Consider the following 60,948-nt stretch of genomic DNA (forward strand, 5'->3'; position numbering starts at 1 on the left):
GAATTATGACATTCATTAATGGAATCAAAAAAGATATTAGCTTATTACAGGTATATTATTCCTGTATCGAAACACTAAGGTCATATTGTTGATTCGGATTATATCTCTTTCAAATATTCCTAAGGAACACGCCGCCTTGCTAAAAAAATGTTTTACTCCACTCGGAATTTTCACAGCTATTATGCATTTCTGTCCGATGTAAAAATTCTTATCCATGAAATGCCATTTCAAGTACACGTATATACAAGAGAAATGTGCGTGTTATGCCTCAAACAGCTGATTTCGCCATCGCACTGATTGGTTATAGGATGTATCAAGAAGGCCAAAAATAGTTTATTATTTGAAATGTTCCTCTCTTGCAATTAAATTTTTAATATGATTGAGGCAATGTGGCGTTAATCGTCAGCGGCACGCCCACCTAATCCTCGGCTTCATCCCACTTCTTGCTTTTCACCAGGGATATCGCTCTACCCCGACCCCTGCCGTCATGTACTAGCGGACATACCGAGGCGTGCTGTAATATTCACGCATTTCTAGCCCGGATTCTTTTCTTCGTCTTCAATTATTTTCAGTCTATCTTTTAAAGTTCTCACTTGTATCTTCGGAATGGCCATGGTCCGAAGACGAATAAGAATAAAACTAATAAAAATGAAACCGGACTCTATTGAACCCACACGGAAAACACTCGCCGGCTTTAAGTCAACCCATCCTGGAAAGTACGGAACCACTCGTACGAGGTGAAGTTCGGCACTAATGCTATCGTGTACGGCGTAAGCAGAGCTTACTGCAGAGGGTGAAGCATGACCATAAGACTGCGCACATTTTTTTATTCTATGGAGAAGGCAGCTTACCCACTCATTTGTAACAATAAGTAGCGTAGCTCTAGATGAGCAGATGAATTCAGATTGCTAGTAGGGAAAAACAAAATATCCTGAGAAGACATCGCTTCGTTAGCACCTCAGACAGGTGAGACTTGTAGCATAACTCGTAAATTGTAACCAGACACCCTGTTTTCGAAAAAAACCCGCATCAACTGCCGTGAAGCTCACTATCAGCTGCGAGGATATCGATATTCGCCAGAAATCACCATCGTATTATTCCAACTATTTCCTTGCTTAAAATGGTTAAATAACGTTAGAAATACGTCGTGTTTGGTATCATCTTTTTTGAATTACGTGCACATCACTAATATCTCAATCGAATAAAAGTATTATACCAATTGCCGAAATTCATTTTTACATACCTTTTGGGCTAATCGGTGATTCATGTAGCAGTTGACCTCCAGAGGTCTTTGGAGCGAGTCAGCCAAAAAAAAAAGTCAGCGGTCGAGAAAGGGGGAAGCGTGAAAAAGGTTTCTTTTGTTCTCGAGTAACTAGATATTTTCTTTCGAAGCTAAGGTCTTCGTAATATGATCCCTGCTCGAGCTGGAACCTTTTTTTTATTTCGGAGAAGAGGAACGCTTCAGACGGGGAGAAGCGAGTGCTGAATGGAGGGGGATACCGGATCTTGGGAAATGCGATAATGTGACTATCCCACGGCACTCAGCTTCTCCCTATCGTATTTCAATCTCCTGGGGAAGATTCAAACTTTGTGTCTCTCGTTATTAGCCATAAACAACACGTTGTAAACACTTCGTCTTATTTTTGTCAAACGATGAATGCGGGATAATTATACGACGGGACCGCGATCTTCAAACGATCAATGTGGGAAAACGATACTTCGGGGAACGATAGATGCGGGAAAAAATTACATTGTCTTTATGGAACTTAATTTGGGACCAGGAGCGGCGAACGATGAATGCGGGAAAACGATGAATGCGGGAACGATAAATTGGGGTTCCACTGTATATAACTAAGAGCTACGAGGGTGTATTGAAAAGTTAGGTCTCCAACAACACCATTTCCAAATCCCCAAGTCGCCCTGTGGAATATGACAACAGCACTGCATTTGAAATCAATCGGTTCAGCTTTGACTTTGCGAAAATCCATGTAGAAATGAAAAATAAAAAACCCTGGTAACTTGAAAATGATGCCTCAGCATCGAAACGCGTCGTAACAATAAAAACTGGGGACGAAGGATAAGTGATCCTGGGGCAGGCTAGCGGGCCTTTGGACTTGCTGCCTGCCAAGACCGTCATGCGTAGTGTAGAGCCACATCCTCCACGAGGTGCCCCTGGTTTTCGCAGAACATGATGGATCTAGACCTGGCTGGTCGATAAACTGCTCCCTTCACTACGGTGGGCCCCTGCGCCAAGGTGACCACGTGAGGTGGGGCGGAGGGTGAGAAGTCTCTGGCAGGGGCGACTCCGGAAACCAGGCGACCTCCGGTTTTATTTAGCCTTACTCATACAAGCGGGGCTCTGTATGGGCAGGACCTTTAATTCCCTAGCTACTCGTGGGATCTATATGGATACATCAAAACCTAAAACTTCATCGGAGGCTCAAAATTAGGGGGGGGGGACTATATTCAGAGGGGGACTTTATTTGGAGAAATATGGTATTGGTATGTTAATCACTCTTCTACAGTAAAAACAGAGGAGAATGACCTTCAGTTGTGAAAGTGTAAATATGTATTCCTATGGGTAGTCACTCTACAAATATTGTATGACCCTCAGTTGGGCAGCTAAACTAGAGCCTAGACATGCTTATCTATTTTCATGTTAGTAACTCTAAGCTTTACGAAACCACTTACCTTCTAGTAGAGAAATCACACACCAAATGGATTAAGCCTATAGTGATCAGTGTCTATTCTATTAAAAAGCTGAAAGTCTTCATAATGGACTCCATATTAACTTCCATATTTCATTTGTGATATAGGAAGTCGTTGTGAACAAAATTAACTCATTCCACATAATTTTCTAAAATACCCCTGCGAAAATATTTTTTACTGATGTTGCCTTTATAAATGTAGGCACTCTGCATTATATTATTGCCGAAGCAAATCCAGTGAAAGATTTAGAAATTTAGTTTTTCTGTTCATTTACAGTGACAATAGTTATCCTCTATCTCTTTTTTAAGTGTAAGCTGGTAATTTGAAAAGAAGGGAATTAAGATACTTAGCATGACTTCCATGTTCTCAAAGGGCATCATGAATTTTCCATGAACGGGCCAATTTCAAGGTCTTCTTATGGCCCTAAAGATGTTGTAATAAAGCCATAATATGGACTCAGCCTACCAAGAATGGTCTTGCCCAGTTTTGTTTTATGGCTTTGTAGTTTGGCATGATCGACTAACAGACATATGGATACCTTTCAATTTTTACGTAATGGCGTGGGAAAGATTTAAAAAATCCCGTTTCATCAGGGTTAACAACATCCCTAATTTGTTGATTTTAAAGGAGGTTTCAAGTTTAAGAGACAGCACTGAGTAAATTTATTATTTAGTGATTATGTCCTTTTAAACGCAACTTCTCTGAAAATTATTATTGCAGAAGCAAATTCAGCAAAACAATAAACATTTTTTTGTTCATTTAGCAGTGAAGATTATTACTCTCAATCTCTATTTTAAGCACAAGCTTGCAACTAGAAAATAGGGGAATTAAGATACTTTGCATGACCTTGATATTCCAGGAGTAACGTGAATTTGCTGTGAATGGGACGATTTGAAGGCCTTCTCATGGCCCCAAGGATGTTGTAATAGATCCATAATATGAAATGAGTCTACCAAGAATCTTCTTGCCCAATTTTGTTGCTTACGACCATGTAGTTTATGAGTAGAGATGCGTGAAAATAGCGAATGTGATATAAATGCGATGACTGGACGTCTGTGATATTTTTACGCAAATTTGCCTTTTTGATGGCAGAATTCGTACAGTTTGTGCCGAGTGCAGTTTAAATGCCCCGCCGATACTCACCACTTAAAGCATGTGAGCGACTGGCCAGCTACTAATAGGGTGGTTTCCTATTATTTTTTTATTTTCTAAATCGAAAGATTATTACTCCTGGAGTACGTATTTCACGCTTTTAGATTTTTAAATGAAGATATCTATTTTTCGCGATCAAATGAAAAGTGAAAAATTTCAAGCGTGCGAAAACACGACGCGTAAGTAGGAATGAAGGGAAAAAGTCCGTGCGACGCATTTCTGGTTCCCCCTCCCGCCTGGTAGGTGACCTTGATCGAGGCTCTGAGCGCTGATAGGACGCAGGATGCTAACGGGTAGCTGAGTACCTTCCTGGCTGGTAGCGCATGGCTTAAAAAAGGTTTATTAATACCTTATCAAGCGAAGAAAACTTTCCGACCTTAGCCAGTTTTAATAGGTGATTATTAAGACATGTTTCCCTGAGCTCTGTGCCTCATGCATGCATTGGTAACCTCAGACGATGTAAAACTCCTATCCTCTCGTGTAGAAACTAGGTCCCTGTGACGTCACGTGGAGTGGAATCGCATGGGCGCCAATCTGGCCTTTTTCAAATGAGGATAAAATTTGACCCTTGCCATTCGTCTAAACCGGTATTTCAAAAACCAAATAATTTGTGTATTATGAATACACTAATAGTGGGTAACGAATCGCCATCAATGCCTTTTGTTTTCTTTGATGAAGGAAACTACCCTATTGGCTGGAACTCAACGTGGCAGCAAACTACAAGTGGGTGTGGGCAAGCTACACCTCGGCCACTATGTGTCTTATTCCTTAATTTATTATTCTTCTACAACATAATTATTAAAAATATTCTATATTTTGTCATATTAATGTGTTTCCCTACACTTTATTGTCATCTACCTCATTAGGAAAATAAAAAAATAGACGCTACAAAATGCGATAAACTGTTATTGAAAGTGCGATGAAATAAAAGTGAAAGTGGGATTTTCACGTATCTCTATTTATGAGTGATTTTTTCACAGGCACCTTTCAATTTTTATGTAATGGCATTGATGAGATTTCAAAAATCCTGTTTCATCGAGATAAAAAGCATTTCTGATTTGTTGATTTTGAAGGAGGTGGGTTGTTTATAAGTGTAATTCTCTCAGCAGAGTATTGAACAAGTGAAGGAAGCTGATAAAAATTTGGGGTCTTCTGCTGAAGCGAAGGAATGCATTCGAGATGCGATTGCAGGCTCTTCACAGATGGCATGCTCAGTCCAACCAACTGAAATATTCATTCCGGTGCCAGACTTCCATCTTCCCACTGCCAATATGTCGGTAAGTTTTATCATCATCCAGGGCTGTGGCAGATCCAGGATAGCGTCAAGGTGGAGGCTAAGTGGGGTTAAAATACCAACAGTAGTGGGGGTTGGAAAAAATTACCATTCTATCTAGTGTAAAATGGGTACCCAAGGATAGCCCAACCCCCTACCCCCCTCCCCCCATAGATCTGCCACTGATCCAGGGTAAAACCTGTGTTGAAAGATTCATTCTATAATTTTTGTTGTAGTAATAATTACTTTGTATGATGAAAATGGGTTTGACTGGCGTAAGTATTGGCATTTCTTTGTGGAGACTTCTTTAGTATTTTGACCTTCACTTGTATGACAGAAGGCAAAAAGTCTAATCACGCTTATCCATTTACTCATAAGGCAATCTTTGCTGTACAACACTGCTAATGTTATGAATGAAATGCTGCTTATCCTATGTAATAGGCCTATGGTGAACTCTCTCAATTCTGATTACAAGCCAGTAGTCTTTGCTGTAACACGGTTTGGTATCAAGATTGTTCTCTATTTGTTTAACCCTCTTAGTACGGCGCGCCGATATATTGGCTTTTACCACTCGGCTGAAAAGTGCGGCACGCTGAAATATCGGCTTTTACGTTATTGTTGTTAAATTTGAGGACATTGAAGTAAAGAAACATATATCAGCAAACATATAAGAATCTGGTTAAGGAATCCATCGAGATCCGGCTGGCAACTAACACCCTCAATCGTGACACAGGGTATTCACTGAGTAATGCATGGAAACCGGCACTTAAGAAAATAAGATTGGCTGCCTCCCAGCCAATCACGTTAGACCTCACAACCAACTGAAGAGTAAACAATCTGGCAAACTTCATCCACTCACCATTAGCCCTGAGGATGGAACCCGACTCGTGTTCCGAAACGTCGGCAGAATGGAGGGAGACCACCCGGCTGGAAGCCCGAATAGCCTTTTTTGAACATATTCACCGGGAAAGCATCAGATTTTACTTAACATATAAAAATGTTATGATTATTGTCCAATTTAATCTCATTAAATTAAAAAAGAACCGCTTAAAGATATCTAAAAAATTAACTATATAATGTTTATTTTTCCTAGTTGCTACATTTAATTAAAATCATCATCATCATTAGTGATTACTGTCCTTAGACAGGTTTCCACTGGACTTCTCTCCATCTTTCTCTATCCTGAGCATCCTCCTTTAGGTCTTTGTATTTTCTTCCTCTTCTTATATCATCCAACATTCCCATCCTCCTTCTTCCTCTTCCTCTCTTTCCTTCTATCTTCCCTTCTATTATTCTCCGTTCCAAACAATTCCTTCTTAATATATGCCCTAACCAACTTGCCTTCCTCTTATGAATCATATTTATTAATTTTCATTCCTCGCCTATTCTTCTTAGAACTTCCTCATTCTTCACTCTGTCAGTCCACTTCACTTTCAACATTCGTCTCCATACCCACATTTCAAAACTTTCTAAATATCTTTCCTCCTTCTTTTTAACAGTCCATGATTCACATCCGTACAACACTACACTCCACACAAAACATTTCATAAACCTCTTCCTCATCTCTATTGGAATTCTTTTTGCTGTTAACAATGCTTTTACCTTTCCATACGCTCCTTTACCTATTGATATCCTTCTTCTTATTTCCTCAGTACAACTTCCATTCCATCTTACCAGACTTCCCAAATATTGGAAAGTCTGTACTTGCTGTATGATATTTCCTTCTAAGGATATACAAACACAACCTTCTTTTCTGCTGATTCTCATCACCTTGGTTTTATTTATGTTTAAGTTCATTCCAAATTCCCTCCCCACATCCATTATATCATCCATCACTTGTTTTAAATCTTCTTCACTTTCTGCCAGCACTGCCTGATCATCTGCATATTTAATTGTTTTTATTCTTTCTCCTCCTATTACAACTCCTCTAGCTTTTTCTAAAGCTTTCTCCATCATTTTTTCTGCATAAACATTGAAGAGCTCTGGAGAAAGGCAGCACCCTTGCCTCACTCCTCTTCCTATGCCAATTTCTTCTGTTTCATCATCTCCAATTTTTATAACTACTACCTGCCTACAATACATCTCCTTTATTAATCTCCTATCTTTCCAATCAATGCCAATGTCTTTCAAAATTTTCAATAACACATTCCAATTAACCTTATCAAATGCCTTTTCCCAATCAATAAAGCAAATGTACAAATCTCTATTCACTTCCATCATTCTTTCTCCTATCATCCTCAAGCATCCTATTGCATCACGAGTCCCTTTACCCTTTCTAAATCCAAATTGATCTTCTCCCATACTTTCTTTAATTCTTCCTTCGATTCTTTTTAATATAATCCTTGTAATTACTTTGGTAACATGGCATATAAGACTAATTGTCCTATAGTCTTTACATTCTTTGGCATTACATTTCTTTGGTATTGGTATTAGAATAGTTTTAAGTAGATCATCAGGCCAGCTCCCGGTATCATATATCCTATTGATTAAATTTGTTAGTCGACTCATTGCACTGTTACCTAGGTTCTTTAATGCTTCTGATGGTATTCTATCGCATCCCATTGCTTTCCTTTCCTTGAGATCCTTGATTGCCTTTTCCACTTCTCTTCTCAGTATGTTTGGTCCTCTATTCACCTCTTCACATTCCCATTCCTCTTCCAGCTCCATCTCAGAATGATCATCTTTACAATCATATAGTTCTTTCACATATTCTTTCCATATGTTTTTGTTTTCCTCAACACCTGTTGTTATCTTTCCGTATTTATTTAACATTCCTTGTTTACTTATTTTCTTTGGCTCTCTTTTTGTGAACTTTTTAGCTGTTTTATACATTTCTTCCAATCTCCCTTGTTCTTCTAGGACTTCCATCTTTTCGCATTCTCTCTCCATCCACTCCTCTCTTGCCTTATCAGTTAATCTTCGTAGTTCATTGTTAAGTTTCCTATATTGCCCTTTTCCTTCTTCAGTGTGAACATTTTTCCACTTTCTCCTTTCCTCCATTTTATCTATCATGCTCTGAGTGATCCATTCCTTCCTATTTCTTTCCTTTTGTACAACACCAACTTCCTCTTCTAAGACTTCCCATATTACATCCTTAATGTTATTCCATTCCTCTGATACCTCATTACTTTGTCTTACATCTTCCAATTTTTTCTCAACATTTTTATTATATGCTTCATTCTTCTCATTTTTCAGCTTTTTTACATCCCATTTCCTTATCAACCTCCCTTTCTTAACAAGCTTCAATCGTGTTCTTATATCAGTAACTAGAAGATTGTGGTCAGAGTCAGCATCTGCTCCTGGGTAGGTTTTTGCCATTTTAACACTATTCTTAAACCTTTGATTGACAATAATAAAATCTATCTGATATCTTGAAATATCTCCAGGTGCTTTCCACGTGTACAACCTTCTTTTATGATTTTTAAACCAAGTATTTGCAATCCATAACTCCAAGCGCTCACAAAAATTTATCAATTTTTCTCCTCTTTCATTTCTACTTCCAAGTCCATAATCTCCAACTACATTCGTCCTTCTTCCATTCCCCACTACACTGTTCCAATCTCCCATCATTATAGTTCTTTACTATACTATAGTACTATAGTACTTTACTATAGTACTTTGCCTTTTCCATTTTCTTCATATACTTCCTCTATTTGCTCATATATCCGTTCAATCTCTTCTTCTTCTGCATCTGATGTTGGCAAGTACACTTGGATAATTAATGTATCTACTGGCTTACTCAGTATCTTGATAGCCACTACTCTATCGCTTACTGGCATAACTTTAGTTATATTTCTCTCCAAATTCTTTCTGTATATCAACCCGACTCCATTTTCCTTAGATTCCCCTCCCTTATAAATAATCTTATAATCTCCTGAATCAAATTCTCCTTCTCCTTCCCATCTTACTTCACTTAATCCTAGAATACTGATGTTGTGTCTCACCATTTCTTTCTTCACATTTTCCAACTTCCCTTTCCTATTCATTGTTCTGACATTCCATGTTCCTATTCTCAATGCTGATGTTACCTTTCCCTTCTTCTTTCTCTTCTCTTTCAAACCACACAGTTCTCCAGTTTACCCTCCACATTTTTTGACTGTACCCCGGGAAGAAGGATAGCTTTGAAAGGGTTAAGCAACCTTCTCTCATGACTTCAGTTTAGTAACTTGCCTTATTACATGAATTGGAAAATCAAAGAAGAACACAGTTACCTATATAAACTTGAGGTAGTTAGCTCTACACTAATTATAACTTGGATTCTCTTCCACTGTGCAATGTCAACTCAACTGATGTGCATGACTTTGAAATAGTCTGGGAAAAGTCATCATATGGTGCATTAGGGTGGTCTTCATTGTTCGAATTTCTTTCGGGACACCCCCTCATTTTATGCCAAATGGTGTAAAAACATACCCTGTGAAATGTTATTGCGATTGAATAATGGGAAAGGTTAGATTGACGAATATTAAAGTTTATCTAAAGAATTTTATGGTTTTACGATGAGTGAGAATGATCAACAGATGTTGAGTGTATGCTACCCTCGTGCCACCAAAAATGTCTGCCTAGGATGGGACGCGCTTACTTTTGGGGACGTATCTCAGGAACCACTGGTCACATTTGGAAAATATTTTAGGAGAATCATGCCAAATGTCCACTGTGTCGTAAGTTACCATAGACAATCAGTTGAAAAATACCTGCGCCTTCTTAATACCATTCATATCCGAAAAACAGCCGAAAATACCAAAATATCTCAACTTTGAGTGTGATGCGGCATGTTTTCCCATTATCCAATTGCAACAACATTTTACAGGGTATGTTTTTACACCATTTGGCATAAAATGAGGGGGTGTTTAGAGAGAAATTCGAAAAATAATGGCGCATATATTTTATTATTATTATTATTATTTGGCTTTTATCGAGTGACTCCCAGCATTTTCTTCTAGTTTCAGGTAAAAGAGGAGAACAAAGACCCCCTCAGAGAAGAAGATAATGAAGTGATGCATGGGTCATTCCATGTGAATTCAACACACCACTCAACCCGACCATGTCAGATTTCTTTCAAATTTGGTGTATTCAATGGTACTGGTGAGTGATGGAAAAATACCAATTTGTAGAGGTATATGATGATTTTGACAAAAGTTACAGGTCCGCAAATGTTGTGAATTTGTCGAAATTTCAGCGTGTCTCTCTAAAGATAAATGACTATAATTCCGGTTCTATTCAAGGTAGAAAAATGAAACTTATGGTTTTGGAAAGGTAATATATAGCGCTTTACAATGATATACAACACGGCCTATTTATAATAATTTTAATACTCGAGGTCATTGACCTTGACATTTGACCTTGAATATCTCAAAACACCCCCCCTTCAATTTTTTTTATAAAAATATATGTTAATGCTCATACATTTTTCTACATGCATGCAAAATATCAAGATGGCACACTTAGGGCGTCATGCCCAAAAAAATATTTGTCTACAGAACTACACAAGCAAAATGCAAGAAGTACCACTTGCATATGAAATGCCCATTGTTGAACGGTGAAGGTCATGGCTATATCATTACAGTGTTACAGAAAACAATGTGATGGGTAGCTTCAATGAAAATACAGTTAAAATTGGTAAAATCCAGGGGTGGTTCCAAAGAGGAGCTAGGGGGGCTAATCCCCCTTCGGTATCCAATTTACACTAGATAAAATGGTAATTTTTTCGGCCCCCCTCCACTGCTGCAAGATTCAGGTCAATGCCTTCACTATTATTGCCACGATGAAAGAGAAAGAAAAGCAGATGATAATGAACCACAGAGGAAAGCAATCAGCGCCCCAATGCCGAACACACAATCGCTAAGAAAACACATAAATCGGAGCGTGAGTGGAAGAATATCTTCTGTGAGGGTCCACCAGACGCTGCTCCTAAAGGAAGCATCCTAGCATCAGCTGGAAAAAATATCATTAAAAAATACGAGCACGCAAACGAAGGCAATGAAGAGGCACAGAATGAAAGCAGGCAGATATATCTCATACACACTTACTAAAAGTACACAAATGGAAGTGTAAGAGATAGGAATTCTTAATGAAAGACTCGGACGCCTTTGGTCTATCGCCCACGCTTTATGCATGGCATTTAGAAGACGCATACAGTGCGTTGCGTACGCTTAGAGAGGAACTACGGGCATTTATAGTCACGCTTGAGTGGTTAATATAATTAAGACTAATTTGCAGTTAACCTAATTACATATTTTCATTATTGAATCAAACTGTGAGAGACTAATCTGATTAGATTCAGAGGGTTTAATTGAGAGTGAGAATCATACAGTCATTTAAGCTACTTATCTGTTGCTTGTCCCAGGATGTGACTTCAGTCGGAACTACAGTGAAGTGCATAAGTGATTTTTAGCACTATTTCTTTTATGTGAAACATTAGTTTGTGAAAACTTTTTTGCTTTCAAGTCAAAAATGTACTGTTGCAATCCATTTAAAGAAGAAGGCCATGCAAGAGTAAAGAAAAATTTGAGAGACGTTCAGGATTGGATGGCAAATGAATCACCTAATGTATTGATAGGTGGGAAAATTTGCAGTAAATGCCGAAAAAAATTATCACAGAAGTTATCAGAACATGCTGAAGTAGCCTCTGCGCTGCCAGGGACTTCCAAAGAAGATGTAAGTGAAGATGAAATAGCACCTGCTATTGCCCTGGATTATTTAAATAGTAGCCTTCAGTGTTTAGGTGCATCTCCTGTGAAGAAAAAGAGACTTCAAAATGAGAAACATTACCCAAAAGAAAAATTGAAAAAGGTAGCCTCAGTTTTGGAGCATACTTATTTGGAGCAACCTGAAAAAGAAGAGAGTGTAGAACATGCAGAAAGTGAAATCATAGCCCAGCTCAAAGATAAGTTTCATAGTTCAGGCAGTGTATGTGACAAGGTACAGATTCTGACTGTGCTTCCGAAGAGCTGGAGTGTTAGGAAAACCATGAAAGAATTTTCTGCCTCAGATTACATTGTACGGAGAGCCAAACAATTAGTGGTAGAATATGGTATTTTAGTAACACCAAATCCAAAGCCAGGTAAGACATTATGTGAGAAAACAGTTCGATGTGTACGTGACTTTTACTGTGACTATAACATGAGCCGTATGATGCCAGGAAAAAAGGACTATGCGTCGGTGAAAGAAAATGGGGTTAGACTGCATAAGCAGAAGCAGCTAGTGTTGCACAATCTCAAGGAAATGTACAGATATTTCAAGGAAACATATCCAGATTTAAAAATTGGAATCTCCAAATTTTGTGAATTGCGGCCGAAGCACTGTGTTCTTGCGGGTGCTAGTGGAACCCATTCTGTTTGTGTTTGCGTCTCCCACCAAAATTTTAAGTTGATGTTTGAAGGATGTAAACTAAAGGAGCTAACCAAGGACGAAGAACATACGTTACCATCATACAAGCATTGTTTAGCATTTGTTACATGCAATCCCGCTCTTCCAGCATGCTTCTTAGGTGCTTGTCCCTATTGTCCATTTGTAGAAAAACTAAATGATTATCTCTTTGAACTCTTCCGTAGAAATGGCATTGATGAAGTTTCATACAAGTGTTGGTTAACCACTGGCAGGGCAGTTTTAGAGATTTTAACAAAATCAATGGATGATTTCCTAGAGGCATTTTCATCCAGTTTAAAGCAGCTAATACCACACTCATTCATAACACAACAGCAGTCACAATTCTTTAAAACTACAAAAGAAGAACTCAAAGTGAATGAATATCTTGTGGTTTGTGATTTTGCAGAGAATTACTCCATCATTCAAGATGAAGTTCAAGGATTTCACTGGAATAACTCACAGGCCACAATTCATCCATTCGTGGCTTACTATCGAGACGTTACATCTAATAAAATACAACATGTGTCATATGTAGAAATATCTGACTGCCTTCACCATGATACCGTATGTGTGTATTGTTTCCAGCGCAATTTCATCAATTTCCTGAAATGCCACTTTTCAACTCCAAAGCACATTTATTATTTTTCCGATGGATGTGCTGCCCAATATAAAAATAGAAAGAATTTCATTAATCTGAGATACCATCAGGAAGACTTTGATGTCACTGCAGAATGGCATTTTTTTACTACAGCTCATGGCAAAGGACCTTGTGATGGGGTTGCAGGGACCGTAAAAAGACTAGCCACACTTGCAAGCCTCAAGAGACCTTTCGATAACCACATATTGACAGCACGAGAGTTGTTTCAGTGGAGCAAATTAAATATCCCTTCATGCACCTTCAATTATACACCGACTATCCATCACGATGAAGACATGGCGAAGCTAAAGCATCGTTTCGAAAACACTAGGACGATTCCTGGTACCCATAAACTTCATTGTGTCATACCTATTAAAAAAGGTATAGTGAAGACAGAGGCATATTCCATCTCATCAGAGTGTAGAGAAGAGTCAGTGACAGCTGTGGTGAGAGAAATGCTGTTTACAGTCATACATGGATTCGTTGCTTGTTTATACAATAATCACTGGTGGGTTGCATATGTCGAACACACTTACCAAGACCCAGATGAAGTACAAACCCGATTCTTGCACCCACATGGACCATCTCCATCGTTTGTGTTCCCTACCAAACCAGACAGTCATATCATCAAAAGATATGACATTCTCACAAGGCTCGATCCTTTGAAACAAACTGGAAGGACATACAGTCTCCCTGGATCAGACCTGGCGAACATCAACAATTTAATTGGAAACTTATGAGGTGAGGTGAAACCAAGTTTTATTATATTTTCATTAAAGCTACCCATCACATTGTTTTCTGTAACACTGTAATGATATAGCCATGACCTTCACCGTTCAACAATGGGCATTTCATATGTAAGTGGTACTTCTTGCATTTTGCTTGTGTAGTTCTGTAGACAAATATTTTTTTGGGCATGACGCCCTAAGTGTGCCATCTTGATATTTTGCATGCATGTAGAAAAATGTATGAGCATTAACATATATTTTTATAAAACAATTTGAAGGGGGGTGTTTTGAGATATTCAAGGTCAAAGGTCAAGGTCAATGACCTCGAGTATTAAAATTATTATAAATAGGCCGTGTTGTATATCATTGTAAAGCGCTATATATTACCTTTCCAAAACCATAAGTTTCATTTTTCTACCTTGAATAGAACCGGAATTATAGTCATTTATCTTTAGAGAGACACGCTGAAATTTCGACAAATTCACAACATTTGCGGACCTGTGACTTTTGTCAAAATCATCATATACCTCTACAAATTGGTATTTTTCCATCACTCACCAGTACCATTGAATATACCAAATTTGAAAGAAATCTAACATGGTCGGGTTGAAAATGTCACTTTTCTGTGTTGAATTGACGTGGATTTACCCGCATGGAACACTTTCAGATGGAATTGCATGTCATACCATAGACCCCTTGGGAACCAACGACTTAGTGAGTGAACACTCTTTCCTTGTTTACCTCACTTTTGTTGTGATGCAAATCCATTCCTCTGTGGAACGTCCCCAGTCTCACTTCTTAGAAACAAGCCACCTTTTACCTGACTTGATAAAAATTTAGTCCATTTCATCTAAGTTAGTCGCAAAAATCTCATGCATTGAGGCATTTGGCTGGTATTAGCAGACTCAGGTAAAAGAGAATAGGTACAGTAGATTCCGGTTAATTGGGACGTATCGAGAGTTGTGCACTTTGCCCCAATTAAGCGGCTGCCCCAACGAGGCAAACTCTCTTATGTATGGGCATAAAAACTTTTAAATTGTAGAAAAAAGACTAAAGAATATTAATAATGCAATCTAAGTTTATTAAGTTATTAATTTGATTAATAAACCAAGGAGTTTTGTTAATTTATTATCATTTTTAAGAATTATAACATTTTTGTTAAAAATATTTTTCACAGCCTCGGGCGACGCTGAATGAATGTCTTTTACTAACAAGGGGAGACCACGAAACTTGCTCCGCCTTTTTTACTGCTGTATTTTTTATGGCGTTCGGAATGGTGAACACGTCCCTGAACTAGTAGTGGTTCCGTTGAATGGGCCTTAGTTTGGCTGTAATTAATTAATTTTCATGCGGCACTTTTCACAATCCACATATAGTTCCATAATGTCACCCCATGAAGCAGGCGGGTCAGGTGGGGTAGTGGTTAGCGTAAACAGCTACCACCCAGGGGTCCATGGTTCGGGGCTCCATGATGGCTGTTTATTTTGTTGTCTTCATTATGATCATATGGCGTCAACTTTTTCATTAATTTTAATTGCGACAAGCATAGACATGAGATTATTTTTTTATCATCATAATGGCGTTTAGGCATTTAAGCAGTGTCATTTCCAACGCGGAGATACAACGACTACACTAGCAAGGGTTGGTGTGCGCCAAAATGTTAATTTTTTCATTGCTTATACTGATCAACTTCTACATTAAAAATGAAAACCACTATTGCAAGAGCACATACCATTAAAGGCTGGCGGCTATCAACAACAAACGTACAGACATAATTAATAAGAACACGATTATAAAATGCTATATTTCTCGAACACATGTAATTCACTTTACTCCAAAGGGAGTTTACTTACACAGTACCTTAGTGCCCAAAGTAACGGGTGGATCCATTTAACGGAATATAATGTATTATTTTCATCATTGTTCTTGGATTTAATCGAGTAATACCCAGCATTCTCTTCTAGTTTCATGTAAAAGAGGAGAACATGGACCCCCTAAGAGAAGAAAATAATGAAGTGCTGCATGGAACAGCTCCAGATGGAATTGCAAGTGTTGCCGTAGACCCATTGGCAAATGATGATTTGGTGAGTGAAAGCTCTTTCCTTATTTTGCTCAGTTTTTTGTGACCTAAATTCATTCCTCTGTTGAACATTGCCAGAACCACTCAATAGAAACAAACAACCCTTTCCCTCACTTGACAAAAAGTGAAAAAATACAGAGGAGCTGTGTTGAGAATGAACGAATCATTCAAAATGAACCACTTATTGTAATTAGCAAAATGGGTGCATTCTACCTCACTAGGTGCTCACATTTGCTCTCTGAGTGAGTGAGTGGTCTGACTTCATGGTACAGTTGGCCTTTTATTGAGAGTTGAGTCACCCTGCTCACTTTGGATCAGCACGGAGCAGAAGGGAGGGAAACAAGTGAGAGTCATGATGCCCACACTTGCATCCGGTACGCTCTCACTGAGTGGTCATGAGTTCATGATAAATGAGCAAGGTGCAGCTGAATACACCTGATGATTTGAATCATGATCCCCTCATTTAATAGGCAATATGAACAATCATTCATCATGAGTGATTTATCCCAATCATGTGCAGTTTGTTGTATTTGGTTGCATTGCCAGAGAATTGGATTTTTTGGACCCTGGCTGAGTTTACCAAAAATAACTTCTTCTTATTGAGGGATTTAACTTCAACAAAGTCAAACTGTAGCTGATATGGATTTTGTGATAACTGTGAACAGAAAATTATTAGGAAGACTTGGGGTTTTTCTTCAACCATCTTTATATGGGGTGTTGGAATGTTGACTACAGACATCCCCCGAGTTACGTATGCCTCGACTTATGTAAATCCGTACTTACGTAAGTGATAACCGTATTTCAAGTGACTACGTTACTTTTCGAATGCGTGCACGTTAAAGTAGATATTCGCTCGTTTACCCAATGGCAGAAAAAATATAAAATTTATTCCAGTTTTTTAGCGCTAAACAAAACAAATTCGCTCATTTTTATCATTCCTCGAATGAATTTTCATTAATTTCCATAGAAAAATCGCTTGTAAATCCCAAGTCACCAATCAACGTGAAAATTTGCAGTTCTAGCGATGGAAGTGGTTGCACTCACTCCAGTACGATACAGCTTGTTACACAGATACACACCCGAACTCCGACTTTAACTATTTAAAAATTGTATCATTAAGTTTGGACGTTTCCATCTGAGGAGTTAAAAGAAAATGGAGTACGAGCAGAAATCTATACTGTGGAAAAGAATTGGTTAGTACCCACGTAAAGGCATTGAAATTTCGAGTGTTGGCAATGAACGCTGCGAAAAAGTGCAGAAAAAGTTGACACACGATATTAATTGCGTACTTGGTTAATTGTCTCTGGTGACTGGCTTACCGTGTTTTTTATTTTGCGAAGATTTTATTAAGCTGCATTTTCTCGTTCTATTATATTGTGTGCCAATGTAAATGAATACTGCGTTATTGAAAGCTTTTATGCACTATTTCATTGCAAGTTAATGACGGGAGTTGGCTGAATAAAAGCTCAATTTTAATTAGCTTCGTGCATTGGAAATACTCTCCGAGGTTTCCTGCAAAGTAAATATTCAAATGATGATATTTTGACATCATTTTATTGAGATATGAGAGAAAGAAAGTATGTTTGCGTGCGTGAAAATTTGAGTGCACGTGCATGTGAATGTATCTAAGAATGTAGTGATTTACTGGTATTTTTGTGTGTTATTAGCTCGTAATCCTTGACACCCCTCCTACGTGTATTAACTGTGACAGTGAAATGACCAGATTCATCAATAAACGTAATATATAAAAGGCAGAAGGTATAATGATTAAAGGTAAGTAGACAATGCAGACTATAGGTCCTTAGATTGCAGTATAACATAATGAATCAATTTAAGTACAGTAGACTCTCGTTAATACGAACAACGTTATTACGAAGTTCTCGTTTTTACGAAGCAAATCGTTGGTCCCGAGCAAAAGGCCTATCCAAGCTATCGGAAAAGAAACATTATTACGAAATTTTCGTATTTACGAAATTACGAACCAAAGTCCCGGTCATGGCGGTTACAAAATGAACTTTATTACGAAGATCCACGCATAAGCTATGGCATTCAGATGGATATTCACTACGCTAAGTTTTAATAATCACGCCACGTTTAAGTTGCCCGCGTGTACTGTGACCAAGAGCGTCATTTATGGTCACTTCTTCGCCATTCACGCAACGTCATATAACAAGCTTCATTCCTGAGGAATCATGGTGACAGACTGCAGCTGCAGATTACAGCTGGTTAATTTGATGTACAGTTAGTTCTCTTCCTACGCACATTCGATTTACGAACTTTCAGCATTCAAAAATTTCAATTTCCCAATTTGGCGTCTTTTGATTTAGCCGTTGCTATGCCGTGCGGTGTAGAGGAAATCGTACTCTGGGCATATTCTGAACAACATATCATTCATTCCGGTGTGAAGTTAGGAACTGTTCAGCGTTTCGCCCGTTCTTTGCCGCGGAGAGCGATTTTTTTCGGCTCTGGCTGCGTTGCACGGCTATCTAGATCAATTCGTCACATTCGTGAATTAGCGCAAGATTGTTGTGAAGTGTTGCATTCTGCAGGATAACCGTAATCCTCGATGCCTTGCATATAGCACGACCGGTCCCATGACGGCACAATAGGAGGTGCGGATAACCCTTCGCCAGCGCGGTTTGCAGCCAATTGCTGCCCCACAAGCGCACCTCACACCATCGCCTAGTCATACAACGTTGTCAGATGCATACAGAGCTGCGAAATAAGCCTGATCCACAAAAACATGCCCTTTCTTCGAAACCCCAAAACAAGTGATTCTTCCACTGGTTCCTTCACGCTCGTCGTCCTTTCCGTCTCCTCTCTTCACGAAGGCCTTCATTGGCGTTTCACTTTCTCACCTGGCAACGCTGCCCCGACCTAGACTATTCTCCCTGTCATCGGACAGCTCTCGGCGGCCGGACCGTAGGTTTATCAACTGAGGAACAAGGTATTGGAACGCATCTAGTTCGTAAATCGGACTTACTCTACTCGGGAGGATATCAGCCCTCGATTACGTCATGCCGAAACTGGAACGAATTTTCCTGATTATGTATATATTTCGGCGTAATTTAATCGCATATATCACATACGGTTTTTTTCGACGATTCCTAAAAGAAACGTTCATACGAACTTCGTTATTACGAACCTCTGAATTTTCGGTCCCGTGGAATTCGTAATAACGAGGGTCTACTATATTCAGTTTAGTAATGTAGCGTTGAGATACCGTTGAATACACGCGATCGGTCTATTCGGGGAATAATGTTACGCATTTTGATTGGCAATGCTCGAGATGCAGCTCTCAGACTATATTAATGTTTATTGATTTTGTATCTAATAACTTAAGAATACGTGGAAGAGTTCATGAATATGGCAGTGAATTGAATGAAACTTCACCGAGAATTTACCACGCATTTCTCCGCTTAGAATTCCCACCCGATCCCCTCCCCACCGATTGAAATCTCTGAAGCACTAATGCAGAATGTTCAACTTACGTAAATTTCGACTTATGCAGAGTCTACCAGAACGCATCTCTTACGTATCTCGGGGGATGCCTGTGTACAGGTTGATTGCCGAAAGGAATCAATTAATATTTCTGTGGAAGTATTTTAACTTAGTTGGGCGAACATTTGACATCGATTTAAATAGAACGCACCGGTTTACTTGAATGGATGAACCCAACATTTTGTGCTCTGCACGAGCATGTTCACAATAATTCTTGTTCTTTAACTATCCTCATCGTCTGTCCAATATATCAAAGAATATGGCTTATTTCACTACTTTCCCGCTTGGCATATTTGATTAGGAAAAAACACTTTTATCAGCCCACCCTACTGTCCATTGCCCTTCTCCCTGTCCTTCTGTGCTGGAAATATTTTTTTATTAGGCCTAAGCATCTCGTGATGTGGCCAATTTAGTTGTCTTCCTTTTAGAGGTTTTAGAAGGGCTGTTTATTCTTCCACTCTCCTTTTCAATTTCTCATTACTTTCTCAGTCCATGTGATTTATCACCATCATAATTGTGAACTTGTTAGAGATTAGCATAGCTTTGTTTTGTAAAATTATTATATTTTTGCTATTGAGTATATTAGAGAGTATATTCCCTAGCAAGGAATGTCATCAAAAATTTTTGGGAGGATATGCCTTCAGTAACATTTACAATATTTTTTGGATCAAATAACATTTTAGTTAATGTAGTAATTGCTATTTTGTATCTGCGTGGAAAATACACAAAAACAACCTTCTACATCAAGTTCTTTAGAAATTACTAAGTATATCCATGTTACAAAGATATGAATTAACACAGAAATGGCTTGCATTTTCATGGGCTCGTAAGTTTGAGTGGAAGAGGAACATTCATGGATATAATTAACTGTATGAAATAATAAATAATGGGAAGGATTTTTAAATACTATGGGAGGTGAACTTCAGGCAAGGTGAGACGAAAAGCTTATGAGTACATTCTTTTGTCCATCTTCAGTGGTCTCATGTAAAAGAAGAGGGTTTATCATTATTTTTAAAGAGGTTATTGTTATTATTTTTCCTTTACTGACAAGGATAGACCATTAACCATGCTCTGCCTTTTTCAATGCTGTATTTTTTATTGCCTTAAGAATGGTGAACATATATCTGAACTAGTAGTGGTTCCCTTGAATGGGCCTTAGTTTGGTTGTGATTAAATTTATTAGTTTGCATTCAGTACTTTTAACAAGCCTTATACAATTCCAAGACATCGCTTCAATTGCAGGTAGGCTTGTTGGTATACTGGATACCGTCGTCGACTCCCACGTTGAGGGACAGGGTTCGAGGCTTCACCACAGCAGTACATTTTGTAATCTTCATCTTGATCATGAGGCAGCTAATATTTCATGAATTGAAATTGCAGCAAGCATAGGCAAAAGAAATTTTTTTATCCATTATAGCATTTAGGTATTTAAGCGGTGTCATTTCAAACGTGGAAATATGACGACTATAGTAACAAGGGTTAGTGTGTGCTAGAAAGTTTTTTGTACTGCTTATACCGGTCAACTTCCAAATTAAAAATGACAACAACTTCTTGCAAGAGCACATGCCATTAAAGCTCACCACAGGCAGCAATAGGCAAGCAGATGTAATTAATAATAACATGAAACGAATATAAATTGCCATATCTCCCGAATAATTGTAATTCACATTACTCTACTGGGGGTTTACCCTACAAAGTACCTATATACTAAAAAAACCATTCGAAAATATCATTTCAATTAACAAATAGAATGAAATAAAAGTTGATTATTTAATATAAACAAATATGCTTGTGCTCCCTGCTTCCCAATATCTTGTGTACTCCAACCCGCATAATATCAAGAACCACCTGCAAATGTCATTTCTTGAGAAAAAAGCTACTGCTATTACTCCCCACTACTCTTTTGGTATGTTTTTGAGGAGGGTAGCAAGTTTATTCTCCTTATGTCCTCCTTCGAAATTACACTGCTTAAATACTAAAAGGCCATTATGAGGATAAAAAAATTCTCTCATGCTTATGTTTGCTGTGATTAAAATCAATGAAAACTCATCGCTGTCTGATCAATATGGATATTACAAATTAATCTGCCGTGGCAAAGCCTCAAACCCAGGCCCTTCGGGTGTGAGTGGACAACTTTATCCACTATATCAACAGACCTACTGGCAATAGAAGTGCTATTTTGGAATGATATAAGTCTTGCTAAAAGTACTGCATGCAAATTAATTAATTACAGCCAAACTGAGGCCCATTCAAAGGAACCACTACCTGTTGAGATATGTGTTTGGCATTCCGAATGCCATAAAAATGTGATATTGATAAAGGCTGAGCAAGGTACGCGGTGTTTCCTTATAAATGACTCCCAGCATTCTCTTCTAGTTTCGCGTGAAAGAGGAGTACAAAGAGCACTTACAGAGTGCTCTGTGCAGTACAGAGAGTCATTCTGCACTGCACACACCAGATCCTGCTAAAATTTTGAGTGATGTCACCGACCCACTAGCAAATGATAAATTGGTGAGTGTACTCTTGCCTTGTCTAGTGCAGTTTTGCTGTAAGGCAGATTCACTCTTTGGTGGAATATATTCCCAACACCACTCACAAGGAGACAAACCAAGACTGATGTTCGGGATCTGAATGCCTATTTTATATTCTAAAACTATGTAGGTAATGTAGAAAAAGGGTCATGGATTTCTTCCAGATAGGCCCAGGTTCAAGACAAATTCTCATGTTAATACGTTGCGTACGGATGACAAGAATTCTCGTAATTATTTTCCCGAACATTCCGGATGGATGATGAAGATTTAGGCGAGTCAACCTAAACAATTTTAAAGTGTATGATAGGTATTCATTAGTACGTTTTCAGTTGTTGTTCGTTATTCATAATGAATTGATGCATCATAACGTTTGATTGGGTAAAGTTCTTTCTAAAAATTAGCTTTTTAACCATGTTTAAACCAAAGGCATTACATCCTAATAGGCACATATTTCCAAATTGGCGTTCCTAGGAATTTAAATACCCCGGTACGTAACCTGTTAAAACCGTGAATAAGCCGTGAATTTCGTCTACCATGAACTAACCTGGAAATAGCTGTGAATTTTATTCTGATACCTTAAAATCCTCTCAAACTTGATTGTGGAACTACAATTGACCATTCAAAAGAAAAATCGATATATCGATCATGTTTCAAGGTCATTACCTCTCAAACAATGTCCACACATTTGTCTGCACATGTACATTCGAAGCACAATTATTGGTCCGTGTGTCATGACGAGAGACAGACCTTAAGCCTGTCATTGGAAGACTGCTAACCAAAGTGATCATTAACCCTGACGAGAAATCAGACACCTCTTCACTTCCCTGTCACCCTCCATTTTCCCAATCTCAACATTTATCAGGCTCTAAATTTTGCTAACGATAGGCGACATAAAAAGGAGTACTTTCATTGCTGCGTTTGCATTGCCGGCGTTTACAGTATTGGTAAATTTTTAGTAAGCGTGCAGTCGGTGATTTTTATGTGATCAATATTTATTCTTAGAAATAAAAAAAAACAGACCGTGAATTTGACAAAATATAGACCGTGTAAACCTGGAGAAAACCGTGAATTTTATAATTCAGTTAGAGTGGGAACCCTGTTGTATTCTGAAACTATAATGTTGACGTAGAAAAAGGGCCATGGATTTCTTCTACAGCCCTGGGTTTGAGAGAGATTCTCATGTTAAGATTTCGTGCACCACCTTGAGTAATCGATCCCTCTCAGCTACCTTGTTGGACGAGTGCTCACCCCTTCTTATGCTGCTTGGGTCATCTGTTTGAGTCCCAATGCAGACTAATTTTATTCCTCTTTTACACCCTTCGGAAATATTCCATTGTAAAATGTTAAATTGAACTATTCCATTGAAAAATATTAAGTTGAACTATTCAATTGAAAAAAATTCAGGTGAAAAATATTCAATTAAAGAAAATCCAATTGAAGTTTGTCACTTTTCAATTGAATGGTTCAATTGTGAAATACAGTAGATTCCTGTCAATTGGGACGTATCGGGACTGGTGCACTTGGCCCCAATTAAGCGGCTGCCTCAATTAGGCGAACTATCCAGTACATGGGCATAAACAAATGTTGAAATGATGGAAAGGAGACTAAAGAATGTTTATAATGCAATCCAAGTTTATTAAACTATTAATTTGATTAATAAATCAGCGAGTTTTGCTAGTTCATTATAAATTTTAAAAATCATAACAATTTAGTTAAAAATATTTTTCACAGCCTCGGGCGACACCGAATGACTGTCTTTTACTAACTCCTTTTAAAGAGAAGTCCTATCCTCTTGCGGATAGTATAAAAACAAGAACTTTCAAAATAGGGCAAAAATAGGATCATTTTTGAAAAATAAGTGTAAATTAAAGGAGGAAAATGAAAAAATAGTATTCTGAAACCAAAAATTTTAATTTCCTCGCGAGTATATAGTCTATGCGGCCGAGTCATGGCCCAATAAAGCGGCATGCTATCCAGTGGCGGCTGGTGGTAATTTATCTAGGGTGTGCATTAGAGTAGATATAGGATGATTTACTTATATTATGTTAATACCAATCCATGAGCATCATATTTCGGTGTAATGGAATACATAGCAAGCAAAACATATCACTGGTATATTCTACCCTTAAAATTGCATGAACAGAAATAATATTAGCATGCATGAAAATAATTATTCTAAACACACCTTTACAAGTGATGGTAGGTGAAATTCATTCTCCTTTCCTTACACCCTATGAGGAAGTAGTGTAGAAAACGGCCGTACAGATGACTCTTTAAACGGACTAGGATCCTGGGCGCAGGTAGTGTAGGTGGCGGCTACACCACTACACTACCTGCGAGTCACTCACAAAAAATACACCCGTGCACACTCGCATCGTTTTGTGTCTGCTCCCATCACCCATTTGAACTGTACATACCCCCCGCTTACTTCGTCCTGCCAGAGCACCCTCAAGCGATCGCATAGACCGAAAATGTGCCCGGCGCGGTGCCACGGATCGCACACTTGTAGATCGGTGAATTCGAAAAGGAGATGGCTGTAGGGTTCGGAGCATCATGTTTCTTGCATATGCACTCAGGATTTTTATCCTTCTCGTTGCAAAGAAATAGTTTTCTTTTATAATTCATTCATCTTTGGGTGTGCACTTGCTAACATGCGTATACGCACGCGCCGCTACTGATGCTATCCCAAATAAGCGGAGAATACTCTGGGATATTCCTCTATTGGGTTCTGTTCTTCAAGATCTACCCCAATTAACCTTTTCGCGCCGAGCTCCTTCACGGGAAGTTGCTTTTGGCTCTATGAAGGGTTTGAAAATTTCTTTTTCGCCCCTTATGGAGTTTTTTCTTGGCTTCGGACTGTGCAGGTAGTTGCTTCCTCCCCTTAATGACCTTTCCTAGCGGGGTCCCGGACCCTTTCCTCTGCAACTGGGCAAATATAATCCTTGACCCTTTTCCCCGAAGGCAGCCCATCCCGGCATACTATTGTGGTCAGTTTATTGTTGCAAGTGCAATTTACATTTTTTTAATTGTTACTGTTGCATTAAATGTCAGTTCATCAATGTATTCCTTTCATTTTGCAATACCTGTACAACTTTTAAACGAAGTTCTACGGTTATTTTTAGGGTTTTCAGCAAAACGGCACTATATCATAGACCAACAAATACTTTAAAGCGAGTGAAATCTTTCAATGTTCCTAGCCTACTTCTAGGTATTTACGATTTATGATATTAATATATTTTAGATCCATGATGCCAAAATCCACACTCTCCTCATTTGCGCTTGCTCTCCAGTTCTCTGAAAATATGAGAATGATACATTTAGAATTTTTTAGAAGAATAATTTCCAGAAAAATTCTCATAAAACTACTTGAATTTTACAAATTTGTTGTTTGAAATGGCTAAATATTATTTTTTAGAGCAAATTTGCTTGTGTAAATATAAATTCATATTACGAACGAAATAAGAAAAAATACAAAACACTGTTTCTAGAATAAATTCTATCGAATTCGAATATTCTATCAAATACCGCCGCAAATGTACACTTAGAATGTAGCTAACAGAGTAACGTATATGTTTATATGTAAATCATTACAATATCGCTCCTATAAACTTGCTAGTAAGTTATAAAAATAACAATTAAACATCTAACCTTAGCGTCTCCAAAAATTGTTGTGGGTGATGATCAACTCCGTTAATATGAACGCTAGAATTCGGTTTAAAATTTGGAGCCAATCAGCAGAACATACAGAATGTAATTCCTCGCATTGATTTTCAATAAATGCAACATGAACGTATTTAGTTATTTTAACTTATAAACAAATAAGTGACCATGAGCACCTTCCTTGAGTGGGACACTGAGAGCCGGAATGGGCCGAGGTAATCCCCACACGGACAATAGGAAAGGGTCGGACCTCTTGTGCCGAGGGACCCTAATGGCGGTTGGGATCCACTTGGCATGCTTGACAGCGAAACCGTGAAAACACGGCCCTTAGCATTTTGCTTCAAAAAATTCAAGCCGTGAAAATCTGGCCTTCCTTCTTAAGCATCAGAAAATTCAGACTGTGAAATCATGCCCTGCGTAGGGAACAGGTTAAGTGGTTGCCCCAAGTAACCGGTGGACCCATTTGACGGAATATAATGTATTATTTTCATCATTATTCTTGGATTTAGTCGAGTAATACCCAGCATTCTCTTCTAGTTTCATGTAAAAGAGGAGAACATGGACCCCCTAAGAGAAGAAAATAATGAAGTGCTGCATGGAACAGCTCCGGATGGAATTGCAAGTGTTCCTGTAGACCCCTTGGCAAATGATGATTTGGTGAGTGAAGACTCTGTCCTTTATTTTGCTCAGTTTTTTATGACCTAAATTCATTCCTCTGTTGAAAATTGCCAATAAAGCACCATGCTGTCCCAATTAAGCGGAGAATACTCTGGGATATTCCTCTATTGGGTTCTGTTCTTCAAGATCTGCCCCAGTTAAGCGGCTGTCCCAAGTAACCGGTGGACCCATTAAATGGTATCTACTGTATTCAATTGAATTTTTAAAATTATATAATTTTCTATTGAAAAAAATTACAAAATCATCCAATATGGTAAACTTGTTAGGAAGGATGTACTCAACGCTTTCCCTGCGATTGACAAAAATGGCTGCAGTACGTTTCTTGACCTGGGAGACTATGGTGGCAAATTTACGCCGGAGATTTTTATATGCAGGAGAACGAATGCAGAAAAAATTAATTTTTCCTTGCTCTCTCCCTTTTATGGTGGTTGTGGATTCGTGAAATCTAAGTTTCAGGACCTAACAAAGTGGGACGTTGGCCATACCCCGGAATTCTAGGAGCAGGTTCTTAGACCCCTAGTCTTATATCACCCCTCTTTGTGGTAAGGGACTGGGGTCATACAATTTTGCATCCAGTCATTTTGCAAAATAAATACTTTTTCCTTTCTCAAAAAATCTAAGTGAGAATAGAATTCTTTGTCTTTTCAGCAGCATCTACAACTTTTAAACGAAATTGTGTGAGAAATGATCTCAGCCTTTCTTCAGGGTTCCCTTCCGCGTCAGCTTGTTTGTGGACTACAGTTTCACTGGCTATCCTGCCAACATCTTCAGGTCAAAGGTGTTGGCTGTTGGTTTCTGCCTTGCTTACATACTGTAGGCTGGATGGGAGCTGCACTGTGATTGGCCGTCTGACTGGGCACTTCTCTCTGATTGGCTCTCTTTCATCACTCTTTTCCAGGCGCTGTGAAGGAAGTATCCATCTTCTCTATTGAAATTCAAAGGTGTTTTTTGAATTTCTATTGCTTCCCTGATTTGTCTAGGGAAGTATCGGCTGTCCTTAACTAAAAGTTTCTTCTCCTCAAATTTGATGTCGTGGCCAGGTTGCAACCATGCATGTTCGGCTCTACGGGGTTCTAACATTGTATGATATATATTTACATGCATCTCAATTCCAGTATAAACATCAACATAGAAATTTTTGCTGCATTAAATGTGTCAATATTAATGGTAGAGCTTTGTTCAAATTTGACCATTCTCTGAATAAAATGTGAACTCCAACTTACTTGCCCATTTTTTGTAAGTATAGTGATTTTTCAGCCCCAAAAAAACTCAGTTTAAGGTCCTCAGTACGTAGGGCCCCTGAGGCATGGGTTCCCCTAGTTAAGAGTAACTAAATTTTAGCATGTGAATATTTAACCTCATTTGTACCATTTTGAGCCTAGGAAAACATAATTTTTCTCAATTCGGAAAAATAACGGCCAGCCTATGGTTGCGTATGCTGTGGCTGTGACTTTGGTGGCTGCTGAGGCTTGTTGGTCTATCAATCAAGAGTGTTGTTCTTGAATATGTGTGTATTTCTCCAGGTTTTCCTTGGACCAAAAGGGATGCCATGTTGTTCTGTTTTCTCAAAGCTTTACTTTGTTGACAGTGATGTGTTACTTCCCTAAAAGATTGCCTCGTTTCAAATTTATGCCATTTCTTTTTCTAGCAAAGGAATACGACTTGGGTAGCAGATAGACAGTACTTAGATAGTGGGTTGGTAGTATTATAAGTTGCTTAACCCTTTCGAGATGGCAGAGTTTTTGTCTTAGCATGACTGCTGCAGAAAGCTCCAAGAGACTTCTTTCTCGTGGTACCGAGCATTTTGGAGGACATTCGTTATGAAGAGTCTCGGGGATATACACACGCTCTCAGCTCCAACCTTTTTCGACTCCTCCACATTATCTCGGACTCTGAGAGTAGTTGTGCTATCTCCTTTCCGGGTTTACGATTCTAACTGCGGCATTGGTTTGTGGTCAAATTATGGATTGCTTAAATGTATTTGGCACATGGATAATTTTTGCTTGCACGTAAATTGCAGACTTTGAATTGAATTCCTCATTTTTTATAAGCATTTTCAAATTTTAAACAAAGTTCTATAGTTAATACTCGCACGCTCCGCGCGCTCGTTAAGGGGCTCCGCCCCTTAAAACCCCGGTTCCGGCTTCGCCGTCTACATTTGTGGTCGTTCGAAGACTTTTGAAGTTCGAATAATCTCAACACGGCTAGGGGCCGGCTTCGCCGGCCAGGGGGTAGGGAGGTGCCCCACTCATTCCTCGGAACGGCTCCGCCGTTCCTCGCTGAAGGGCGGCTTCGCCGCCTGGGGGTTTAGTGTGCCAGAGGGCGAGGGCATTTCGGAACTGTTTCACCGTTATTCGTTTAAGGGGCGGCTTCGCCGCCCAGAGGTGGGGGGAGTCCACAGCGGTTGCGCCGCTTGAACATCGGGGTGGCTACGCCGCCCGGGGGTTGCTGAAGCTCCCCCTCGCCTACGCCCGTTTCTCGTTGTGGGGCGGCTTCGCCGCCTTGGGGTTGAGGAGCCCCCCCGCGGCTGCTCCGCCTAGTCCTTATAAATGGTCTTCCCCACCGAGAGGGGTGCCCAGGGGGATTCGGGTATTTTAATGTGTTATGCATGCGGTCACCAAAAGTCCACAGTGATCATGTAGCGATGATTGTAAAAGGTAGTGCAATGGGGATTAATAGTGGCGACTAGTACCCATAAAAGAAGACTTAATGGCAAGTTTTTCATTTTTTTTCGGGGGGTTCCTACGGAATACCGGGGGTTTTATACTTGTGTTAAACCAGTGGTCACTAATAGTTCTCATAAATTCCGAGCCGATAAGTCCTAGGGGACCGGAAGAGTGGTCTTACGATTCTTTTCCCTGGAGAGGCTATTTATTAGAAATTTTTTGGGAGGTTTCACGGGGTTATCGGGGGTTTTAATAAGTGGTAGGGGCACCGGTTAAATTGTGTCGAAAACTATTCGGAAAGGCGAGTTTAAATTTGTTTTATTTTTTTTTCGGCGATGTTCCGGGAGGTAATCGGGGGTGTTCTGGTATTTTTTCCCGTATGGTTTACGGTGGCTCGCCCTCACCAAATATTCCGGATCTAGAGCTCAGAGGGGACGGGAAGTGCGGCGTAATGTTTGCGAGAAGTTCCCAAATAGGAGACTAAATGACACATTTTACATTTGGGGGGGATTTCACGGGGATACCGGGGGTTTAAATGTGTGTACTCCTGGCGGTCACCATCCATTCGCATAAATTTCGGGGGGATGAGTCGTTGGGGGCGGTGGAATAGTCACGAAAAGTACCGAAAAAGTAGACTTTTTTGAAAATTTTATTTTTGGGGGGGGGGGGGGGTTTATGTGGGTTTACCGGGGGTTTATAGGTTTTTACTGCCAGTGGTCATCAATCGTCCACATCAATTCCGTAGCGATGAGTGGTAAGGATTGGAAAAGCGGCGGAATTGTGACGAAAGGTACCCGACAAAGCTACTTATATGCTAATTTTAATTTTTTAGGGGGTTTCGGGGGGTTAAAAGATGACGGTACTATATGGTCACATTCATTTACTGTCATGTCTAAAAGAATTGTGCCCTATGACATCCATATTTCGAAAGTAATACAATAAAAAGCAAACCAGTCCCTGAAAAATGTTAGCAGTGCCCGCCATTTTTATTTTTTCGCGGTTAAATCCATTAAATAATTATTAAAATGTTTATGTTTTCTGAAAGACAATGCAAAGCTGTATGTAACTACAAAGTTTGAAAGAAATCGGTTGAGTTTAAATTGACAAAACCTTGTGTTAATCTTTTGAAAACCGTAATTTTCGGTGATTTTCGGAATATTTTAATTTTATTCTCAGTAACCAAGGACGATGAAAGAAAAACGTTACCTACATTTCGTAGACTATGTTATGAGCATATATAATAATCATTTTCGTTATCCTATACCTTAAATTAAGTCGAAGGGAGCGGAAGTTATGAAATTTTAATAGAAAAACGAATTTTTGGACGCCATTTTGGCTGCAATATTCTTGAAAAGAAATTAACAACATTACGTAATTACGTGCCCACGTTTATCAGCTTTTGAAAAATGCATTAAACATCCATGTGGCACGAACGGTTCGCGCGCAGTAAAATAAAAACCGAAAGACGGTCCCCGGAAAAAGCCCGATTTCGGCCATTTTGTCGTCCTGGCGACGACACGTGGCGGAAACTTCCGGTTTTCGGATTTTTCCTCCGGATCATTTCGGGTTCCCCGCACGCGTGCCAAATTTCAGCTCTCCAGCACTTCTGGAAGTGGTCGGGAATTTGTATCCATGAGTGAGTCAGTTACCTCAAGGGCTGTATATAATAGAGAGGACTCGCACGCTCCGCGCGCTCGTTAAGGGGCTCCGCCCCTTAAAAACCCCGGTTCCGGCTTCGCCGTCTATATTTGTGTTCGCTCGAAGACTTTTTAAGTTCGAATAATCTCACCTCAGCTAGGGGCCGGCTTCGCCGGCCAGGGGGTAGGGAGGCGCCCCACTCATTCCTCGGAACGGCTTCGCCGTTCCTCGCTGAAGGGCGGCTTCGCCGCCCAGGGGTTCAGTGTGCCCCCCCGGGGCTTCCCCGCTTAATACTCGGAACGGCTTCGCCGTTCCTCGTCTAAGGTCCCCATAGCCGCCCAGAGGTCGTAGGCATTTCGGAGCTGTTTCACCGTTTTTCGTTTTAGGGGAGTCCACAGCTTCTGCGCCGCTTGAACATCGGGGCGGCTTCGCCGCCCGAGGGTTACTGAAGCTCCTCCTCGCCTACGCCAGTTACTCCTCGGAACGGCTTCGCCGTTCCTCGTTCTGGGGCGGCTTCGCCGCCTTGGGATTGAGGATTTTTTTTGGTGATGTTCCAGGAGGTGATCGGGGGTTTTCTGGTATTTTTCCAGTATGGTTTACGGTGGCTCGCCCTCACCAAATATTCCGGATCTAGAGCTCAGAGGGGACGGGAAGTGCGGCGTAATGTTTGAGAGATGTTGCCAAATAGGAGACTTAATGGCACATTTGACATTTGGGGGGTATTTCAGGGGGATTCCGGGGGTTTATGTGTGTATTCCAGGTGGTCACCATCCGTTCAAATAATTTCCGTGGGGATGAATCGTTGGGGGCGGTGGTATACTCACGAAAAGTACCCAAAAAGTAGAGTAATATGCAAAATTTTATTTTTAGGGGGGTGTATGTGGGTTTACCGGGGGTTTATAGGTTTGTCCTACCAGGGGTCATCAGTCGTCGACATCAATACCGTAGTGATGAGTGGCAAGGCTTGGGATAGTGGCGGAATCGTGACGAAAAATACCCGAAAAGGCTACTTATATGCAAATTTTAATTTTTAGAGGGTTTCGGGGGGTTTAAATATGACGATACCATATGGTCACATTCATTTGCTGTCATATCTAATAGTAGTGTGCCCTATGAACTCCATATTTCAGGAGTAATACAAAAAAAAGGAAACCCGTCCCCGAAAAAAGTGAGTAGAGCCCGCCAGTTTTATTTTTTTGCGATTAAATCCATTAAATCATTTACTAGATGTTTATGTTTTCTGAAAGACAATTCATAGTTGTATGTAACAACAAAGTTTGAAAGAAATTAGTCGGGTAAAAATTGACAAAACCTTGTGTTAATCTTTTGGAAATCGTAATTTTCGGTGATTTTCGGAATACTTTAATTTTTTTCTGAGTAACCAAGCACGATGAAAGAAAATTGTTACCTATATTTCGTAGACAACGTGATAAGCATATATAATAATCATTTTCGTTATCCAACACCGTAAATTAAGTCGAGGAGAGGGGAAAGTTTGATATTTATTTCGAAAAATCAATTTTTGGACGCCATTTTAGCTGTAACTTTCTCAAATGGAAACTAATAAATTTACTTAATTACGTGCCTACGTTCATCAGCTTTCAAAAAATGCATTAACGACTCGTGTGGCGCGCACGGTTCGCGCACAGTAAAATAAAAACCGAAAGACGGTCACCGGAAAAAGCCCGATTTCGGCCATTTTGTCGTCCTAGCGACGACACGTGGCGGAAACTTCCGGTTTTCGGATTTTTCCTCCGGATCATTTCGGGTTCCCCGCACGCGTGCCAAATTTCAGCTCTCCAGCACTTCTAGAAGTGGTCGGGAATTTGTATCCATGAGTCAGTCACCACAAGGGCTGTATATAGATGGGACTCGCACGCTCCGCGCGCTCGTTAAGGGGCTCCGCCCCTTAAAAACCCCGGTTCCGGCTTCGCCGTCTACATTTGTGGTCGCTCGAAGACTTATAAGTTCGAATAATCTCACCTCAGCTAGGGGCCGGCTTCGCCGGCCAGGGGGTAGGGAGGCGCCCCACTCATTCCTCGAAACGGCTTCGCCGTTCCTCGCTGGAGGGCGACTTCGCCGCCCAGGGGTTGAGTGTGAGTTGAGATGGGTGGAGTCTACAGCGGCTGCGCCGCTTGAACGGCAGGGCGGCTTCGCCGCCCGAGGGTTACTGAAGCTCCCCCTCGCCTACGCCAGTCACTCCTCGGAACGGCTTCGCCGTTCATCGTTGTGGGGCGGCTTCGCCGCCTTGGGGTCGAGGAGCCCCCCCGCGGCTGCTCCGCTTAGTCCTCATTAATGCTCTTCTCCACCGAGAGGGGTGCCCAAGGGGATTCGGGGGTTTTAATGTGTCATGCATGCGGTCACTAATCGTCCACAGTGATCACGTAGCGATGATTGTAAAGGGTAGTGCAATGCGGAGTAATAGTGGCGACAAGTACCCATAAAAGGAGACTTAATGGCACGTTTTTCATTTTTTGCGGGGGTTCCAACGGAATACCGGGGGGTTTATACTTGTGTTAAACCAGTGGTCACAAATCGTTCTCATAAATTCCGTGCCGATAAGTCCTAGGGGTCCGGAACAGTGGTCTGACGATTCTTTTACCTGGAGAGGCGATTTGTTAGAAATTTTTTGGGAGGTTTCACGGGGTTTTCGGGGGTTTTAATAAGTGGTAGGGGCACCGGTTAAATTGTGACGAAAACTACTCGGAAAGGCGACTTTAAAATTCATTAATTTTTTTAGCGATGTTCCAGGAGGTGATCGGGGGTTTCTGGTATTTTTTCCCGTATGGTTTACGGTTGCTCGCCCTCACCTAATATTCCGGACCTAGACCTCAGAGGGGACGGGTAGTGTGGCGTAATGTTTGCGAGAAGTACCCAAATAGGAGACTAAATGACACATTTTACGTTTGGGAGGGATTTCAGGGGGATACCGGGGGTTTAAATGTGTGTACTCCTGGAGGTCACCATCCATTTACATAAATTCCGTGGGGATGAGTCGTTGGGGGCGGTGGAATAGTCACGTAAAGTACCCAAAAAGTAGACTTATATGCAAAATTTTATTTTTTGGGGGGGTGTATGAGGGTGTACCGGGGGTTTATAGGTTTTTACTGCCAGCGGTCATCAATCGTCCACATCAATTCCGTAGCGATGAGTGGTAAGGATTGGAGAAGCGGCGGAATTGTGACGATAAGCACCCGAAAAGGCTACTTATATGAAAATTTTAATTTTTTAGGGGGTTTCGGGGGGTTTAAAGTTGACGATACTATATGGTCACATTCAGTTACTATCATTTCTAACAGAAGTGTGCCTTATGACATCCATATTTCGAGAGTAATACAATAAAAAGCAAACCAGTCCCCAAAAAAAGTGAGTAGTGCCCGCCATTTTTATTTTTTCGCGGTTAAATATATTGAATCATTTATTAAACGTTCATGTTTTCTGAAAGACAATAAAGAAGTGTATGTAACTACAAAGTTTGAAAGACATCGGTCAGGTTAAAATTGACATAATCTTCTATTAGTCTGTTGGAAATCGTAATTTTCGGTGATTTTCGGAATATTTTAATTTTTTTCTGAGTAACCAAGGACGACGAAAGAAAATTGTTACCTTCATTTCGTAGACGATGTTATTAGCATATATAATAATCATTTTCGTTATCCTATACCTTAAATTAAGTCGAAGGGAGCGGAAGTTATGAAATTTTATTCGAAAAACGAGTTTTTGGACGCCATTTTGGCTGCAATTTTCTTAAAAAGAAATTAACAACATTACGTAATTACGTGCCCACGTTCGTCAGCTTTCAGGAAATGCATTAGCGATCCGTGTGGCACACACCATTCGCGCGCAGTAAAATAAAAACCGAAAGACTGTCCCCGAAAAAAGCCCGATTTCGGCCATTTTGTCGTCCTAGCGACGACACGTGGCGGAAACTTCCGGTTTTCGGATTTTTCCTCCGGATCATTTCGGGTTCCCCGCACGCGTGCCAAATTTCAGCTCTCCAGCACTTCTAGAAGTGGTCGGGAATTTGTATCCATGAGTGAGTCAGTCACCACGCCGGCTGTATATAGATAGGACTCGCTGCGCTTCGCGCGCTCACTGCTCGAAAGACAAAGAATTCAATTCTTAGTTTATATTTCTTGAGAAAAGAAGAAGTATTTATTTAGAAACATGACTGAATAAACAATTGCATGACCGCAGTTGCTTACCGTATAGAGGGGTAATAAAAGACGAGGGGTCAGGGTACCTGCTCCTGAATTCCGAGGGTAAAGCCTAAACCCTACAGTGTTGGGTCCCGAGACAAAGATGTCGTACAGCCGCAACCATCACAGAAGGGGGAGAGCTAGGAAAGGTATATGTTTGGCTTTTGTTCACTTGTGTGAGAAAATCTCCGGTAAAAATATATGGCTTTCCTCTCCCGGGTCAAGAAATATCCACAGGTATATTTACATTTTTAGTAGGGAAAAGGTTAAACTTCTGTATTGTTGAACTTCCTACTAAAAATTGAATTAGTATATGCTGTATTCATATTTGTAAACTCTTTATGCATTTTTAGAGTGGATATCAAATGATCTCTGGTTCTCTTAATGAGGTTGGAAACAGTAGAAGAAATAAGTGTTGAAGCCATTACCAAGGAAACATTAGAAAAATCTTCTCGGGATACTGTGCGGGTTAGAGTATTTAAGAGCGCTGACGTTTCGGGTACTGACTCGCTACCCATTCTCATGGCTGATGGTGAGAATGGGTAGCGAGTCGGTATCCGAATCATCGGCGCTCTTAAATATTCTAACCCGCACGGTATCCCGAGAAGATTTTTCTAAAGTTGTTCGTCGGGAAAGTGTAAAATCATATATAAGGAAACATTAATTCATGTATGGTAGTGTAGGGAAGAAAATACATCAATGGCAGAGCTATTTAATAAATATGATGTTACAATGCATACATAAGATAATTCAAGGACTGCTTCCAAGTTAAAATAAATGGGAAAATAATAAACGCTCTGATGGCATTGAAAATTTTTATTTTGTAAAGAAAATGTTTCTGAGGAATTATAAATTTTGATATTATGTGGTTTATAAATTAGTTTTGGTAAATATTTTCAAAAAAGTTCTGAGTCTGCTGTTTGTACATGATTCTTGTTTTGATCCTTACTTCCAGCTTATTTCAGACGAGGATTGGGAACCAATTGAAAGTTTTACTATGGTGCAGGAGTCCAGTGGAGAGGCATTTGGTGAGTACTCACAAGGGCTTGCACATTACTCCCAACATGCAGGAATTGATGTTAATAATTATGGAGGGTGTACATGCTTATCCTTTTATTTGGCAATTTTTTACTGTGACCAGAGAACTAATTGACAATTTCGCAGTGGCTCGTCATCCACAATGGAAGCAGTGGAGAAGTGCTTCCATGGGCTACAAATAGCTGTGCACAGATAAGGCTTATTGTGACTGTTTCTGAAGGATTAAGAACCTGAATTAGTCATCTATCCATATTTTCTGTTTTCTTCAATATAAGTGCCAATTGGATAGGGGAGAAGAGTTATATTTACTTACTTTTTTGTAGTCATCTGCATGTTGTATAATGGTCCTCTTTAAAAAGAATTTTCTTCAATGTTTGAGTTACCAACTACTTGGACCAAATGCTGGAGAAATATTCTCTCTATGGCTTTTTTGAGTTTAAAATTCATATAAGAATTCTGTCATGGTTCATCCAAGCTATGAGACGAGTTTATTTAACCTCATACTCAAATATTTTACCAAATATTTGAGTATGAGTTTGATTTGAGTAAAATATTTTACCAAACATAGGATTAATAGTGGGTATCATGCTAATTTTATGTAGTTATATAATGTTTCTAGCTGCTAGTTTTATCCATCTGGCCACAGGAGGTAAGTTTAGGGGCAGTAACCTTTCCCGTTTGGAAGTGCCTTCACATTATTTTGCAGCTTAACCGTTGAGGCGTTATGGTAGTGACGGCTGGGAGCCACTCTGGGCGACCGATGCCGATCGTTTTTTCCCTCTGCCGGAGGTCACATACCACTCAATTGCGGAACAACTAGAAGAGATAGAGACTTGCGGTTTTCTTTATTGTATTTAGGAGACGCGTATTCACATATAGGAAAGAAATAAATAGTAATACGTCCTCAGGTTTTTGATAAAATCAAGTTGGACTGTGGCCAATTATAACTTGACTCCAAGCTGAAATATAAAAATTCTAAAACAAACAATCTGTGGCTGCACTTTTGTTATACAAAATACCTTGAGACCCACGTATCTATGTTAATTTGCGTGGCCTAAAATGGGTACAACGTGGAGTACTGCAGGCCTAAAATGGCGGCGAAGGACGTGATTAGGGCCAATTCGAATTTCTTACCTCCCCTCACCCCGCTCCGCCTTCCCAACAACGGCAACGTCGCAGAAAGTGGAATGGGGAGTGATACCCTCAGCCCCTCATACGAAGGCCCAACTTTCCAGCTCTTCCCCAGTCGCAGTCAACACAGGACATAAAGTATCAGGAGTATCAGGTTCATGGTCCTTATTAGATTAGTACCAGTGGCGCCGACTCCATGGGACCTGATGGGGCCCGAGCCCTCTCAAAAATTCGTTATGACTGTGAGGAAAAAATCGGTAAGGTTTGTCAATTTTCCCGGAGTTTCCAGATATCGAGATTCGAATTTTCAGGGTTCTAATGTTGAACATATGACTACTAAAATGCTTAAAAAACTCAAAACTCACTACCTGTAAAATTTCCTGGATCAAGGAACTTTGGGTGGGTTCACAAGTCGAAGGAGGCTGCTATTGCAGTAGCTCCAAAACGATAACTCGCGACTAATTTCAACAAAGAAGGGTCTGAAGAGAGCCAATACGCTTCATATAGAAAAACAAAAGAATTTACAGTTGCGAAGGAGTAATAATTTCATCATCTCTTCTCTATGAGATAATTAAATGAAATTTTGGCTAACCAATGTTCCCTCGCAATAAATAAATTGAAGAATAGCAGTCTGTAATTATATTCTTTGCCCCCGTAGATAAATCAACATTTCCCACTTGCGATTTATGCACAGCCATCAACTCCTACTGCGTTCCAAATTGAAGCTAGGTCATTTCTTCTTTCTCAGAGATCATTCGTAGAAAATGACGATAACCCTGAGTAAATGAATTGGTTGTTTTAAAAATCATAAAAATTGTGCAACATTTTCTTAAACGTAAATTCCGGCAACATCCATTCATATTCATTCTCGGAATGAACCCATATCAATGAATATATCAATTGATGAATCGATATTGATATCACGATTAGTAAGACAAATAGAGATTACTATAAGCAGAATTTTATAATCTACTGTTGAAATTCTCTAAAAATGTTGTTCAATGTAGTGTGCTTTCTATTTTTTTTTATCATGATCGAGTATTTTTGCGTTAAGTGTTTCGCATGGCGATCCAAAGCATCATCAGCTCCTGCATTACTTGTCAAGCAATGACGTGCGTACTCTTCACGCTGAGAAATGCATTTTGATGCACCACTGCTATAGAAAGAGAGATGTGGCATGAGTGTAAAAAGGTCAATGTTTGATAATAATTCAGTAATTAATGAATTTGGAGGTTTACACACTCGGAAAATACTAGGAAACGACTTGCGGGTTGCTCTATGGCAAAACATTGAGCGTAATACACAGGAAAGCGCCACAATTTCAGGTTTAATAACCAAATAGTTTTACCTGTATTTCCTCGGATGGTACCGGAACCAGGAGAAATCGTCGTGCTAAGGAGGAAAGTACGTACTTAGTACTAAGTTCCACTGAATATGAATATCGGCCTATAAGGTTGTTCCGTTTTCTTACGAGGTCTTCTCGTATTAAGGTTTTATGAGGCTTCTCTTCTCTCCTACTCTTCTCAGGACTTCCTCATTACTAACTTGGTCGGTCCATTTGACCCTCATCATTCTTCTGTAGCACATTTCCAAGGACTCCATCCTTGCTTTCTCCGCTGCTGTCTTTTTCCATGCTTCACTTCCATATAGGAGCATACTCCAAGTGCAGGTTCTTATAAACTGTTTCCTTACATCCATGTTTAAATTTTCAGCTGTTAGCAGATCACCATAAGGTGGAATGCTCTCCTTGCATGGGCTATTCTGCTCATAATTTCTTTCTTGCTTCTCCCATCGCTAATGATCCTGCTTCCAAAATAACAGAATTCATCCACCTCCACCAGTGTTTGCTTCCCTATTGAAATGTTTTTTCTTGACTTCTTCTCTTCTGTTACGTAAATATCCTTGTATTCTTTGTGTTTATTTTCCGTTGATATTTATTTATTTCCCTACCCTGATTTACATTTTCAAATCCCTCTCTGTTTCTGCTACGGGGGATGTCATCGGCAAATCTTAGCATGCTTATTTTTTCTCTGTGGATATTCACTCCCAAAGCCTTTTGTTCGGACTCTGGACGTTTGTGGCACTGATGTGGTGTGAGATAGTGCTGGGAGGAAGTCACGCCTGAACGATGGCAGGGAGAGGTTGGGCAGATTCCATGCTCCCTTATTAGTGAATCAGTGCAAATGTATTCTTTGTTCTTAGAATCCTGAGATGTGAATTGCAGCAAAGTAAAATTATAGTGATACAGTCCACTATACTTCATTACAGCACCAACACCTTTTCTTTGATTTCATTAATTGCTTTTTCGATGTAAATGTTGAAAATTACAGGTGACAAAGCACAGTATTGCCTCACTCCTTTCCTAATTCTTGCTTTGTCACAGCTGGGCCCTGATTTTATCACCGCTGTTTGGTTTTTGCATAAACTGTTGGTGATTTTTCTGTCATTATAGAAGAAAGAAGTGCGACAAGGCTGTACATTGTCACCCGTAATTTTCAACGTTTACATTGAAAAAGCCATTAAGGAAATCAAAGAAAAGGCATTGGGAGTGAATATCCATGGAGAAAAAATAAGCATGCTAATATTTGCCGATGACATAGCCGTTATAGCAGAAACAGAGGATTTGAAAAATATTCTGATTAATATGGGTAGGGTAATGAGTAGATATCAACTGAAAATAAGCACGAAGAAAACCAAGATCTTAGTATGCAGCAGAAGAGAAGAAGTCAAGACCAACATTAAAATAGGGAGGCAAAAACTGATAGAAGTGGATGAATTCTGTTATTTGGGAAGCAAGATAACTAGTGACGGGAGAAGCAAGAAAGAAATTATCAGCAGAATAGCCCAGGCGAAGAGAGCATTCCACCAGAAGAGAGACCTGCTTACAGCGGGAAACTTAAATATGGATGTAAAGAAACAATTTATAAGAACCTACATCTGGAGTATGCTCCTATACGGAAGTGAGGCATGGGCAATGACCGCAGCGGAGAAAGCAAGGATAGAGGCCTTTGAAATGTGGTGCTACAGAAGAATGATGAAAATCAAATTGATCGACCGAGTTAGTAACGAGGAAGTCCTAAGAAGGGTAGGAGAGAAGAGAAGCCTCATGAAAACCTTAACCCTTTCGAGACCGCCGAGTTTTCGTCTTAGCATGACTGCTGTACCGAGCCCCAAGAAACTCTTCTTTCTCGTGGTACGGAGCAGTTTTGAGGGCATTCGTTAAGAAGGGTCTAGCGGATTATTACACCCTCCGAGCTCCAACCTTTTTCGCCCCCTCGCAGCGGGGACTCCGCATTATCCCGGGCAGCGAGGGTTGATGTGCTCCCTCCTTTCCGGGTTTACGACCATACCTGCGGCATTGGTTCGCGGTCAACTTATGGATTGCTTATATGGATTTTTCAAATGGATAATTGTTGCTTGCACGTAAATTGCAGACTTTGAATTGAATTCCTCATTTTTTCTGAGCATTGTCAAATTTTAAACGAAGTTCTACGGTCAATTTTAACGGATTTAATGCATCAATCAATCAATGCATAAATTTCAATGCCAAATATATGCTCCTAAAATTTTTCTTATCGAATTCAAACCCTTCCAAAAATCTCATTAGCTATTTCTCCGAAATGCATTACTCGAGGTAAAAAAATCCTTGCAAGAAAAGCTCTTTGTCTGTCACAGGGCAACCTTGGTATCCCTTGGAAAGTACGCTCCACTCGGGCATTTAGAACACCTGTGAAGCTTCTCTGGAATTGCATCAATCAGTATAATTATATTTTTTCTCGGAATTTTTTAAATCCCTCATTTTGTTTGGAAAATACGCTCCACCACGGGCTGAAATAACTCATGAAGACCTTCTTTGGAATTCCACCCATCAGTATAGAAACGTATTTCTCAGAATGGGTAAAGTTCATTCTCGTTCACATACCCACAATTCTTTTTGATTATAAAGTTTCTCTTCACTTCTGTCTCAGTCGTTCTTGGGTTCAAACGTTTGTGGTTCTCATTCTGCGAGTGATAACTTTACTGTATTCGTCGTGAGAAATTGGCAGTGTACCGCCAGTGTTTTTTAATCTCTGTTTGCTGCGGCTGGAATCATGGCGAAGAGATTGAAAACGGATGAACAGATATTGGAGATTTTGACCCGCAGTGGTAGTGATGATGGAGACCTGTGCTTCGATTCCGAGGACGATGATCTGGGAACGGAGGTTGCCGGTGAATTGACATCTATATCGCTGCCCTCGACATCCAGGATATCGCGGGAGCTGCACTTCTCCGCGGCTACGTCTGATGATTCCTCGTCCGATGCGGAGGAAAATGCTCCCAAGAAAAGGAAGATAAGTGATAAAGGCACAGTTTGGCGAGCCAAAGATTTATCGCCGAAGATATATAATTTTGATTCTTCCTCTTCTGGCTGTAAGGCAGATCTATCTGAAAACTCGACAATTTTAGAATTTTTTAAAATTTTCTTTTCCGAAAATTTAGTGCAGTGGTGGAACAAGAAAATGGAAATTGACTTTACAGGAAGTATTTCTCAAGAAAACTTGAATAAAATTCAACAAATTACGCAAAAAAATATTTTAAAAATTTCGGTTAAGAATTATCAGTCGTAATATGATAATTACACTGAAATCGAGATATAAGTTAATAGTTATCGTAGAATTTCGTTTAAAAATTGTAAACGCTGCTCAAAAGACAAACAATTCATTTCTTAGTTTATATTTCTTGAGAAATGAACAAATATTTATTTCGAAAATTGACTCTATAAACAATTGTATGACCGCTGTCCCTTACCGCTGAGAGGGGTTATAAAAGACGAAGGGCGCGGGTACCTGCTCCCGGATTCGGAGGGTTAATCCTAAACCCCGAAGCGTTGGGTCCCGAGACAAAGGCGACCTAAACCCACGACCGTCCTGAAAGGGGGAGAGCTAGAAAACGTATATATACGGGTTTCGTTTTCTTGACCGGGAAAATCTCACACGTACATATACGCCCGTGGTCTCCCGGGTCAGGAAACGTCCACACGTATATATACGTGTACGGTAGGGAAAAGGTTAATAAGAAGACGGAACAACCTTATAGGCCACATCTTGAGACATGATGGCCTGATAAAGACAATCGTCGAAGGACAGGTGGAAGGCAAGAATGGAAAAGGAAGACCTCGAACAAAATATATGGAACAAGTAAAGAGAGATGTGAAAGAGAAGAAATACGTAGGAGTGAAAAGATTAGCTGATAGGAGAACTGAGTGGAGAGCTGCGTCAAACCAATCCTAGGATTGTTGACCAGTGATGATGGTATAAAGAACTCCAATTTCTTTTAGGATTCCAAGCATTGTGTTCCAATCCACCTTATCAAATGCCTTCTCTAAGAATGAACGTTGGTTTGTTCTTCCCCATTCTCTTCTCTATGAGCAGCCTAAGAGCTAATATTGCTTCCCTTGTTTATGTTTTTTTCAGAATCCAAATTGGTCCTCATCCATGTACTTTTCTGCTCTGTGCTCTATGCTTCTATCTATAAATGATCCTTGCCGGTATCTTCAACTAATGTGTGGTCAGTTTCATGGTCCTTAACCCTTAAGTAGGCGCACCTCACTTTGTGACGTAAGTGGGCGCGTGGGGTCTTTTAATACCCCATGCGGAATTGTTTATAACTTCGCCAAATTTGTTTATTTTACACTGCTATATTTTACGATAGATGCTGAATGTTGGATAATTCGACTTCAGTACCTTTAATTATTTCCTATTAGTTGAGCTAATTAATATGATCTCTTTTCTTCTATTTGCTTATTTCACTATGTGCGGGTACATAACTCATGTATTTTATCATTTACAAACGTTTTAAACGGTACATAACATTTTAATGCAACATATTTTTCTCTAAAGACATTATTTTAATAATTTTTGCTGAAAGAAATAATTTATATTGTTATTATATAGCAAATGTTTATGTCGAATTATGTTCACTTTTTTATCTCTGAATATCATACTTTAACAACTAGGGAGTAGTTCATTATCGACTAAAGATGTATTTAAAATCAAAATATCAATTGCTCAGAATTATGTTATATGTAAACAATTTTTTTCTTATTTATTTAATTATTAGAACATATTTTTTCAAATCGCAATTTGAAGGGCTTTATATAATTATATACTGCACATAAAACTTTATACTCTGTACTAATATGGAGGGTTACAGCAATAATTTCAAAAACAATGAAAATGTTTAAGTAAGTCATTTATTATTTTCATTTAAATGATCAAAACAATGAGGGCATACAGTTTTCATGTGTTTTAAACACATAGTTTTTGAACAGCGGCTGCAAAATTGGTTTGTTTTTTTGTCCATATTTCTAGGGCAAATGGTGCACCTAGCTCTTATTTTCACATCAAACTCACTGTGCCCCGAAGATGTTGACCCTGAAAGTTTCAAAACTTTCTCACGAAGAGATCTAGGTACAGAATTGCATGCTGCTCTTTTCCTAATCTGTGCATGAACGAGTTCTCGACCAACCTCTCTCAGAAATAACCGCCGAACCAACTTACGTTCGGCATTATTGGACATATAAATTACTTGCGCGTTGATGCCTGCGATATTTAGAATCCTAAAAAACATAACTAATGGCCAACGTTTGCAACGTCTCGCAGTGCTGTACGTCGCACACATTTCGTCTACAGTGTCCACTCCTGACTTGGTATAATTATAGTCAGTAATGATTTCAGGCTTACGCATTTCTCCTGATCTGTCGTCAATTGAAGCATCATGATGCATAGAAGAAATCATTATAACGTTCCGGTTTTTCTTCGGAATGTAAGATAAGAGTGTCAAGTGTTTCTGAAAGGCAAAAATGCTAGTTCCTACAGCTCTTTGCTTAGCGTTAGATAATTCTGGCGGAATTTCAACCTTGTTTTTCCTTATGGTACCTAAGTATGTTATATTTTTCTCTAACAAGTCTTGTTCCAAGGGAATACTGCTGAACCAATTATCAGCTGTAATATTTCGTCCAGTGCCTGCCATTGTTTTCGCTAAACGTTTCACAACATCGCATGGCCGATTTGACAGGCGGAAAGGTCCTTCTGGTTGTGTTCCAAGATAAACTTCCATAGTCTTTGTGTACATCGATCTGGCATCCGTCAAAGTAAAAACTTTAATCCCATATTTTGCCGGCTTGCTTGGGATGAACTGACGAAAGGGACATTTACCTCGAAATGGAACCAATTGCTCATCAATTGTAGTTAGCTCTCCTAAATTGTAATATTTTTCACAGTTAGAGGTAAAAGTTTCAAAAACATTACGGAAAGCATTGAATTTGTCATGCTCACGTCTTTGTGGTCTGTCTTTTACGTCATCAAAGCGGACGCAACGCAATAGGAACAAAAATCTTTTCATACTCATTGTAGTATAAAATATTTCGATTCCAAACCCGTCTCTATCCCATAAATCACGGATATTTTGATGTCCTGAACGAATGGAACCTGACAAAATAAGAAGACCTATGAAAGCCTTCATCTCCTCTTCATCAGTCAATTTTGCATCTCGATCTCTACTGAATAGCAAAGCAATCTGGGAGATGTAAATATTTGTGCATATGGTCACTATACTTACAGTAGCATCATCTAAAAATAGTCTGTAGCATTCGATAGGGGTTTTTGCATTTTTTGCCTGCAGTAATGGTCCCGACGAACTAGACACAATGTTCACTTTTGGGGTCCTAACTCTGCGTGAAGGTGGAAGCTTTTTCCAACGCGTTACCTTACTTTTCCAACAAAATCTAATGAGGATGACCTATTGGGAGAGTCGTTGGCACTACACACCTCATCATCAGATGCACCACTTTCTTCTGTCCCCGTATCATGTTCCGACTCACTAAGATGATCCGCTTCCTCCGAAGCAGTAGAATCTCCTTCATCCTCGGAGGGGATATCCCGAAGAAGGTCAAGGATGCGGTTTCTTTCTCCTTCCTCTTGCTCATTCATCTTGTCCGCGAAGGGCAAACTCAAATATTTTTAGGATATGTGTCGAATTCGATGCCGGCATGAAACTGATAACAAATAAACAGCACAAATAAGAAATGAGTCTAATCAAGAGTAAAAAAGAGTCGTTTCAGGCGTGATGTGGTGAAATAAAATAATTAAATAATACTGGCAATTTGCCACAAATAAATCTTTCCTGATGATGAAGTATCACTTCGAAATCGGTCGTAGTAAAGATTTCTTTGTGGAAATTGCCAATATTATTTAATCTAATCAAGAGTACCATAAATGAACAAGCGCTTCATATACATACCCTGGATAGAAGAAGAAAAATCAGCGGGTTCCCGAGTTACTCCGAGGAAGCTTCAACTACAGTCACAGTTTTCTTGTTCACTCAAGAAGTGTTTCCCCTGCAAAGCACCGTTCTCTTCACGGTAAGAGAGGAAGTAGTTATGGGTACGAGCATAAACTACCTTACTAAATCAGAGGAGGAGGGGGTCATCTAAAAGCCTACGGTTGGTTAGGAGGGAATGATGGGGTGAGGGGATTCTTTCAAAGTAAAGCACCTATTTTCTACAATGTGTCGGTTTGATTTTATCCCTCCTCGCTTTTGAATCTTCCATGAATAAATTGTAATACACGAGAAAGAGCGCGCGGTGTTCCTCTGACTCCGCAAGATTCTTCTTGATCTGGATATAACTTAACCATTCCATCTTCAATGTTGCAGGCCTTCGTAGCGTCACATTGCTTACATTTTAATTAAATTTGAACCCACTATTAGGTTAAGTAAGGATCTCATGACCAGCACTTAAGTTAGAAATGAGAGGAGGGTAGCGTACAAGGAAGACGAACGCACCACCTGGCGTCCCTAGTACACTACATTTGTAACGTTGGTAGGCGCGTGGGGTCTAAAAAGACCCAAATGCTTAAAAATATTATTTTGCGTGAAATTGATCCATTAAAAAATAGAGGTTTTTTATTTATCAGGTGTATGTAGGTGTCCTAGGAAGGTACTGAAAAGGTCAACTTCGAAAGCAATTTTTGTTATAAAATATTGCGTTTGCTACACCCATGGGGTCTTTAAAGACCCCACGCGCCTACTTAAGGGTTAAATCATTGCAGTTCTCTGCTCTTTTAGTCTTATGAATTGTGATTCCTTTATGTGGTTCCCCACTATCCTGTAGACGGCCTCTACTTTTCCATGTTTAAGATTGTTTTGTACATCTTCACGAATATTTTTCATCCATGCTTCTCTAGCTTTCCTCACTTTATTACATATTTCGTTCCTTACTTTCTTGTTACAAATCGGCCCTTCCTCTGTTTTCCCAGCCTTGTATTTCATTTCTTCAACGAGATCCAATACTTCCTGTCTGATCCATGGGCTTTTCATGATGCCTTTTCTTTTTGCAAGAACTTCCGTAGCTGCTGCCTGCAGACCACTTGTAAGGGTTTTCCAACTCTCTTCCACTGATTTATTGAACGTATTTTCCCCTATTCTATTTTCGACAGCTTCTTTAAAAGCCAGTTGATCCTGAATCTCCTTCAATTCCTCTAACTGCCATTTATTTTTCTTTGCTGCTTTATTCAACTTTTTTTAATTTTAGGGGACTTTCATCATAACTAAGTTGTATCACCTGTCGATATCTGTCTCTGGGTAGCTTTTGCAGTCCTTCACCTAGTTCCTGAATTTTTATTTCACTAGAATGTAGTCGATTTGGTATCTTCTAAGGTCTCCTGACATCTTTCATGTGTATCTTCTTTGCGGAGGATTTTATAATAAAATGTGGGCAATCACTAGCCTATGTTCAGTGCAGAATTGAAGTAGCCTTTCTTTGCGGTCATTTCAATTTTCTAATTCATATTTCCCAGCTGTCATTCCGTCTTGACATTCGCTGAGGACAGCATTCCAGTCGCCTAAAATAATAAGATTTTCTTCCCCTCTTTGATAACTTCCGTTATACCTTGGTAGACATATTCCACTTCTTCATCATCATAGTAACATGTGAGCATATAAGCCTGCACCCTGACAGTAGCTACAGGGTTATTTTCTAACTAAACTATTACTTTGCTTTCATTAAACTGCAAGAGGCCTGTATGAAAATTAATTTATGAGAAATTTAAAATTACAGTTTAAGATAGACTTGTGAGGGCAAATTTAGGAAATGGGTAAATTATATGGGAAAATTCAGAAAATTGAATATCATTGTACTAACTGGAAAGCAATAAATTCTGCCATTTTTGCCAAAAAAAAATAAAAGGAGGCTTTTATAAGAAAATTGTAATAAGGAGAAATTATACCTTTTTTACTTCTCCTTAGCCCTTTCGCACCGGACGTCGGGTGGAGCCGACGGGCATTTTATATGCAGAACACCTGACGTCGGGTATAGCTGTCGCAAACTTTTCTACACAGACGATCTAATGTCGGGTATAGCTGTCGTGGGGGATGGGAAGCGACCGCAGCGGTAGCTATGGTCGGTGGTATTCAGGCCCGGCCGGAGACCGAGCTTAGGGAGAGCCTTGTGCCTCCCCTTAGGCAATCGTGCCCGACCCTCCCACTCATTTATGATCCTTCCCACAGCAGGAACTTGCGGTGAAGTGCTTGAAACGGCAATGGTTTTTGCAAAGAATAATTTGTTGCAAACTCAAATTTTTTATTTATTGTAATGAATTCTTCGTTTTGTTCTGTGCGTAGGCAAATTTTAAATGAAATTTTAGTGTTATTTTTAACGAACTTCTGATGTGAATGCTTTAATACCTTGTTCTTTCATCTTACGGGATGAAAAATATGTAAAGGGGAGATGCTGTTGTTTTATTGTTTTATCGCTCATGAATGTTACAATCCAAATAACTTCCTACATTACATACCTTTTATTTTCTGATCCATTCAATTTCCCCCGAGTAATTACTAATACGCCGGTATTCCAAAGTAATGTTACTTATATATCCAACTTCGTACCTGCGTTGTATGCCCTATTGTTAGCTACTCATTTTGGGTAGAACATGTGCTCAGCTGCCTGACGATGTCTCGGGTAAAGTACGCGGAAAAACCAAACCTTCCGCTCTCACAATGATATCGCACGTGCATTCATACAGTCCAGGTGTTGAGCGCTAATGACATTTTCGCCGAATTTTTCGATGGCCCTCTCCGATTCAAAGAAAAGCGATCCTCAAAATACTATTGTGCTAGTTCTTTCATAGGTTTTCAGGCTTGCATTCCTTTTTCCCTACCCTTTTTCCTTTATTGTTGAATGCATCCTCAACTTCTATGAAAACGTTATCACTTAAACCTATTTCTTAGTACTTATGCCTGCCCATACGAGAATGCATTCTCACTCTAATTTCTCACCTTACCTTCTAAAAATCTCCAAACATCTAACCTTCTGTAAAATGAAAAGGTCCTAACTAGGTTATTATCAACGCTAGAAACCCGTTTAAAATTTCACAATGCTTAAAAATATGTCAGTTATTATTATGTAAGTGTAATTTCTCAGAAATCGTAATCAATAATTATTTATAAAAAACACCGGTAAAATAATAAGTTGACCACGGACTCCCGCTAAGAAAGGGTCCAAGGGTCGGGTGAGAGGCAGGGCGCCCAATTGAGTTGGGTCCCAAATCCGAGGGACGAGTGTACCCGGCCAACTCACGCACAAAAAAGAGCTCCATATAGAGATTTTTAAAATGTTCTTATGCTACTCGTAGCGAGGTTAAGTTTTGCTTTCGTAGTCTCCGGCAGGAAAGGGTTAAATTTAATCTATATAGCAACTAATTTCATCATCCTTTGAAGTAGCTACCTCTACATCAATAAAATAACTTTTGTATCATTCTAAAAGGACTTGTAGGAATCATGTCACCAAGATATAGTTTTCATATACAACTGTGATAATGTTAATGTAAAATTCTTTTTCAGGGCTACCAGCTCCTGTCATATCGCACGTGGGAATATCTTCAGCTCCATATCTGCTGGCAGAAAGAAATGTAAGGATTGATCTAGGCTGTGACCATCTTCCTCCCTCAGCCTCAGTGACACCCCTTGAATCCAAGTCTGGAGCTTCTCGTGCAGAGGAAGGAACGAATGTGATTGAAAATGACTTTGAAGAATGTGGCACTTCTCATCCTGATAAGTTAACAGCGTGCTTATTTCCTGATGATGGACAATGTTATACGAAATACATTCATACATCTAAAATCAGTGGAGATGGAGCCAGAATGAATTTTGTTGAGGATAGAGGTGGTTTTGATGCACTAAATACCACTGATACCCTTAGCTGCATCGAAAGCAGAGAAAAAATAGGGAGTGGCACTGAGGCGGTCATGGGAGAAAAGGAAGAGGTAAGTAATTGCTTTAACATAAATCCAGAGAATTATCGCAGAGCAAAGAGTAGATCATATCATACCTTCAACATCAGAGGTGGATTCAACAGCAAAAGTGAGCTGAGCAAACATCTCGAAACTCATCATGTTGCCAGAAATTCAGATGTTGATGCTGAATTGTCAGCGGGAGACGATGAGTCTATGGAAACCATTGTGTCAAATGAAGAAAGTGATATTTCTTGTCAGCCTACAACCTCCAGAACGATAAAAGAGCTGAAGATTAAGAGACAAGGGAAGAGACGAAAAGGAAATAGGCGCATTGAAAAAAATTCTGGTGAAATGGGGGAGAGGGAAAATGTGAGAAAAAATAGGAAAACTGGCACTGCACATATGGAACTGTGCGCACAAAATTTTTCTTCAAAGTCATACTCTCCTATTGAAAACCGCCGTGATCAGGAGTGTGGGAGTTCAAGAGAGACAGTTTACTCATGCAAAGTGTGTGCTAAGACTTTCACTGAAAGTAGAACCCTCAGTGAGCACATGTTAACGCATTCAGGAGAGAATTCTTATTCATGCGGAATATGTAAGAAGTACTTCTCTGGATGTGATTCATTAAGTGAACACATGCACATTCACTCACGGGACAAGCCTTATGCATGTGATGTTTGCAACAAGTGCTTTTCCAAAAAGAGCCGCATTGTTGACCACGTAAGAACGCACACAGGAGAAAAACCGTATGCCTGTGACGTTTGCAACAAGTCTTTCTCTCAAAAGGGCAACCTCGTTATGCACAGTCGCTCACATTCGGGAGAGAAACCTTACGAATGCAATATTTGCTCCAAGTGTTTCATTCAGAGTTCTGACGTCACCAGACACATGCTCACGCACACCAAGGAGAAACCTTATTCCTGCAGTGTCTGCAGCAAGTCTTTTAGTCACAGTTCTGACGTCACCAGACATATGCTTACGCACGCCAAGGAGAAACCCTATTCATGCAATGTCTGCAGCAAGTGTTTCACCCAGAGGCACAACCTGGAAGAACACGCACGCACTCACACGGGAGAGAAACCTTATGCGTGCAGCGTGTGCGGCAAGTGTTTCCGAAAGGGTGGTCATCTCACCGATCACATTCGAACACACACCGGAGAGAGACCATATTCGTGCAGCAGATGCTGCAAATCTTTCACTCATAGGACCACCCTCAAAAACCATATCCTTACGCACACACGAGAAAAGCCTTATGCATGCAGGGAATGCGGGAAGTCTTTCTCTCGAAAGGAAACACTTGTCACGCACTTAAATGTACACAAGTGATATACCTTATCCTTTCAGAACCACCCTCAACAACCATATCACAGAGTATACATATACAGAGGGGACAAACCCTAAACTTAATGAATATTACCTTAAAATCCTCAACAACCTATACACTGACAGTTATAAAATGATGGCGTAAATATATTGCCAGGTAGCATTTATAAGGAAGTGTCTTTTAATAAAGCCAATGCGAAATGACTCACGTGGCCATCTTCAGTGTAAGATCATTACGTTACATCTTTCATGGAAAGCCAGCGCGCATTATGAAGTGGATATCATCAGACAGAGAAGAGTGAGCGAAAATGTCTGTTACTTACATTACATCACAAGATTCAACATGCATTAACCTAAAATTCTCAGTCTCTGTCCAGTCCTCGAGGAGAGAGAACTTACCTTGCCGTAGCTCCCTAAGTGGAAGTTGAACCGTTGACCATGGTCAGGGAGGGGAGTAAGGTTACAGTTTTGAAGTGTTCCGAGTGCAAGAAAAAGCTGAGAAATGGCGTGCAATGTGGGAAGTGCGGGAAATGGTTCCATTTTAAGTGCTCCAGATGTGCGATTGAGGACTGCATTAAAGAAAAATGGCAGTGTTTTCAATGTAATTCGGAGTCAGATATGTTGCAACAGAAGGAGAAGGAAAGGATAATTAAGAGTCTGAAGGAGGAGATATGTAGGCTTTCCTCCCAAATGGAAGCGCTGAGTGCGGAAAATGAAGTTTTGAGGGTTATACTTCATCAGAAGGAATGTTGTATTAGTTGCAATTCTGGGAGCATTGGTGTTGAGGGTTCCTCGAATGTGCGCGAGGAAGTGACTTTCGAGCGGAGTCAATGCAGGCAAGCAGTTAGGGTGACAAAGAAAGCGAGTAAGGGAGCAGAAACACCCGAAGTTGGGAAGAAGGACGAGAATGGGAGACCTCCGAAAGAAGTGGCGGAGGAGGGGAAGGGAGCGCTTGATGGCCCACAGATGGGTGGAGTCCTTCCTGGAAGTGCAGTAAAGAAGGGCACCCCAAGGGTACGTATTATGGGGGACTCACTACTGAGACATGCTGCGGCGATACCGAGGCTTAAAGGGTATGTGGTCGATTGTTTCCCTGGTGTGAGAACAGAAGGTCTGGAGAGTATCATTGGAAGAATGAAGACCGAAGAGAAGACTAATGGTGGCAATGACGAAGTGGTGGTCATTCACGTTGGGACAAATGACGTGAAAAGGGCTAGAACAAGTGACCACGTGGTGGGGGTGGGTATGGGATATGTGCACAGCTGCTAGAACGGCTTTCAGTTCGGCAAAAATAATCATAAGTGGGATTCTGAGAAGGCGAGATGTGCCGGACAGAATCATAGATTATATAAACGAAGGTTTTGATTGGGTTTGCAAAATGAAGGGGATGTTCTTTGTGGATCCGAACTGTTGGGTAAAGTCAATTGACCGTGGAAGAGATGGGCTGCATTTAAATAGATCCGGATCGCAGAAGTTTTGAAAACTAATTTGTGATGTTGTGGAAATGTATTTGTCGGGAAACTAAAGAAGGGACTTGGTGGTGATGATCATAATGTTGATCACAGTGGGGAAGTTATTGTGAAGGGTGAATTGGAAGGTACAGGGAAACAATATTGTAATGAAATGAGTAAGTCCGTTTCAGACGGTAGTGAGGGTCCCTATATGGATACAGGGAAAGGGGTTGCACTAATGGGCAGGAGTGCAAGTGATACAGACGTAATAGAGGCGTTAACAGGAGGTGCTGAACAAATAGGAGAGTTCTACAGCGATGTAAATACGCTAATGTGCAGCACATCGGCGGGAAATGTCACCATCCCCAATACTTCACAGCACCAAGGTAAGATCTTAAAAATTCTTCAGGTTAACTGCCGCAGCATAAGAAACAAAATTATTGAATTTCAGTCGCTAATTGAATTATGTAATCCTGACTGTGTAGTAGGCACTGGGTCGTGGCTTAAAGAAGATATCAACTCGAAAGAAATATTTCCAGATGAGTTCAATGTATACAGGAGGGACAGGACTGACAGGGGAGGGGGGTATTCATTTGCGTCAAGTCAAACTTATTGAGTAGCCTAGAATGGGTAAGGGCAGATTTTGAAATGCTGAGCGTAAATATATTTACGAAGGAAAAAGGAAAACCCTTAAATTTAATTGGACTTCACAGAAAACCGGATGAGGATATGAGTATACTAGAGGCTTTGGCGGATGCGTGCGCCGAAAAACCGAACAAACAAATCCTCATAGCAGGGGATCTTAATCTGCCAAATCCCAACTGGGATGGTAATGCTAAAGGCAATGGCAAGGTTCAAAAACTTGTAAATAGACTAGTTTATGAAGAGGGATTCGAGCAGCTTGTGAAGGGACCAACGAGAGGAAGTAAAATATTAGATGTGTTCCTCATAAGGCCATTTAAGGGTGTTCAAAGCTTTGAGATAATACCGGGTATAAGTGATCACTCGGCGGTTTCTATTGAGCTAGAATTGTCACCCACTATGTCAAAGAAAAAAGTTGAAAAATTCATCGGGAACTATAAGAAAGGAAATGTGACGGGTTTTAAAAACATGCTAAGAGAATATTTTCCAAAATGGGCGGGTCAAGGTGCTACTTTGGATGAAATTTGGAATTATTTTAAGAATATTTTGCTCGAGTGTATAGAAAAACTTGTGCCTAGGAGAAGGCTGAAACATAATAGCGATCCAGAGTATTATAATGTAAATATAAGAAGACTGAAAAGGAAGGCAAGGCGTGTGTATAAACAAAGAAATTTAAGCCCTAAAAACCTTGAAACTTATAAAAATATAATTAAAAGATTTAATATTGAAAAAAGGGAAGCATGGGAGAGCTATCTGGTGAATATGCTAAGCCAGAAGAATACTAATGAATTTTTCAAATATATTAGAAGGAAAAAATATATTAATAACGACATATCTATGATCGTGAGTGAAGGTGGGAAAGTTATTTTAAGTAACAAAGACAAAGCAAACGAACTAAATAAGTGGTACGCTAGAAGCTTTAAGGATAGGGATGGTAATTTTAATTTAAACTCTAACACCGAACATTGCGAACCCTCATTATTATTATCTAGCCGTGGACAAAATAAATTAGACTATATTAGCGTGACAGGTAATGAAATTTTAAAACTAATACGGAAACAGCAGAGAAATAAATCAATGGGTCCTGATAATGTGTTCATGGATGCATTGAAATTAGGGGATGAAGCAATAGTTCCTTACATTAGAAGACTTGTTGTAGTCACACTAAATAATGGGGTCTTACCTTCCAAATGGAAAATGGCAACCGTCATACCCATTTCTAAGGGGGTGATAAAACTAAAGTAGATAATTATAGACCAGTAAGCCTAACGTCAGTAGTGTGTAAATTAATTGAAAAAGTTATCGCTGGGTACTTGCGCGAATTTTGGGCCACAAATGATTGGCTATTCAAGTATCAACACGGGTTCAGGAAGGGCTTTTCTTGTGAGACCCAGTTACTAGGGTTATCGCAAGACATTGCTGAAGTCCTGGATCAAGGCAGTGAAATTGATGCGGTGATCATTGACTTCAAAAAAGCTTTTGATACAGTGCCACACGTTCAATTGATAGAGAAAATTAGTAGGCTACAGATAGATGATAGGATTAAAGTATGGATTTAGGAATTTTTGAAAGGTACATCTCAGACGGTAAGAGTAGGTGAAGGATATTCTATGGACATAGCGGTAACATCAGGGGTCCCGCATGGAAGCGTATTAGGTCCGCTATTGTTTCTAATTTATATTAATGACATCCATGTGGGAGTTGACTCCAATATACGACTTTTCGCAGATGATTGCATAATCTACCGTAGGATCAAAGCCTGGGAAGACCCGTGTATCCTTCAAAATGACCTGAAAAAAGTATCTTCATGGATAATCTCCAACAAAATGGATGTGAATACGGGAAAATGCAAGCAAATTACATTCACGAGAAGGAGAAACACGGAGAGTCGGTCATACAGCTTGCTCGGGGAAAATATTTCCAAAGTTAGGGACTTAAAATACTTGGGGGTAAATTTCACATCTAATCTTGATTGGGGAGTGCATATTGATCAGGTGGTAGGGAGATCATTTGAAATTCTGCATTGGGTCATGCGGAATATAAAAGAGAGCAAAAAAGAAACTAAAGAAATGGCCTACATGACCATGGTTCGTCCTGTACTTGAATATGCAACTTCTGTGTGGGATCCCTACTATAACAATGAATCTTCTAAACTTGAAAGGGTTCAGCGAAAGGCAGCCAGGTACACTCTAGGGAAACATGGAAGAAGGGAAAGTGTATCAGCAATGCTGGGGAGCTTAGGATGGAAACCTCTAAAAGTGAGAAGAACCATTAATAGGCTATGCGGCGTATACAAAGCATTTACAAAAGAGCAGGGTTGGAATGAATTAGGTCTAATGCTGGGTTCACCCTGCTACATAGGAAGGAAAGACCATAAATTTAAAATTCAATTGAAAAAACAGAAAACAGACATTTTGAGAAAATCCTTCCTACATAGAGGAATAAAAGAGTGGAATGACCTACCTGAAGTGATTTTTAAGATCTTCCCTTCAAATGCCAAAATTTTTAGGAAGAAGTGTGAAGCACTGACCTATTGATTAGTACATAATGGTTCAAAAAGAGAGTTTGAAGTTGGGTCAATGCACATTTTTAGTTGTATTATATTAGAATAAATGCATTTAATGGATTGTTTTAAATTGTTTTATTGGGATAATGTTAAATTCTTAGTTGTATGAGATTAGAATAAGGGCATTGTTTTTATCATGGATATGTATTCCGGTTCTGTTTCCTTGTAATATGTACTTCCTGATTTTATGTTACCACCCGAGATTAAGGTCGACTTGTAACAATTTATGTAATAATTATAAAAAAATAATAATTAATTAATTTTAAAAAAATTCATTCACATTCACTTTAATTGATGTTATGGTATATACATTCATGAATATTATATTATCTTAAACGCTGAATTTTATTAATATTACCTTGAAATCTAATGACCTCTCCAAAGGAGGCCATAAAATAATGGAGAAATATTACGTCAGGTACCAAATTTGCCCAAGTTTCCTAATATGTATCCAACGTGGGATTATCTACCTGGCCATTTTTACCGTAAGCACAGAGTGGATATATACAGCGGGGACATTCGGTGGCTGTACCATACGTTTCTCTGTAGTGATAAATCGCACGGCGGCCATACTGAAAATAAGTAAAATTATGCGGCAAATTCAAACCAAATAGAGCTAACGACTTACCATCCACAGAAAAAGAGGGTTTAAAATTCAAAGTAGCCAATTTATTTCTTTAATAATAAAGGTAGAGCAAGGAACGCCAAATCGCACGCACAAATCCGGCAGTTATTATGTAAATAACTGAGTTTTGTTTTCTAAATCCGACGGACGACATCGAATCGACCATTCTTTGGACCTGCGCCAACATCACAAGTTCTTATCAAACTTTTTCGACAAATTCGTTTCGCATGCAAAATAATACTCGAATATAAGTTTAGTTTCTTCCATCAGCAATGTAACTCAGAAAAAATGTGAAATTATTTACCTCACATGGTCTTTAGGGAAACTGAAGACACTCAGCTTTGCTTCCGTCATGCCCGCATTTTTTTTGCAGTTAATGGTTGAACACCAAACAAAACTTTTTCTCCTCGTCTTATTTTCCACTTCCTTCATTTTCCACGTTTCTTTAAAACACTAGCTCACTACGTGAAAGCATTGAAGAAAGGAGGAATAAAAAAAATTTGTGCGACAACACTCCACGCCAAGCGCAAATGATAGCAACCAAATAGCAACTCAAGCCACGTTTCCTTATTTAGAACATGGTGAAATGCGCAATGAGCTGATTACCACCTTCAGCCGTTTTGTCCTCTCTGTATATCCCTACTCTGAGACCATATCCTTACACACAAGCGAGAAGAACTTATACATGCATGGAATGAGGGTGTCTTTCCCTCGAAAGAGCCACGCATTTATGTATACACAAGTGAGAGCACTTATTCTTCCAGCAGATTCTGTGAAGCTCTCACTCTGGTAGTACATCTACTTGCACGTGGCATGTGTACTAACCATGAAATTAGTAATCAGTGATAATGAGGTACACAAGAGAGATGGTGAAACATGTTATGTGATTTCATGAAGGAGAAACCGAATCATGTAATTTTCGAGTTCCGGTATGTATTTTGAAGAAGCGCGGTAGTGAAAGAAGCACAAGGCAGCTCAAGCATGTGGGGATCAAATCACCCACATACCACATTTTGAATGAACACCTCCGTAATTCTTCTCGCTCTGAAGTAATATCTGCCCCATCATTGGTCCCACTATCCTCCCGCACGAATTTCCACGATATTTCCTTCATTTACAATGCCTTAAATGGCAAGTTCCGATCCTCAGATATGCTGCCTTTCTTTTCACTCCACATTCCCACCCGCGCATTCCGTAATCACCACCTACTACACCAACCTAAATTCCGTCTTTCTCTCTCTCTCAGAGATCACTATTTTACGGACCTTCTACCTCCTTCAATGCCATTTCGAGTACTCACCCTTCCCTGAATCTTTCAATGCCCGTAAGATTATTCAAGAGGCAGCTTCGAAAAGACATCTACTGAATCCCTTTTTTCTTTTTTATATCCTTTTTATAGTTTTTTTATAGTTTATATTTGTTGAAGCTGTAGATTTTATTTTTTGTATTCAATGTAAAGGCCATTTTGGCTGTTTAAATAATAATTTAATAAATAAATGCTCATAATTTTCTACACTAACAAGGGGAGTATCACAAAACCGGATCTCAGATTTTAATCAAACTTAAGTGCTGAGGTCCAGCAGGAGCTGTCTAAATATCACCCCCAAATTGGTTTTTATAACCAATAGTTAAACAATAAACGCAATTTAACATTTAAAGGCATTATATATTCCCTTCGAAACACGCTCCTAATGAGAGCAAAATGCAATTCAGTGGTTACGCTGCACGACTCTTGACCGGAGGTCTAAGGGTCGATTCTCGCAGTCTTTAATTTTTTTTTCATATTTTCTTTTGCCTTTCATTTCACAGTAGCTATTCATCATTATTTCCATGATATTTCCCGAATATTTTCTTTTCCTGCTTGGAAATCTTTTCATACAGTGCGGCAGCATCTGCTGTTTTTCAATTTTTTTCACACATGTTTATTTTCAATCATGATATTTCCGTGTCGCAAAAGGAAGCGTTTTTGCAACACACTTGTTTGGATATTCTATATTTCAATTATTTTACTGCAACCTTAATGTAAATACTTGAGGAAGCGTGAATGCATTCCACTACTAGCTGATGCACGATTCCTACATTAGTGAAAATCTTCCCACACTGGAAGGAAAACACCTCAAAACTTGCGCACGATTTAAATGGCGGTAAGTACATAACCTTTTTGTGGCCTATCCACTGCGATTGAGTATGGATGCAAATGCAAAAAGACTTGGAAAAGAACCGTTGAAACCCAAAACAAGCCAGTCGGGGAGGCAAACGTGTCTTTTTCCGGAGTTCCAGGCGGTCATTCATATTTTATGCGAGCGGTCTCTCAACTGTTTACAAAGGTCGGAAAAGGTTGTCAATTAATATACTCGTCCACTCCCCCCCATCCGCTATTGAAATTGAGAAATGCCCCCAGAATTTCAACAGATTTGACGGCGTTAAACTCAGCCAGACCTGGAAAAGAATCTTCCGGAAGAAAAAACGGTGACTATGTAGTAGGGCGGATCGGAAAAATCGATTTTTTTCAAATCCATCTTTCGTCACTTCTCTAAAAGTTGGTAACATCGATTTGTTTAACGACGACGAGGCACCAAATAAGAAACAAGTCGTCCCACTACTCATCATATTTTACCTTCCACCATCTTCCGATTTATATTATCAAGGATGAACTCCCTCCTAGCAGCACACGCAGGATGAATTTTGCTTTACTCGAGGCGTAGGAGGGGGAGAAGCGAGCGGGGAGGGGACGGGATTCGCCTGCCACTCTCGTATCCGCGGCACTGCGTGGGCGTTGGAATATTTTCTTCGCGGACGCGGACTCAAATAAGGTATTTTGTGGCTAAACGGTGGCAGATACGTCAAAATGCACGAAATGTTTGCCCTTAAGGGCAGTGACTCGGCAAAATCTATAGGGAATGATCATAAAATATTATATTTTTCGAAATTGGACCCTCCCCCCTTAAATCTAATTTGAGCGAGGGTCAGGGGTTCACCTAGAGGTCTCACATTTTTCAGGCCTTATTTTTGATCTGTCCCACAACTTTTTTTCAATGGGCCAGATGGATTTGAAAAAAAAATCGATTTTTGCGATCCGCCCTACTATGTAGCCAGCAAGGTTATTCACAAGATACGAGAAAGAGTCCGCTTACCACTCAAGGACAGGGCTGAGAGTTCTGCTGACGTCAGCGTTGCCCAGTTCCCACACTACTTCAGTGGATGGGAGAGGGTGGACGACTTTATTAATTGACAACCTTTTCCGAATTTTTACTCATTGCCTGATGATGTACCCTGTAATGGATGCGAACGCTCGCAGGACAAAGTGCAACATGCAGCTGCTCCCGAAAGCCGTTAGCGATGACAGTAATAGTAAACCCAGTGATCGTCTTCATCTCTAAGGGAAATCAGGGTTTGCCCCTCGAAAAAGTTCTTTTCACCAAATATTTGTCAATATAACCCATCAACCCCACTAAACACTACAGATATGGCCCTAAAAGTGTCATGGTAAGTGAGAGATTCATTTCAGGCGTTATAATTTAAATTGTGTTCACCATAGGGTGACTTTTCTGGGGCCATTTCGCAGCCACGCACATAAATATAGTTGAAATTGTACAGTAGTAGAAAATCCAAGTTAAAATTAACTTTGAGCTAATTACTTAATGTCAATTTAGATAACTATATTCTTCATTCCTTTCTCACACGTAAAAATGGGCAAGTTCCTTAACTTAGGTTCAGAAGAAAGATTACTTAACCCTTTCACTGCTGTGGACGTACCTAGTACGTCCGCACGGCAGACTGCTGTGGACGTACTTTTTCTTCCTCCCTGCCATGCGATCAGCACTTTTGCCGAAGGACTCCGAAAGGTTGCTAATCCGGGACCCTATCCTCGACGAGCTCACCCACGCAGGACCGTCTCATGGACCCTACCAGCGGGGGCCTACCTCCCGAAAAGTGACTTCTCTGACTGCAATTTGAAAATCAATCACTCAATACGATCATCAAAAACTTATTGTTTTCATCGCACTCCTGCCAATCATGCAATCAAGTACGTCTTTGAACCGTGTTTCTGCGATGAAAAATAACGGTTTTGTTAACTTTGCTAAAATGGCCATTTTTCCGGTTGTCCGCAGCCACGTTTCTAGAAAAGTTAACAAAATAGTTATTTTTCATCGTAGAAACACGGTTAAAAGACATGCTTGAATGCTTGACTGGCAGGATTGCGATGAAAACAATCAATTTCTGATGATCGGATTGATTGATTGATTTTCAAATTTAGGCTCGGAGGCAATAGAGCGGGCGATGGCCGATTTCTTTAGAAATTCCACAACACTGAAGTGGACATTCCTTGGAGAAGTGTGATTTTTCCCCGCAATTGTAACAGCGTTGAGGTTGCGAGCGACAGTATTTAGAAATATGACCTGTCTTTCCGCAAGAATAGCAGCTTCGGTTGGCATTTGGTGGGCGATCTTGAACGACAGGTTTATGAACAGGAGAGGGTATAGGAGTAGGGTGTGGGCGAAGACCTTGTCTTTCGGGGATGTGGTTCACTTGAGGAAAGCTAGAGGAGGAAAGGGAAAGTGAGGGTATTCTCGTGATTCTCCCAGCTTGGGGTGGAGGGATGTGGAAGGCAGGGTCATAGGGAGAGCTATCCAACATGTGCACATACTCAGCGTCTATTTTTTTGGTGGCGTAACTCTTCACATTTGCTTCCTCTTGCAGAGCATACTCTTCGGCCGCTAACATACTCTTTGACTGTCTGACTTGTACGAAGCGCCCTATTTCCTCTCATAATCCCGGCAAAAATTGCAAAAGAAGCCTGTTTTCTAGCATCGCCGTGGCTACTTCCGAGGACGGATCCGCGAGTGTTTCAAGCAATTGCCTTGCAGTTTTCCGAAGCCGTGTTGCGTAGTTTGCTTCTGTTTCCAGAGGCTGCTGAGTGCAGCTGGAAAATAAGCACTCGAGTGACAGAGGTGAAATGCGGGCAGAAAATCTCTGTTTTAAGTACCTAAGAAAATCTCTGAAGTTTTTGACTACGTGTGGATTAGCCGACACATATTCAGCAGCGGAACCTGCCAAGCGTAAGCGCGCGACACATAGCGTTTGA

At 39.9% G+C, this 60,948-nt stretch overlaps 2 protein-coding genes across 2 annotated transcripts; one reads left to right on the forward strand and one right to left on the reverse strand.

Annotated features, from left to right (window-relative positions):
• Nucleotides 1-14,507: 14,507 nt before the first annotated feature.
• Nucleotides 14,508-51,006, forward strand: LOC124172066 (zinc finger protein 16-like). Its single transcript, XM_046551473.1, has 7 exons — nt 14,508-14,578; nt 15,829-15,948; nt 21,822-21,956; nt 26,174-26,293; nt 35,773-35,845; nt 48,864-50,357; nt 50,945-51,006. The coding sequence occupies exons 2-7, from the start codon at nt 15,850-15,852 to the stop codon at nt 51,004-51,006; spliced, it is 1,983 nt and encodes a 660-aa protein (XP_046407429.1). The 5' UTR covers nt 14,508-14,578; nt 15,829-15,849.
• On the reverse strand, nt 43,197-45,842 carry LOC124172455 (piggyBac transposable element-derived protein 4-like). Its single transcript, XM_046551896.1, has 2 exons — nt 45,267-45,842; nt 43,197-45,021 (listed from the first exon to the last, which is right to left on the reverse strand). The coding sequence occupies exon 2, from the start codon at nt 44,487-44,489 to the stop codon at nt 43,215-43,217; it is 1,275 nt and encodes a 424-aa protein (XP_046407852.1). The 5' UTR covers nt 44,490-45,021; nt 45,267-45,842; the 3' UTR covers nt 43,197-43,214.
• Nucleotides 51,007-60,948: the final 9,942 nt, after the last annotated feature.

Source organism: Ischnura elegans (assembly GCF_921293095.1).
Source record: "Ischnura elegans chromosome 13 unlocalized genomic scaffold, ioIscEleg1.1 SUPER_13_unloc_1, whole genome shotgun sequence".
In the NCBI taxonomy this organism is placed as follows: Eukaryota; Metazoa; Arthropoda; class Insecta; order Odonata; family Coenagrionidae; genus Ischnura; species Ischnura elegans.

Excerpts from the sequence above, each read along its gene's own strand:
- LOC124172066 (XM_046551473.1), top strand. The coding sequence starts at position 15,850 with ATGGACCCCCTAAGAGAAGAAAATAATGAAGTGCTGCATGGAACAGCT. Across the intron at positions 21,957-26,173 it reads CACTAGCAAATGATAAATTG|TTTCATGTAAAAGAGGAGAA; the intron begins GTGAGTGTACTC and ends ATTCTCTTCTAG. Across the intron at positions 35,846-48,863 it reads GTCCAGTGGAGAGGCATTTG|GGCTACCAGCTCCTGTCATA; the intron begins GTGAGTACTCAC and ends ATTCTTTTTCAG.
- LOC124172455 (XM_046551896.1), bottom strand. The coding sequence starts at position 44,489 with ATGAAGGCTTTCATAGGTCTTCTTATTTTGTCAGGTTCCATTCGTTCA.